Source organism: Ambystoma mexicanum, chromosome 7q (assembly GCF_040938575.1).
Source record: "Ambystoma mexicanum isolate Mex_15411 chromosome 7q, UKY_AmexF1_1, whole genome shotgun sequence".
NCBI lineage: Eukaryota > Metazoa > Chordata > Amphibia > Caudata > Ambystomatidae > Ambystoma > Ambystoma mexicanum.
The window spans coordinates 1,108,116,954-1,108,189,042 of record NC_090941.1 but is presented as its reverse complement, the minus strand read 5'-3'; positions in this window follow the sequence as shown (position 1 = coordinate 1,108,189,042).

The following is a 72,089-nucleotide window of genomic DNA, read 5'->3' as shown; positions in this document are numbered from 1 at the left end:
AGTGGGTAATTTTTCGGGTTTGTTCTTAATACAATGTGTGTATTGGCACATCATTTGCGCTTCTCCAGGGTCTGGGAATTTCTCCGCTTTCTAGTATTTGTGAAAACAGATTCATGCATAGATCGTCTCATTCTTCCGGCGGCTCTTAGCATGTGGTTGGTAATGCTCTGGACGAGCTGGAGTTTTTTTATTTTTTTTATTGTTGATAGAATGTCATCTTTATCAAACTCGATTTCCCATTTATCCAGTTTTGGCAGGTCTGGCTCAGAGGTCTGCCTTTGAATTTTATATAGCACGCCTTAGTGTTTAATCCATGCCTCCTCTTGGACCACGTTTTAAATGGCTTGTCGGGGATAGTTTATGGTATTTATAATGCTCCAGAATTCTCATGTATTTTTGTTAGAGGAATTTCATCATGTCCTCTGCATCCTGCTGTTTAAGTTATTCTTTTATGCAAAATTAGCCTGTTTTTATATTCCGGTTTAAACGTCTTCCTCTTAATGGCTCCTGCAGCGGGTTGCAGGTGTGATGTAGATCTAATTTCCTTTCTTAGGTCTTTTTCTTATGAGGATTTTGGGATCAAATGCATGTTTTGGTTTGAGGCAGCCACCACAGACTCCTCGCTGGACTGCCATGTACTGATCGAAGAGTGGAGCGTAATCAACTTTAGCGCTCCAGTCTTCACAGCTCGGTGTTTATTTCATTCACCTTCGTTGCATTTAGATGTAATCTATTTCTGCCAGGATTTACTGCAATTTTCCAGCAGAGTTATTTATTCAAAAAATATATTTATTCATACAAGAAGGTAAAATAAGCGATATGCACATATTCACAGACAACATTTATACTATTCCACATACTTCCTGTGTTAAGTTTTTTTTTTTCCTTTTTTTTTTTTTTTAGACACAAAAAAACTTTGTTTGCACCCTAAGACCCACATCTACAATGTGAGCAAGCCCAGACTTATTCCGGGGAGAATCCAACTTATTAGTCCTTTTTGTTTTGACCGGTCCTTTGTTTGCAGTGTCGTGGTTACTGCTTAGAAAAGTCGCCAGTGTTTCGGCTGTTGCTGAAGTCTAAATTGTTACTCCTATCAATTGTGGTAACAATTTAGACTCCAGAGACGGCCGAAAGAGAAGTAACAACAACACTTATTTTTACCCTTTTATTACATGAATACAAATATATATTTTTTTTAAATAAAAAACTTGGAGTAGTTATGAGGTAGTCTCAGAAGTGCAGTATGTACAACTTGAAGGCCTTGGTCATCTTTTTTCATATGTTGATGATAGCCTGGAAGGATTTAAACTCAGAGTACCTGGTAGGCATTAAAAACCCTATAATACATGCATTGGAAATACAATCTGAAGCCAATCCATTGTATCCATAAGAATTGAGACTAAGTTTGTGACTTCCTCCATTACCATGAAAGGAAGCACAGCATCTTAGGCGTAGGAGACTGATCAGGTGCAGTTTAATCAGCCAACAAATTTTTGCCTTAATTCAAGGACTAGAGAACACACCCTAGCATTGGGTCCTGATGCTTTATCACTTCCTATGGTAACTGCTTTAAACCTACTAAATTACTGCAAAAGTAACCTTCAAAAGGCATTACTTTGATTTTTGTATATATAGTGATGGGTTAGAGATAGACAGGTTTTGGGGACCTGCCATGCCCCCCACACCTCAAATTAAAAAGAATTTGAAGTAACATTTCGAAATAATTATGTTTGGCAAAATTACATGGATCCGTTGCCATGATTGAAGAGCTGGGGTTGACAAGGCAACCACATATTGGAAGGGCGGGGAACGGTTGAGCTTTAATTCATAGCAATGCAGGGACCATAATGACAGACAAATATAGGACCATTGTGTCAGTCGTTGGAAGGCATGACTTCCCATCAGTTGCATTAGATATCCCAGACGAGTGGGCAGCCCTTGACCACCCGGTCTACTATTGCTTGGCCAAGGGTGCATAAACATGCCGTTCTAGGCTTGATGACCCAAGAGTGAAGGAAGGCTAAGTCTGAAGGAAGGCTACGCCTGCACCTACTGTTATACCCCCTGGTGGCCTCCCCTTCGCGCCGCACGCGCGCCTTCCAGCTCGGTTTGCACTTCGTAAATGCCAGAGTGAACCTTCCTCAGGGAAAGGCAACATTTAAACCATTGGATGTTGTGGGCTGGATGCCTCCTTGATATGCCCGGCACCCAGAAAGGAATACAATTTCACAAGGGTAATTAAACTAAAATGAATCCCATAACTCAAACCTGACACATCCATCCAGCAACACCCTACACATGGATTACTCCTACATACAATCCCAAGTAGCAGATAGTGTGCTCACAAACTAACGAAGGTGGATATTTTGGTCAGTTTTGATGTTTGGTTAACACATCGGACGCACAGACGGAAGGCTTAACATTGGTCTGGTGTAACAAGTGTTACCAAGTCGGCCTGCAATTCCTTTGGCGCGGTATACTCGGCGATGCAATGACCTATAGTAGATGGAACGGAGCCGGCTTGTCTTGAAAAGCGAGAATGCCCCAAGTCTGCCAATGTGCCATGCATACATCAAACCTGGCAGGGGATGATTGATTTTAAAGTAGTCCCCTCATAAAATATGGCACAATGCAAGTTGATAACTTTGCTCTGTCTGTTACGGCATGGATTCCAGCCAAAGGTCTACGGGTAGACGCAAGACATGATCTATTGGATATCTACTTTCCGCAAGGTGACGCCAACATCTCCAAGGTCCTTTGCTCAATCAAAATCGGAACAATTATGTAGGCAGGTGGCTTATGCATCTATTGAGTGTAAGGATTGTATTGGTAAGGAAATAGTGATTTTTGGGGAAATTCCATAGAAGATTGCCATCTAATAGAATAGGAGACAGAGCTCGAGTATTTCGCATGTTAAACATGTGCTGCTTTAACAGTCACATACCTGGTAGATCCAATTTATATCAGTGCTGCCTGTCTGCAAAGACAGTCTTCGCCACACATCATTTTTGGAGTGATTACCTTCTGGAGGTAATCGCTCAAGTCTCTAGGGATCACTTTGCTTTCAGATGCAATATTAGATGGCCAAACACCTGCTTTATTGATCACTCAGCAACACAGATGCAGGCTGCACAGAACTAAAATGCACACAATCTTGAATTAGACTTCTTAGCTTCTAGAAACCTCCCCAGATGGTCATACTTGGCTAGATGTACTGTGGAAAAGGTTATGAAAAATGTATACAACATGTTGCAGACAGCGCGCTCCAGGGATCAAAGGCGAGGATCATGGATTGGGAGAGAAGCTAGTTCAATCTGAAAGGCACGGTTGGCATTAAAACTAATAATGGCGGTGTAAAAGAGAAGCCATTGCCCAAGGAGTGCAATTGGGTGGAGCTTTTCACCAACAATATTCGAAGATCTTTTTGAGATATAGATATATATTCAAGTGCGCTGGTACCAAAAAAAACAAGAAGCCATCCATTTCTGCTTTTGATTTAACCATAACTCTACAAGACCTCCGGCAGAAGGGATACAGGTAACAAACCAATTTGTGAGAGATCGACTGTTGCCTCTCGCTCTTCCCAAATCGAGCAGCTGCTGCCCTCTGCAATTCTGTCTCCAATTCAGGACCTCAATTGCATTTCATGCAGAGCAATATTACAGCCTATGCTCAAATCCTACAGCTGCCCAAACCCCTTCCACCCTCTCCCGGAAAGGAATTATAGGACCAGTTGTGTGCATCGAGACTCTGCTAGGTGATCACATTGCAAGACAAGTTAGGAAGTATTTGCAAGGCATCGATTGTCCCCCTCTGAAGGAACGGGCCATGGTGGGAAGACTGAACCCTGTGGATCCAACAGGATTGCAGAAGAACCAACCGTCTACAAGCGCCTAGCTTGGAACAAACTAATCGAGCAGGGCATTAACCAAAAAGGGGGCTTTGCAGGTCTAGACTGCTTTACTGTTTGACACGGTAGATGGACAAAGCTCCAAGCATGACAGAATTACCAATGCACCCCGTCGCCAAATAGAATTTACTCCCAGACTTGGTTATAGGATCAATTACTCAGGACAGACCATACAATGGCAACGAAAAGTGCCTTAAACTGGGGTCCAGCCAAGTTTGACATTTCAGATATGCCATCTGTATCCTAATAGTAGTATCACCCCCAGGACGCCATTTTATGCAGGAGAGTCATTTTAAGTGAACTCCAGCGAGACACCAACAATCACTGAGCAAACATTCAGAATACTGGTTGAGAATAAAGTTACACCTGGGTAAAAAATAAAAAAAAAAACACAATACCCTCCTTTTCCCACAAAATGAATGTAAAGCAATAGCAGATTAATACACGAGACAGAAGTACCAAAAACATTCTAAAATGGAGGCCCTGTGATCCTGAAATTCCCCGATTTACAATATCAAGTAGGTTTGGCGGGATTCGACTCTCAGGAGGCAGAGTCTATCCCGGAGATCTTCCCATTCACTGTTTTGCATTATTATGGTTTTGATTGAACGCAGACGTAGCTTCGAGAAGCAACAGAGCGCTTTACAGAGGTAACAAATGCATACCCGAGCACTTTTCAGGGGTAAGGGAACATCAGGGGTAGGATACGGAGCGGCACAGCTGTATAGGGTGGCGGGGAAACCTAATGTTCTGGTAATAAAGTATGCCCCCAGTGCTCCCGTTAACAGATTGGTGGTCACTGGTTCTTTACCAACTAATTGTGGGCTTTCCGGGGCCCTGTACCAAGGATTATCCAGTAACAATCGTCCACACAAAGTTCTGGCCCTCGTTGCTTTTCTATCATGGAGAAACTAGTTTCTCAATTACCATCTGGAGATCTAAGCCAAACTTAGAGGGGTTCAGTGAGAAGTCCCCACTACTTGTTTGCACAACAGAGCGTCTCGACTACAGACGAATGCCTGCTCTCTTTCGGCTACCCTCTAGTCCCACTGTTCTGCCTGCTACGGCCTTGCACCTTCTTGACCGGACTTGGGCTGAGTCCTCTGCCGAGGTGTCCTGCTCCTCCAGACACACCCACTCTCACCTCCAACAGCCTCCCACAGTCTATGCATTGTTCCAAAGCCTCCAGTCCGCACCCATAGCATGATCAAATAACCCAAACCCAGTAACTCGGGCCACTGGCTGTTATACCCTCCTCCGTCAGGGGACCTTGATCTCAGTCATAGCATATTTGAGGGAATTGAGCAAGGAGAAAGATTTTGCCTTCACCTGGGCCAGATGGAGGCTAAGGTGGCTGGGCTAAAATTGCAGGAGTCCAAGCCATCAAGTTACTATTTTTCACTTGCACCTGTACTCCCAGGGGCTGCTTGGACTGGCCTGGAGTGACAATGAACCGCTTCAATACAGGTCCAAACAGCAGCCAGCAATAGTTGGGCGCACTGCTGGGTTAGTGTGTTACTGCTGGCAGTTTCCAGACTCCGGGAATGGGGCATTGGACCCTTTTGAATGCTGCACACATTGAAAGGTGTAAAGTACAAGAATCTGCTTCACCCGGTCGCACTGTTCAAAGGATAGCAGGCTTGGAGATAAAGGGTCAATGACTTTACAGCGTTGAAAGGGGCGTTCATTCGCATGGGTGACCCAATATTGCTGGGAAAACATTACTGTTACTAGGACTTGGGCAAGTCCTGCCCTTAAAGGCCCAGCCTACAGCCTCATGAGCTGAGGTCCAGAGATCCCAGTGAAGTGGTGTAGCCTAATGGGGGGGGGGAAATCAGTGTGCTTGGCTGCAATTGGAGTGTCTGGTCAAGTAGTGGGGACCAAAAGGAAAGTGACCAGGGTGTCTTCCCACTGCACCACGGGTCCATCAGCCACTGTGCATGGGTTCACTGCGCCTTCTTTTTTGTTTGTGTTCTTGTTCAAGACTGCACACACGTCAAAGGTGCCAAGACTGCCATTATGGGGGGGGGGGGGGGCGGGAGGGCGGCTTACTTAAACCCTTCCCTTGAGGAAAGGCCGATTAGCAAGATTTATAAACCGCTTCATTCAACGGGTGCAGGACAAGTTGGGAAGAGAAACTATTTGCAGAATCAGACGCATCTATTAAGGCAAAACACTTTCTGGAGGGCTGCAGGAGTAATTCAATTATGGTGCACCAGCAAATATGCTGCATAAAAAAATATTTTAAATAAACTTGCAAACAAAACAAAAAAACAAAACTAAAAAAGGACCACTGTTAAGGCCGCCATGTAACAAGCAGTGGCTCGGAAATTAATATGTGAATAAGATTGTAAAAGCGACACTAAAGACAGCACAATAAGGGCCACTTAGAGGATCTGTTCCCCATGTAAGAGACGCCACACAAGGTGCACTGCATACGGTTTATCAAAAACACTCAACATTTCTTCAATTTACATCTTAACATTAAAAAAAAAAAAAATTGTAAAAACAGTTCAGTTTCATCAGCGTACACAACTTAACCATCTATCCATCTTTGTATTTAGAAACTCGCATTCCATTACCACGTTTCAGCGTTCCATCACTTTCAGTTGTATGGCACTTTATATATAAAGCGCCTACTGCCAATGGTATGGACCCAAAGCGCTGTGGGGATCGCCTTCTAGAAAGAATCTGGTTGTGCCGTATATTTAAATAAAGTAGAACTTCCCCATGTGATGCGTGCACGAGACCAGGGATTGAAGCATTTTGGCAATATTTAAAAAAAAAAAATAAAAGTTGGTTAATTTGATACTGTTCGTTTCACATTGTGTGGTTTAAATGTGAGGCCAATGCTTCAATGCAAAAAATAAATAAACCTGACGGACCAATGGGCGAGAAGTCAATCCCAGTGCAAGGTCAGTGGCAGAGCCAATTGAGGGGGGAGGTGTGATAAATCACACCTTTCCAGAGGGATTTGTAACTGACCAACAAGCACACAATTATAGTGGCACAGTCTTTAGTTTGGCATTACCGATGCAGCCTTGGGAAATAGGGGCGAATGAGCACCAGCTTCCTTCTGTGGCCAGGTTTACCAACATCCATACAGAATGAAGAAAGGCTGCCACGGGACGCTGAATCACTAAACTGCCACCTAAACTAGTGCGCATCAGAATCCCAGCCACACCTCAATCTTGTTCTCCTTCACCAACTAGCGAAAGTGAGGTTAAGAGTGAAGGCATGCACACCAGTGCCACTTCGTGGTACTGAAACTGCACTGATCGACCTGCAAATGCAAAGTGACTCACTTAAAGACAAAAAGGCAATGCGCCCTGCTCCTCCTACTCGACTTGTCGGCCGCCTTCGGTTTGGTGGATCCCACTATTCTCTGCAATCCCCTGTCTTCTGCGGCTAACTTCTCGCAAGGAACCTCAGAATGGATCCAATCCTTTAACAGGTCAATGAGGATCTTCTCCCAGTCGGCAGCCGCTGACAACTCCCCGATTACTAACGGTGTCCCTCAGGGCTCATGTGTGTCCCCTACCATGTACAATATATTCACTAAACCTCTATTTGAGAGATTGGACCGTCTGGGGATCCTCTACACCAACTATGCAGACGATACCCAGATACGACTATGACCCAGATCTAGCCCTCCTAAACAAAACTTAACAAGTCATTCAGGCAAGGATGGCGGCCCACGGACGATGCCTGAATGTCGGCAAGACAGATATCCTAATCCTAGGTGCTCCAGCCCACCTCAATAAACCACGAGCAGTACACTGCATTCGTTATTGATGGGATTACCATCAAAGTGGCTAAAGAGACCAAAACTCTAGGCTTCTACGTCGACTCTACCCTGAACATGGGTAAACAACTCAAGGCCACGTCATCCGCTTCAGCGTACACTTGTAAGCCGATTCACGCCTGCAAACCCTACCTATCCACCAAAAGCTGTACCACCCTAGCGAGAGCCTCAATGATGTCAAAACTCGACTACTGAAACGCCGCATATGCAGGAGCCAGCAAACAGATCCCCGACAAACTACAAACCTTACAAACCAATGCGCTGAGATCCGCTCTAAGCATTCCCGAGAGAGAACACATCTCTGCGGCTAGAAGAGACTCTAAACGGCTATCCATTAAAGATAGGATTCTATTCAAACTAGTTCCAATCACCCACAAATGTCTGAACAATGCCGCCCCACTATACCTCCAAGGAAAATAAATAAAAATCAGCAAATCCTCATCTCGCTCCACGAGAGCTGCCCAATCCTGGTGCATAATGATGTCCAGAAAAGAGCAGGCATGGGGGAGGGGGCAGATTAATAGTTTATGAGTCCAAGTGCCTTACACTGGAATGCACTTCCTTTGCACCTACGAAAAGACCAAACCTTCCCAAGCTTCAAGAAAAACACGACAACCTGGCTGCTCTCAAATGACATCTGAATGCAATTTCATCGCCCTGTAACTTCTCTTTTACCGTTCTGTATTCTACCCTGCTTACCTGTAATTGCCATGTAGTGTATATAAAGAAACTGCATATCTTGTTGCGTCCAGACACCGTCGGGTGAGGAGCGCATTATAAACAAACAGGAGCCTCAGTAGTGGTGAACTACCCTTTATTCTCTCCCCAGCACCTTGCCCATTTGCGCGCAATAATGACCTGCGCATGCCGATACACGTCACCAGGCCGGCTGCCCCACTCCGAGCACTGTTGCTTTTGAACAGTAGAGGGCAGTACAGCACAAGACACGATAAAGTGATGGCCACCGTTTCTACAGCCGAGTTCCGATTTAAAAAGCAGTTAAGAGCAGGGTTCAAGTCCTAAAAATTAAACTGGGGGACTCGTCACCAAACGCAATGGGATAGGATGTCACCAGAAATTAGCATATTGAGGTGAAATATGCACATTTCATTAAATTGACTTTGCATAACCACCCAAATTGCACAGGACGAATGACATTTGCCTTTCATAAAATGAACACAAAAAGGACATTTTCTTCTAAAGTTTTAAACTCCAAGAACCAATATACATATTTTCCCTGGAACTTGCAGAACCGAAGTGGGACTTTCTACCTTCAGTTGTTTGTTATTTTTCATCAGGTTATATAGTGCAGTGGCGAAGTATTCAGGGGCCTGCAAACCTGACCCTGCCGTTCGATCCCCGAAGTTGGCTTTAGTTCATAGATGCGTGTACCCTCGACTTGAGCCCTGGTGAAGAGTCTTGTAGAAAGTTCAGGAACAGGCAATGTGGCTATCAAGAAAGTCCAACCTGAGCTGAGCAAGGCCTAATGCGCCACCCCTGCAGCAGTGCGCCCATGCATCACCACGGAAGCTAGCGAAACACATGGAGAAGAGAAGCAAGAGGGGCGCACACAAAACCAAAACATCAAGTCACAAGAAAACTGGAATCTCAAACAGGGCATGGTTTAGTCCATTTTAAATTATTCCAACCAGGAGCTACCTTTCGGGAACTCTAGCCATCACTGGGCACAGTTACTGCAAGAGTGTAAGGTTGTAGCTTTACTGTAGCCCCTCACCGTCATTGGACTGGATGAGTGGTCTTGGTGAGGCAAGTGACACGGGCATAGGGCGCGACTTCCGGGGCTTTGGGAGGGGGTTTGGGGGGAACAATTTAGTTATTGTGCCAGAGGTTTTACATTCACTCCGGTGTCCCGAGTCTCATTAATATAATGGAGCAGTCGTCCAGCGAGACCCCAGCCAACCTGACATTCCCGACGACGGCTGAGGACCCACGTTGCAGTTGAGTAGGATGCGCCAGCCGTGAGCACCCGGGCGAGTGCAGAAAGCCACGGAACAGTGATGGGCGAGCCCGTGCCTCAGGCTGCCCTCTACTCGCGCACGCAATCACAGACATGACACATGCGTGCGTGCTTTCCAGGGTCCCGGCGGCAACTGCCGCACGGACATTCTTTATTCGAAATGCGCATGCGCGACCCAAAACTAGGCTCACGCATGCGTCGTTTACACAGACGACATCAAGGAACGACCCCGAGACGGCGTGCACCCGGGATGGGAACTGGTCGCTACCTTGGAGTTTGGAGCGGAGTGATGCAAGGCGTAGGGTAACTCGCTGGAAGGGCGGGGCGCACGCAGTTCGTGGCACTTCGAGGCCTTGGGTTTCGGAGGCGGCAGACGGAGTGCGGGCCCCCGGGGGTTTGGGGTTTGAACGTTGGAGTGCGGTCGGCGTGTTTCGGGTCGGTGGTCGGGCTGTTGAGGTGTTGCGCGGGTGGCGGATGCGATTAGTAGTGGCGGGGGTAGCAGAGCTGGGGTCGGGGAGTGAGTTGGTGGGGGGCGTTTGTTTGTGGTAGGGTGGCTGTTGGTGTGGATTGGCTGGGTGTGGTTTGTGGTAGGGTGGCTGGTGGTGCGTGTGGTAGTGTGGGCGTCGCTCGGGTTGGTCGGGGTGGGTTGGCGGCAGCGCGCGGTGCCTCGCCTGAAGCGCATGTGTAGGCGTACGGGCTGGGGTCTCGCGGGTCTGCGCGCCGGTCTCCGGGCTCGCTGGGTGGTGTGAGTTTGGGGTGTAGTGTCTGTTGGTGTGGATTGGTGGGGTGTGGTTGTTTGCGGTGGGGTTACGGGTGGCTGGTGTTGGATTGGTGGGGTGTGGTTGTTTGCGGTGGGGTTGCAGGTGGCTGGTGTTGTTTTGGGGTAGTAGTTTGTGGCTGGAGGTTCGTGTGTGGGTGTCGCTCGAGTTGGTCGCGGTGGGTTGGCGGCAGCGCTCGGTGCCTCGCCTGAAGCGCATGTGTAGGTGTACGGGCTGGGGTCTCGCGGGTCTGCGCGCTGGTCTCCGGGCTCGCTGGGTGGTGTGAGTTTGGGGTGTAGTGTCTGTTGGTGTGGATTGGTGGGGTGTGGTTGTTTGCGGTGGGGTTGCGGGTGGTTTGTGTGGAAGTGTGGCCTGTGTGTTGATTGGTGTAGGTGGAGCACATCATCCTTTAGGATGGGGAAGCGCCTGCGTGGGTCCGCCCACGCGTTCGTTCGTTAATTAAGAAGAAGAAGACGGCGTGCACTCGTTGCAGGCACCCCGACGGCCGGCGTGCCACACTCCCGTTCATAACCGAAAGGTCAGGTGGCACAGAGGGAGGTGCTGCCGGGCACTGGTTGAAGTGCGTCTGCGCTCTTCTTTGATTTTTTTTCCCCCCCATTTGCCCTAAGCTAGGGCTGCCCGCCCACATGGTGGGTGCACCTGGGAAAACGCTGTGCAAAGCAACCCACAGCTGCTACCCACAGCTCATACACAGCCAGTAAAACACATTACACGCACCACATGCTCCGACGGCAAATGAAGGACACAGGCGATGCAGCATTTAAGGATCCACAACCTCACAAGATAATCCTATCCGAGGGAGAAATACCGGCAAACGTGGCCGTGAAGCAGTCGGCCTCGTTCCAGCCACCCTCCGGTGAGTCACAAGTAATGCACCTGCCCCCTGAATTGGATTCTCGTGACACCGGCAACCTAGGGCCAAGGCGGGTGCAGTGTTTAAGATACTTTAAATTCCACGTAGGAGCCATGGGCATCACAGACTATGGCAGACTAACGAACATGCTCTCACTAGCAGTGGGTCCCGCAGTGAGAGACATTGCAGGCGAACTACTTGACACAGACAGCATCTTTATTTTACTGTGCATTTGTAAGGCGCTTATACATTGAGTAAATTGTGTCAACCTACACAAGACGCTATTGAACTACTTCCTCCTCCCCCCACCCCCCCAACACCAATGTGGATTAAAAGGCATATGCTCATGACCGAAAAACACCAAGAAAAGGGTTAAACTCTCAATGACTGTCATGAGACTGTGCATCAAGATCACATTGCGAATTCCACAGGTACTCCAATGAAGCTTTGCACTCGCTGGTGAAGGCGGAGTGTGAATCCCAGGCATTTCGCAAAAAACTGTTGCAAAAGCAGAGGTCAGTTGAGGAAATACTCGCACTAGCCCGCATGGAGCGACAAAATCGACAACATGAATAAGTGGCCATGCAACACTGACAGAGGCGGAATGCATGAACAAGCTCACCACATTCACTACCAACACGCCGAGGCAATGCCACATGCTTCAAGTGTGGGTACGACTACCCTCATGAAGGTGCATGTCCTGTACTGGGACAAGACTGGTGTAGCGAAGACAACTTCTGGGCCGACTAACAAAACCATGCCGCAACAAAGCAAAGGATAATCAGTGGAGAGATTGAAAAACGTGAGGACTAGCCCACAATGCTGGAGCCTGAAATGAGCTAAGGAAATACCAACGGATGACAGAGCAGAAGATTCTACCCCCCACAGCGAACGGCAGTCAGATGAACAAGGGCACCGGCGCTCCAGACGACACAATCGCTACATTAAAGTGCAATCACCATCCAGCAGGAACTCTGCATCGTCCACGGATGACCAGAGGAGGGATACGAGTGGGCACTGAACATTATGTGGCCAAAGAGCACAGTCCAACACTGATAATGCACATCAACAACCCTGCAGAATTCCTCAGACACCGGGGCGACAGTAAACATCCTAAGTAAGGAGCCATAAAACAGGATCCCACAGCCTTCAAAGCTAAAATCGCCAACCATAGACATTTATCCATATGGGTCAACAACGCCTTTGCCATGCAGGGGAGTCATCACTGCAGTCTGCTCGCACAAATCACATGCAGCACGCCGCCAGCGGCAAGTCCTAAAAACAGAAACCAACAGCGGTTACATTCTCAGTTTCAAGACAGCGGTAGACATGGGGTTCGTACAGATCCTCTACCAGATGATGGCGCACAAATACCTGGTGAAAAAGTTGAAGCCATTGAAGGTGCGTTCCCAAAACTGGGCTTTGCATGCTCAGAAACTGTAAAATATAACTACACAGACCTCGACGTCAAACCATAGCCCAGCACTAGAGGGGCATCCCATTCAATATACAGAAGCAGATGGAGGAGAAAAATCAACAAACTGCTGGACCAGCCCATGCCCTGGGTGTCCTCTATAGCACCAGTCCCCAAGACAGCTCAAGGGTCCATAGGGCTATGTGTGGATATGAGAAGAGCAAACTAAGCAATCCAACGGGAAAGACACCAAGTGCACAGAAACAGACCTGATTTACCTTCTCCACAGGGCAAAGGTCTTTTCCAAATTCGACCCGACAAAAGGATATCACCAACTGGAGATGGCCCCAGAATCGCGATACATCACCACATTCGTAACAAACCTTGGGTTATTTTGATACAAATGGCTCAGCTTCGGGATACCTTCTGCAGCCAAGATCTTTCAAGACGAAATCCACAAAGTCATAAGACATATCCCAAACTGCTTAGATTACTCGGATGATGTCCTGGTATTTGGTAAATTCAGGGAGGAGCACTATGCCGTGCTGCATAGAGTATGCTCAGCATTTGAAGCTGCCACACTGACGACAAAAAAAAAAAAAAAAAAAAAAAAAGTTATGCAAGGGCTTGTTAAAATTCTTTATACACTTTTTCTTGGAACGGGGCGCAAGACCGGACCCCGACAAGGCGGCGGCATTACACAAAATGTGACCGCTAATACTTTCCTCAGATTAGCCAGCTACTGCTCAAGATACCTGCAAGACTATGCCACCATAAGCACGTCCCTCGCAGAACTCACGAAACGCAACAAACCATTCCAATGGACGGAGTGCCAAGATGCCTTGGCGACCACCCGCAATAACATTTCAAAAGCAGAAGCCATGGCATACTATCACACGCACAGAACCCGGTAGGCCTGGGTACCAATCACCACTCAACAGGACCGTGAAACCACACACAAGCGATTCATAGTGGCGTACGCCATTAGGCGTCTCAGTGACACGGAACAAGCATACTCACAGGCCGAGAAAGAGCATCGCAGGCGTATGGGCCTGTGAGTACTTCCACTTATTTTTATATGGGAAAGCATTCACGGTTGTCCTAGACCATCAGGCTTTTAATATTTTTGGCAACTCCGAAGGGGACAATGCCGCAGAGGATTGCGAGATGTGGCCATCGCCTGCATGACTACACATTTATTACACACTGCTCAGGAAAAGAAGCAAATCTGTCTGACAACCTATCCAGACACCCAAAAGGACCTGCGAGGGTGGGATTGTCCATCGCAGATGCATACCTCAATTATATAGAACACAGCGTGCAACCATTCCGTACCGATTGGGCAACTCAAGAGTGTGCAACCCTCATGAGTGAATCAGAGAGGGATCCTGCCTTACACAGTTGCCAGCTGCCTAAATAAAGGGGAAGACGAGACAAGCCAAGTCCCAAGAATCATGACGTGGCGGTGCAGGAGGACGTGCACAGCTTGAAGCTGGTGCAGGATAAACACTGGTTGAGGAGCACATCATTATGAAGGGCTTTAAAGTCATATTGGCCGGTTCGCTACAACAGCAGGTTATCAATGACGCACATGAACAACATTCCGGTTGGTGTCCACGAAAAGACGACCAAGACAAAGGTCTGGTTCCCCCAAACTGGACTCCATTGTAGAGACCACAGTGCAAAACTGTGCCACATATTGAGTCGTGGCACTGCCACTTCACCCTCAGCCCCACTCCACAGGTCTCGAGAGGCAGCATGGGAAGAACGGACCGTGGATTTCTTTGGACCGCTACAAAATGTGTCACAGGTGTTGTATACTCAATGTGTACATCACCCACATGTGTCATACCTGCCTTGGACTACATGCAGTCGATATACAGGATTCCCAAAGTCATCAAGTGTGACAAAGGGCCCCCTTGCACTAGTCAGGATTTTGCAAACTTCGCAAAATATATGCGTTCAACACAGGAGGATCATGCCACTGTGGCCACAAGCCAACAGAATTTAAGAAAAATTCATGGCAAACATCAAATCATTCCTGCAAGTGGTCAATATTACAAACAGGCCGTTCGAACAAGCACTACATCAACTACTGAGAGACTATTGACACTGCACAGTACCATGGGCGTATGACCCCGCTGACCTCATGTTCAAGAGAGCCGTATGAACCAGAGGGCCCGATCATGCATCACAGGACCCACCCCTCCCCCTCCTCCTCTTCCCCCTCCCCCTCCTCCCTCGGCCCCTGGCACAGCAGGCAGGACTTACGATCACGAGGAAACAAAGAAAAAGAAAGACAGGGCCGATGCCTGTTGGAGCCACGGAAGCAGACATTGAGGTGGGGGACCAGGTGGTAGTACGTCAATCATAATGCCGAAAGGATGCTCCCACTACCTTACTGACAACAGATGAGGAAGGATGCCAACCAGATAATCACACCAAACACATTGCACTTCAAGAAGTGTTCAAGGGAAGACACCTACCAGTGGTACCCTCGTCGTGCTGAGCAGAGCCACCCAGACCCCGATGACTCATACCTAGGAGATGGGGAAGCGTCAGAAGGAGGCCACCAGACTGGCTAATGATTCCGAGGTCTGAGCGTAAGGGCAGGAGAGGCGCCCCATGAGATGTCGTATAAACCCCGAAGTGATGTTAAAAGGGGGGGGGGGGACGTAATGTCAGACTCACTGTAGCCCCTCACCGTCGTTGGGCAAGAAGAATGGCCATGGTGAGGCAGCATAGTCAAGGAAGTGACGCAGGGCTAGGGAGGGACTTCCGGGAGACAGTTTAATGTGTGCCAGAGAATTAAGAGGTGCTCACATTCACACTGGTGTCCAGTGTTTTGTGAATATAAAGTAGTGGTCCTCCAGTGAGACACCCCGGCCAATCCGATCGTGTACCATAAAGTCATGCAGTCTATGTGTCGAGTGGCAAAACAGAGCGATTGCTGAAAGGCAGTCAGCCTCCCAGAACATTGCATTTCCACCAGACTGCAAGGTCACTCACCTTTTGCACACGTCCACAAACAGCCCAAGACCTGTGTGGGCCTCATGGATTGGTCAGTGAGGCGCAGCTGTAGCTTTTAGTCTAATCCATCCATCCGTCCGTCCGTCCGTCCGTCCGTTTTGCACACGTCCTGGAACTGGTAGGCAAGTCTCGGAGTAGATTAGCCCCGATACTAGCTACATTAGAGATTACACCCAATGATACAGCCTGGGGCACTTCTGCCCATCTACCGGTCGATAAATTGCCTTATCCAGCATGGTACCCACGCTCTTCCCTTCAAATGGATCGTGCCTCTGGATCTCAGTTCTCACCCACATGCTTTAGAAGCGAGGCGTACTTCTTGTCGAGCAGGCAGTAGCCTTCATGGGCGATTCCAAGAAGGTCACACAAAGGACATCCAGGGACAGTCGCTGCTGGTCACGCAAAGGACATCCAGGGACAGTCGCTGCTTAGGTATTAGAGCCCAAGAGAATGCACCAGCTTTACCCAAATGGGAAGAGGTATTTTTAGATACTAGTTATGACAACGACAAAGGAAATTCCTTATGAAACTGCACAAACGGGAAGACCAGTTTAGTAATTACTCCATTTTTGGTTGATTTCCATACATTTCAAGTACAGATGAGGACAAAGGGTTAATGGGCAAGGGTCAATACTTCACACCTTGAGAACACATCGAAAAATGTAAGTGCAAGCCATTTTAGCACTAGGTTCAAATCTGGGTTCGGGTAGCATGCTAGTAGAATGTGGGGATGCCATCTACAGTGTGTGGCAAGTGAGGTGCAAGCGTTCCTATGGTGTCAGTTGGTGGAGTGTGCTGGCCTGCCTGTACGTGCCCTCCAAGTGCCATCACATCTAAGCAGGTCTTGGAAAGTAGGTGCCTGGTCAGGTCAGCAGCTCTGAGGGTGTAGGCTGCCGTTCGACTGGTGCCATCGGCACAGGTGAAAGTGCTGGTGGAGGAAACATGGAGGGTGCCAGCAGTTGGCGAGATGTTCCCCGGAGTGACCCGTGAGCTGCCCAGCACGGTAGTGGGACGCGATTGTCCCAGTCAGTGAGGTGCTGGTGCAGCAAGGGGTTGGAATCTCCCCTAAACCGGTGCAGAGAGGCTTTGGAGACATTCGGGACAATGGAAGTCTGCAATTGGGGAAGAGGCGGATGACGTGGCGTGGAACGCCAACATCTGAGTGTTGAGTGCGGCTGTCATGACCGCAAGGGGTCACAACATTGTACAATAGCACCTGGAGCGTTCCAAGTGCCGAATGGGATTACCACAATAAATCAGGCCCAAATACTGGACAGACTCAAAGAATATTTGTTCTCAGTTCAATAAAGTAGGGAAACCGGGCGAAAAACAGATTGTAGCTCACACGCTCGGTGCATTTCAGTTACACAAAAGGCTTTATTCCTCTTATGTCAGCAATATCATCATCCTACGTGGCCACCAGTAAAAACCTACCAGGTGGAGGGATTGGTCAAGGTAACATATATACCTATAGTTTATATACGTGTTAATCATCATTGGATGCCCCTTATCTGGTAGGCACGCCTTGGCCATCCTCCAACTACATAAAATACAGATAGATTAACAGCAGTGGATTGGCTTCTGCAACAATGTATGGTCCACCATTACATAGGCCCTCATGATTGGTTGGCACTCCCAACCTTGGACATTTGGCTCGTTAGCAGCAGCTACGCAACAGAACCCAGGTGCAAGGGAACAATGTCAAACAACCGTCTTCTTTAGCTAAATAGCCTAGCATCTCAGTTAGGCCCTAATCTTGTAGTTCACCTTGCTGACTGTTCCCTTCCTCAGAACTTTAAAGGGAGTGAAGGTACATTGCCATCTTTGTCTGGAGCTTTATGAATAGGCCTGGTCTTGCACCACGTGCGAGGACACCATGATTTGGTCTATTGCATCCCATTTAGTGCTTTTTGATTCAATTATATTGGGTGTTATTATTCTACTCGGCCTCTGAAGACTTGGGTGCTCCATCCTGCATGCGTTTTCTGCATTTTTGATTGTACAATACTTCAAACTCAATTCACTACTTTGCAAGAGAAATATGGGTCTTACATACATGGATTATCCTCAGATTCCTTTGGTTCCTTTCAGTTGCTTCTTGCTGTGGCATCCTCGATTCTGAGCCAAGCAAATACCCTTTGTTGTTGCTCAAATCTGTATTCCAGCACCTGTCAGCTCTCCCTTTGAGGCTTCTTGCTGGCTATTATATAATGGCAAAGTACATTTTTCCAACATGGCTGCTTTAAGCGCGTTATATTTACTAATTTAACACACTTCTACGTTGGCTTATCTACCTTGCATTTCTGCCTATATACATATATTACATCTCATTACTTATTTTCTTATCGTATGTGGTTTTCCTCGCATATAGGTTTACTTCGCTGTTTCAATTACATCTTCATTTTTCCGACATCCATAGAACAGGTTTAGAGCGTCCATGTATCTTTCCTTCATGACATCACTTCTCTTCTATCCGACTTAACTTCTAGTGCTTCTATATTCAGTAGCGTCTGCAATTTCATGTCTACCGCAACAGTTTGAGGGGACATTCGGTACAGTCGTCTGAGCGGATAACAGCTCATACCTTCAATGTGGTATGAGGATGCTGCCAGGTGTGTCAGTGTTCTCTTGCTGTTCTTCCAATAGGACAGGGGTTGGCTCTAAATGACGTTTACAGCATCGGCGGGGTGCAGAGGGTCGGTTGGAGCCGTGGGTCTGGCGCTGATCTGGGTAGCGCGAAATGGAAACTTACTATAGCGATCTTAAGCTGCGGAATGGAGTTGTTGAGCACTCTGGAGGAGGAAGTGGAAAGGGGAGGGGGAAATCAAGAGGCGGTGCACCTCCAGTCTAGCAGAGGAACAGGAACAAAAGTCCACAGTGCGGTCGGAGGGTTTGTTCAATTCTTCAAGCTACTGCCCTAACGACAGTAGATTTCTTAAGAATTTGAAGGAGCTGGATCCAGACGTGTGGGCGTTCCTTCTACAAATTGAAGGGCTCAGTATTGGTGAGGAGTAAGGGGAGATTTGGCTAATGTTGGGTGCAGCCGGTGTTTAACTGTTGCTTTCTATGTTGTGGCCTGGGAAGGAGTGATTTAAGGAGTCACGTTTAGATGTTTTGGGACAGTCTGTAAAGGCCGTGGTCTAATTGTATTGGCCTTTTCATTATTTAGGTAGGGGTTGTGTGCACCGAGCTTATTTTTGCTTTTTTTTTTTTAAACAACATTTTATTCTTTTAACATTTTAATATCACAAAACGTACATTATGAAAATTAACATTTGGCCTGCGATGACCATTCAAATAACTCTTGGACATGCAAAGAAAAAAGAAGAGATTAGGGTCTTACAATGTCCATTGTGTCTCACGCAATATGCCTAACATTTTTTCTTTTGTACACTGCGCTTTATCGTCATTTGTACAGGTTGGTGTGGTTATTGAGCTTCCTCACATCTATTCCATATTGTGTCTGTTTTTTTCCAGGCATCCCCTGGCTGTATACACTCTGTTCCATTGCGATGCAGATGTTCAAGTCCGTGACCCATTGTTCATATTGCGGAGTCGCTTCCAAACCCCACAGTTTTGCAATGTTACTTCTGATTATTGCCGAGGTCGTTGAAAAGAACAGTTTCTCGTATTTGGATGCTTCTCCCACCTCCTCTACCCAGAGTAGAAGCAGCTTTGGATCCCCGTGTATCATCCTCCCCAGTACCCTTGAGAGTTCAATGCAGCATTTTTGCCAGTATTGTTGTATACCGCCAATGGTTCTATGGCAAGTGCAAATATTGCAGAAAGGGGGCATCCCTGTCTGGTCCCATTCCCTAGTTTGAAGGTCTTGGATGGCCATCCATTCACCCTCATTTGTGCCTCAGGGGATTCGCATAGGAGTTGCACCCATCCCAGGTATTGCGGACCAAACCACATCCAGCGCATTATTTCCCAGATTGCCTCCCAGTACACTGAGTCAAAGGCCCTTTCAAAGTCTATTGCCAGTACAGCTAGGGGGCCTTGTATGTTGGATGCTTTTTCTATTACTGTGTGCAGTCTGTGTATGGTTATGCGGGTGGACCGCTTCGACATGAATCCGCACTGGTCAGGGTGGATTAGTGTTGTAATAACCTGTTGTAAGCAATTGGCCAGCACTTTTGCTAGTATCTTGGTTTCGCTATGGATAAGTGAGAGTGGTCGATATGAGCTGCAGCGTTCTGGTGGCTTGTCCGCTTTTGGGATCACTATTATCGTGGCTTTCGCAGGTCTGCCAGCAAGCATCCCTGCTTCTTAGACTGTTGGAACATTCGCAATAGGTGGGGAGCGATCTCGTTCATTCCTAGTTTACGCCACATCTCAATCGGGAAACCGTTTGGCCCCAGTGTCTTCCCCGTCTGGAGTTCCGACATAGCAGTTATCAGTTCCTCCTCCGTAATGTCTCTCTCCAGCAAGGCTTGCTGGTCTGTGGTGAGAGTAGGGAGGGCAATTCCATTTAGTACGGAATTATCGATAGGTGTCGTGGGTGGTCTGTATAGTGCTGCATAATAAGATGCAAAGCCTTCGGCTATGTCTCGATCGGTCAGTAGCGGGTCTGTCCCCTCTGATCTTATTCTAACTTGGCCACTACCCAGCTCACGTCCTTCTAGCCACGCCAGCATGTTGCTAGCTTTATTGCCAGTCTCATATTCTGGCTCTCATTGTTCTGTGTGCCTGCTTAGCACAATCTAGTGCAAAGTTTTGTAGACATTTTTGAGTTAGCATCAGTGCGCGATGCGTTTCAGGTTTGTCTAGGTGGTTTAGTCCAGCTTTGGTGACTTCCCGCTCAGCCTCTGCTAATTCCTGTTGATGTTTTTTCTTGTGTGCCGCAGACCATGACAAGATCTCACCCCTTCGTACCGGTTTGTAGGCCTCCCAAAGGACTACTGGGTCATCTACCGATACCATGTTTATCTCAAAGTATGTTTTTGTTGCTCGTTTCATTTGCTCCAGAAGTTCTAGGAAGCCTAGATAGTAATTGTTCAGATGACATGTGGGAGGTGGTCGCGGTCTAGTCGTATTGAGCTCGATCAATAAGGGGGAGTGATCCGATACACCGCGAGGCAACAGGGTTGCCATGGAAGCTCTATGGATATCTGGTGCTGGAAGGAAGAAGTAGTCTAATCGCGATAGTGAGGCATGCACCCCTGAGTATTCTCTCGTGTCCGGATGCAAGTCACACCACACATCTCGCAGACCCATTGCTGTGGCAAACACTGCTAGTTTAGTTCGTACAGAGGGGGTTTCTCCCTCGTAGGTGCAAGCGGTCCGTTCCCACCTCCATGACTTCATTAAAGTCTCCCCCTATTATCATCAGGTCTGAGTTGTTTCCGGAGATTAGGGGTGTAATATTGTGTGTTGGGCCCGTGATCAGTGCTGGTGGGGAGTAGATCTCCAGCATCGCAATTGTCTGGTTCCATAGTGTTCCTGTAATGTATGCAAATCTACAACTGGTGTCTTGGGTTACCTTTACTAGGGTCAGGGGCAGCTTTTTGTGCATTAGTACGAGTACCCCACGAGAACCTGTGGTGAAACCGGCGTGTATTGCTGTTCTGTAGTTAGTACCTTTAAACAGGTTGCATGTGGTACCCGCTAAGTGGGTCTCAGTTAAGAAAGCCACATCCGGCATGTGCCTGTTCAGGAGCTGTGTAATAAGCCGTCTTTTGATCCCTCCCCCCATCCCGTTGACGTTCCAGGTCAGGAGTCACAGGGTTCCGATATCTGCCTTAGCGGAGGCCATTCAGTGCGAGATATGGGATAGTCAGTGGCGTGTAGCGTCGTGAATGTGCGTGTCGTATTGGTTGCGTTATGGCACATAGTGCGCTTGCGGAGCATGCTGGAATTGATTTCTGGACCCTTTGCTTAACAAAACTAACAACAAACTTCCCACCCTACGATCCTTCCAACTTGAAGCATCTGTCGCCCGAACAGTCAACAACAAACCTCAGCTAACAGTGGCTGAGTTAAGTCAACTACCGAATAAGCTACTTAGCTTATTTCCTCGTCTATAAGTTCCTAACACAGGGTGTGAAGACACGGGGTGACATTCCAGGGGAAAGGGGGACGTCCGTCTGGGCTGGCCGCTTGTCTGTGTGTCTCTTCGTGACTATTAGGATTGTGTGTTCGACAATTTGTCAATGTACAGTACCTTTCACCTCGCTCTTCAGGGTATCGAGGGTTCCGGTCTGTTTGTGCTCCTGGTGTTAGTCCTCCCTCTCCTGCATCTGTGGAACATTTTCTGGTGCTGGTGGTTGCTGGCCTGGTGATTCATGTCTCGGCCGGGCTCAGGGACTTATATTTTAAGTTGGGCTTGGAACATTAGGCCGTATTTCACATTCAGGGATTGCAGCTGCTTTCTGCACTTCCCTGGTGTAGTCTGGAAAAAATGCTATTTTTTGATACGTTGTATGTAAGTGTGCCCTTTGCTTGTGCCATCTGGAGCAGCGCGTCATGGTCCCGATAATTTAATAGTTTGGCCATCACTGTGCGTGGTGGGGCACCTGGTGCAGGGCGGCCCTTCGGTACGCAGTGAGCTCATTCAATTGAGAAGAAATTGGAGAACATTTTTGCTTCGAACATGTCTGTGAGCCACTGCTCCAGGAATAATTCCATGTTTGGACCCTCCGATTTCTCCGGTAGTCCCAGGATCCTAACATTATGCCTGGATCTTCCCTCACTCTCATCTACTCCCTCTTCCATGATTTTTAGGCGTGTCGAAACTCTGGCCAATTGTTCTACGTTCCGTAGTCTGTCCTCCGAACCAGATGTGTTGCTCTGCCTCTCCAGTATGGGATGTTAGCTTCTGGAGATTGTGCCAGAGGAGGGAGATGTCCATGCTGATGCCATCCATTTTCTGCTCCATGGAGGCGCGCAAGTCTGCTATGGCTGCCCTCTACTTCCGCCATGATGTCTGGCTGATCTTGCTTCAGCTGGCAGTTTGTGTGGTAAATTGATCTATCCTGCTCTAGGAGATCATTTTTTTGGACTTGTCCTTGCCCATGTTGGGTACCGGTGATTAGGAGTCTGTCCTGACTGACAAGCTGCTTTGGTGTGGAGGCCGGCTTTCGGGATGTCCTCTTTGCGCTTCTCCGGGTCAGCAGTATACACGTCTCTGGGGTGGTGTGGGTGGCAGACTAGTGGTCGTCAGTTCTGATCAGCTGCCCCATGTTCCAAAGGGTCAAGACTGTGTGGCTGCTCATCTCCTTGCCTTGCTCGAGTGTAGTGGGGTTGGCTTAGGTTTCTGGCTTGCAGGGGTAGTGCTTGGATCCCCTTCAGTGTTCCAATGCCTTTAGATTGGTGTTGTGGTCTTTCCCCACCTCTCCTGGCTGGAGCGTCGGGTGGGTCGTTCCCTCCCGGTATGAATGCTGTGCGATTGTTACGGGGAGAGGGTTTTAACTCTTCCCCTTACTGCCTGGAGCAACCCCCAGTTTCCCAGCGGTCTTCCCCGGTCTCTGGTCCTTGTAGACACCACTGTCCTAGCGCTGTTCACTCGTGTGATGTGCTCCCTCTGAGTTTGCCGTGGCTCATGCGTTGATATCTTTGCAGGGATTTCTTTGGCGCTCTCTCTACTGCCCCGGACACGCGGGAGTATTAGGCCTCATAGGGCAGATATCAGTTCATATCACCAATTTCACAGGCGCCTGCTAGATTTGCAGTTTGGTGCCCTGTGCTGGACTATCCTAGGGAGTCGTCTGCACCGTGTATGTGTCCTTACTGTTCCGGGAGGTCTGTGCTATCTGCACTTGTGGCCTGTGCAGTGGAGGGAGGTGGGGGGGTGGGGAGAGGTGAAGATCCCGGCTGTGTTCACGTGCAAGCCGCAGCCCCGGAGGGGTCTATGGCCATCCCCGGGTTTAGTTGTGATGGAATTTGACAAACTTAACATGAACTGCGCACCTACCAAGCTGCTCCTCTCTGCCTAGCTCCGGCTGCGTTGGTGGTTCTACAGTCCGCCGGCATTCCATCTCCTCCAAGCTCTTCTGGTATGCCGGAGGAGGGGGCGTGGGGGTGCTCTAAGGCACAGTTACCGGTCCGTGAATGTCGCTGGTTCCGCTTCCTCTGTCGGTCCACGGGTGAGATTCCCTCGCAAGTGCGGGGAACGCCCGTTCTCCGGGGTATCACCCGGCCTTACGCTCCCCTCTTGGGTCACTTATCTGCGGCACGGAGGTCTTGGCAGCAAGGCAGTCTTCTGGGCTCCACTCGGCACGGCTTTACTCCTGCCCATGATGTGTCTGGGATCGCATTTTTGCTTATTTTCGGACACAGGGGTTGGGGGCGGGGCGGAACGGGCAGAAAATAAATGTTCTTACATTTGTTAATTATTCCATTAAAGGGGGCGGGGGAGGAGGAGACTGGACTCATTCTTTCTATGGTGCAATTTTCCTTGTTTTTCCTTTACAGGTGGGGAGGGGGGGGAACTTGACTTGAGGGTTTGGATTTTTGGGTGCAGGGCCATTGTATAATGCAGGTAGTTTTCTTTGTGTTCGGTCCATTTTTGCAGGAGGTAAAGGAAATTCATTCTCTGCAGGTGTGGGTGGTGGTCAGATTCTTGTAGGTTTTTGGTATTCAAATGTTTGACCATTTGTTGATTTTTGTTCAATGTGGCCTGTGATTGTGACGATGTGACAGCATATGAGCCTTCTTACTTGGGTCTGCCGGTGGTTATGTACAGCGGGGAGTACTATTAAAGCCCGAATACAGAACCAGGAAGTGATCCCTGTATGGACTTTCCTCTAATCAAGGCTGTGTTTTGGTATCCTAGGAAACGGGAGACGAGGAGGAGCCGGAGATCGAGACCAACGGTTGCAGCTGGGCGTATTGAAGGAGAAGACGGCGAAACGGGAGAACCTCAAATCCTGGGGTTTCTCCGGTCGCGACCTGAAGAGAAGTAAAGGGGAGAGAGAGAGAGAGAGAGAGCGTTGTCGCCAGTCCAGGTTATTGAGTTGGTCGCACTGTTGCGCACAACAAAGTTCGTTTTCAAGAGGGGACCGTTGTCCCGATGACGGGTTCGCTGTGAGTATCCGGGCCTGCCCGCTTAGAAAGAAGGAGCAGTGAAACCAGAGAGAGGGGTGATACTGAGGGAGAGGCGAAGGACTGGATGTGGACTCACGCATGGGAACCGAACCCAGTGAGAGAGGGGAATTAAAGATACGGCCGCCTCGCCAGCAAAGTCGGGTGCGGTTGCACTCATCAGCGACGCCGATCTAAAGGGAGAGTGAAGTAAAAGGAGGAGATAAATAACAAGCACAACAGGCTACGGCGAAAAGGATCTTGTTGCCAAGAGGTGGAAGGAGGCTTGCTAAAAGGCAAATGAAGTAAAAACAGGTGTGGGGAAAAGGACAAGGAAGAGAGAGAGAGAGAGAGAGAAAACCAGAGAAAGGGAGAGAAAGAGGAAAATTCAGGAAGATCCGAGGAAATCGGTAGGAGAAGGGCAAAACCCTTTTAAGACTGTTGGAGAGAAAGGGACAGGTCGGAGAAAGCGAAGAACTCCTGAAAGTCATAGTGTACGGCAAATAATTAAATAAAGGAAACCCCTACCTGAAAGGGACCCAACAGACCTTCACTTAAGACCCCTGAGAAGATCGGAAAAACGTATCCTTTAACAGTATTAGGAAGAAAGAGTTTTGTTAATAAAAGATTTGGGTTCTCGTTGGAACTCATACAACTGCGCATTCGACTCAGAGTCTTATTGTTGTCATAATTAATCAAAGTATCACAGGCCTGTGATGTCACGTTTGTTGGGTGTGCGACAGTAGTAGAGGGCTGTCATGGTTGTCAGTTATTTGGTCTTTTCACTGTGGGAGTGTTGTGTGCCTTACTATTTGTTTGGGGTGTCTTGGGGGGCTGGTGGTGCAATTTTGGTTTATGGCCAGTTACATGTATGTGTGCTTGGTGCTGCTGATGTTTCACTGTTGGTTACAGTGTTGGTGTTGCTTTACGGTTGTCTCCATAATGTGGTTAGGTTTGGATTCCCAGTTGAGTGATCCACAGGATTCAGTTGGAGTTGTTTCTTTGCTCGCAGGTGGGCAAGCCAGTGCTCAGGTGTGGCAGACTCAAGGCGCTGGGGTGGCAGGCCAGGGCGTTAGGAAGGATTTTCTTTTAGTGGATGGCTGTCGTAAATAAGCTCGAGGTGAGCAAGCAGGTGCTCAGGTGTGGCAAGCCTGAGGCCCCTGGGGTGGCAGACCGGGAAGGAAGTGCATTTTTATTATGTGCTGGGTTGTCTGGTCAGCTGTGGTGTAGTTCAGTGTCGGTGTTCGTTCACTACTTCAGTGAGCCCCCATGCTGCCTTCTGCTGCATTTTGTGGGTGGAACGTAATGAGTGGTGTCTTTTGGCGGAGTAGCATAGTGGTGTTTTCTTTAGCCACCTATGTTTGTTAGTTCCACTTCTCTAACCACCCAGATTGGTTAGTTCTGCTCTGGTGTTTATCTGGTAGTTCTGTTGGTTAGCTATGTTGTCTCCTTGGGGTTTTAGTGTTGTAATTGCCATCTTCAGCCACAAATGTTACTATTGACGGCCAGATGCCTTTGATGTGCACTCCTTCGGTTGTTTCATGGTTTGCAACGTTATGCAGGTTAGATTGTCTTTCCAATTTGATATTCATGACTCTCCCTCTGTGGGTCTGATGATGCTCCCCGTTGGGTCTGCCTGCTGGCCACATGTTCACATGCTCGATTGGGGTTTGATCGTCGCTGGCGTTCTCTTTTGGTTGTGACAATGAACAGAAGGAGCAATGTAATCTGGGTTCTGGCTAGTAGAATGTGGTCATGTCATCTAGAGTGTTGGGTGAGTGTTGTCCGAGTGCTCCTAAGGTGTAAGTTGTTGGCGTTTTCTGCCCTGCCTGGAAGTGCAAATGTTCTTCCGTCCTGTTAATTACCGGTGTCATATTTCCCAGCGCAGCAGTTATCTGGAAGAGGTGACAAACCTACCTGTAACCAGCGCGTTTCTTGGTGCCTCCTTACCCACACAGGTTACTTCACAATACCCTCAACTGTGAAAAGGGATTTACATACAAGACTAGAGTCTTTAGTGCGGGCATCCAAACTACGAGTGGAATATTTTTACAAATTGAACCGCTTTAAACATCCAAAATGTACTTTAGAAAAAAAAAAAAAGAAAATTTAAAAAAAATAAATAAATAAAAAAAAAAAAACCGCATGGTTGGCACAGTGGACTGGCAACCAAGACGGATGTGCACTTTTGCAGGAGCACCTTGCGACTCACCCAGATTCTCTTAAAAAGCCACTGCAAAGTGCCCATAAGGTACATGCAAATTGACCATGAAGCGCCTGCAAAGCTCATTTAGAGCAGGCGTGGCGTCTCATTTGGAGGGTCGGATCTATGGTCTGAAAACCCTGACTCAAGAATTAGGTCTGTAGATAAGAGAAGCCAGCTGGCCAGGTTTCCTGTAAAGTTTCGATGGTTCCCTCAGGAAACCGCTATATTAATGCTCAATTCTGGGGGAATATAACTTGAGAACTCTAGGCCTTAAAGGAAAAGTAGGCCTGTACATAATTAATTAACTGGTTTCCGAAAAGTGTACAAAAGTCCGACAACACTTCCGTTTAAGCCGTTAATAATTCGAACAATGTGGAAGGCCCAAGTGGTTCACTAACATTTTGAAGTCTAGCTGAATGAGCAGACCAATGAAAGGACTGCCCAACAAAAGGAGCCGAACACTAGTCTGGCTCTAGACCTCAAAAACATTGAAGCACCAACAAATTCTTTAAGAGATTCCTGGAATACCCCACAGCATGCACAAGCGTCCGTGTAACCACCATGGAGAATCCACACCCCACAGGATTGAACCCTTTGATTACCTAGTAATGCACTGGATCAAAGAAACTGGAGGAGACACTGGCATAGCCCTGTATTGAGGTCTCTAGACACAAAGACAGAAGGTATGGCAAGTCAGATTACTCTTGTACATCTCCACCCCCCCCCCCCCCCCCCCCCCAACTCCATGCACTTGCTTTAGTCTTAAATCAATGGTGAAGGTATTTGAACAAATGGCTAAGCAGGCAAATCTAGTGATGCACTAGACTAATAATTTGCAGTCAACTACATTAAGACTGTCCAAGGATTTAAGACCATCGTCCTTATACACCATAAAGGTTTTTCAGTTCATCCTGAGCCAAGCATCAACAGTAGAATAGAGTCAGAAGCAAAGCGGTTAGGGTAATCAGTGAAGGGGCAGAGGAGTTTGGAAGCAGCAGCTCAAGGAGAGTCAAGAAAAATAAATAAAAAATCACCAAAACAAAAACCTCAAAGGCATTTAGGCAGGGAAAGTGAAGCAGGTACAATAAGCCAAAACATGCCTGAAATTATTCCAAGAAAAGGATCCAAGAGCTCAGGTCTCCTTGAAAGATAAGGTGGCTCCTTTGACACAAGATACAACTTCACACATGAAGGGAAGATCTTTCCAAAACTGAGAAATGTTGGGCCTAGAAACCCGGAAGAAGTCAATGTCCGCAAAACAGGATAACATCGGAAAGCGAGCCCACTTCAGAGGACTGGAAGACTGAGTAACCCGAGAGAATCCTCACTTCTACTTTCACTGGATCCTCTCAAGTGGCCAGGGAAAGGCCATCGCTCTGGATCCCAACCCTGATGGTGGAGAGGGAGGATCACCTGGGTGGAGGGACCTTGGAGAGCAGGGAGAGGATGCCTCTGGGTGAGACATGGTATCCCCTTTCCCTGGTCAGGATGAACATTATAGGTTGTCAGTCTTTAAGACTGGCACTCAGGAGGCAACTGGGAGTTGTGCAGACTCCCATTCATTCACACCACTTTAGTACTGAGACGAGGAAGAGGATGGAGGAGTACCATTGCAATAACCAGGAATGTCCAGCTAATAGGCTTCATTATTGTCAGGCAACTAAAGTAAAAGACTTGCACCGGCAACCACTAATCAGGACCCAGGTGCATAAAAAGAGACCACCAGGAAAACAGGGAGAGAACCCCGCCTGGAGAGGCTGGTGCAACTGGCAGACGAGGAGCAGGCTGGAGAGGGGTTAGCGGGAAGGACGTTGTGTGCAGCAGAAGGGTGAAAGACGACGGGGCAAGGGTCGCAACACCTGCAGTTCCCCTTGCTATGTGTCCACAGCCAGGGCTGTGAGACACAGATCTCCAGATGGTCGCAGGCCACGGCAAGGTTCAAATGTGGAGAGCAATGCTTGCTGGATCTCCTGACAAGCACAAGCAGTGCAAGCAAAGTAGAAAGAAGACTCCCGGAGGAGCGGCTGCATACCGGTGAGTCCAAGAAATGGAACACTCGTACAAGGCTGCTGCAGGGGCTGGAAGCCAGCATATATAAATGCTGAACAAACTGAAAACTATTGACAGTTGGTTTAGGAGACCAAATTGAGGGTTCTTGAATAACGAATAAGCGGCAACGTGTTAACTGTACAAGAGTGCAACGGGTGCCATTGAATACGGAACTAAAGGAAAGATATGAGCAAAGTGAAAAGTGATGAGCACTTATGAACAAAGTGAAAGGAAGGTGGTGGAAAAGAGTACACCACAGAGTGAGTTGTGGAAACACCTTGTGGCAAAGCCAAGAGTCTGCTGAGGCGAATCAGAAATTAGTGTTAACCAATGATGGGTCAGAGAGCAAACTTGTGTTGGCAAGAAAGCCCCAAGAATACAGAAGCATCACAAAGTGCCAAGGGTTATCTGTCGCGTGACCTGTAATGGGTGGACCATATGGTCTGCCAACTGTGGCTTGATAGAGTGACCCCTGCTTTGAAAGAGCCAAGGAAAGGCAAAATAAAGAAACTATTTAATAACAGATTGCTAAAGTGAATGAGAACTAGCAATGAATGAATATGAAGTTGAACTAGAAAGGATTGTGGTTTTGAAGCTGGAAGAGCAAACTTCTTGGGGAAGGGAACTCTGAGACTTTGTGAACTGTGTTGACCTCTTGCGGAAGGGAACACGCCAGGAGCTGGAAGAAGCTCTGAATCCATTTGGAATACTGGTTCTTTTGTTGCGGCCATCCCTTCACATTGTAGATCTTAAATTGTGAGGGCAAGTATAGGTTTTGGACACAGATTTCAGTTTAACTTATTGACACAAACTATCCTTAGTTTCTTCAGCTACGGAAATTCCACTTTAGCATAGGGTAAGTTAACACTTACTCCATCCTGACATTTATGAAAAAAACAAATTTTCTTAAAATAATTGAATCAGTTTGCGTCTTACTTCATGATGCCTTCACAAGATCCATTTTCTTCACTGAATACTCTACAATGGGTTGGATAAACTGCTATATAGCCTAATGGGACAAAGTAGAAGAGCTAGAACTAGACTCAAGCAACCGTCCAACCATCTTAAAAAGGGAGCTAAGAGATACATGGGGGGGGGGGGTTATACATCTTAGTGTATTCTGCAATAATATTAAGAGCTTCCACCCCCTCCCTCCCAACCCCCCATGGACAACCTCCACTAAAGAGGAGCTCAATACTTACGCTATAAAACAATACATCTGCCGACAAGGGACAATTACATTGGCTTTTTCTGACAAGGATTCTGATCACATGGAGGAATTTCAAGTAATGGGCTTCGACATATATGCTGTAGAGGAGTAGTCTGCAGCTGTTTAAGATATTTTCATGCACCATGACCAATCAGCATTGGCTACGCTGGCTAGACCCGAGAGATGCAGTCCAACACATCTGGAGAGGCAATGGGTGCAGACACCTGCTAAAGAGAGATTAGGTGATCAAACAAATAGGAGAAGCTCTTTGGCACCTGGGAAAAGTATCACGAGGGGGACATCTGCCAACTTAGATGTACACACATGCCATGCAACAGGGCTAGTAAAAGGATGGTGAAGGAACTAGTATCTGGTCCCTTCCCAAGCTTAGTAAATCAAGAGGATTGGTCTTGGCACCATGGTGTATGGCAGGAGACCGCTTGCAAACCAATGTAGAAATTTGTGCGTTTTCTCATGATTCAAGAGCCTCCCTCATGAGACCAATTTACAACAACATCTTGTGCCCACTGAAAAGGGTCTTTGTTGTTGCTCAGGTCATGGGCAAGAGAACCACCTTAGTCTCCAGTTTGTTGTAGTGAAAACATATGGCCAATGAGTGAACAGTTCTAAATAATTTTGTGAATTGACTAATGATTAACATGTGTCCACTGCAATGCAGAGTTTAAGCAAGTTGCTGCTGCACATATGTCCAGGTTAACTTAATGGGTACCATTCTATTTTAATGTGCACGCTCCAGAAATTTCAATTTTGACGGACTTTAATCACAACTCTGCCTAAAGCAAACTGATTAAGGCAACACAATTCTGGTCAGAGTTCTTGTCCAATTGGGGTTTATGTTAAAGTAGACTGGATAACAACATTCGACCAAAGGGTTTTGCAACCAGCTACTCGATATGCACAGAAAGTATTAGCCTAGGGAGTGGATGTTATAGAGTTGAACAAAATAAGGCCGTTCAACATCACAACAGTATATTTTGTCGGGAAGCTGAGTTTTCAGCCTTTTTTATTCAATGTACGCAAATATTTTAGATCACTGTACTGGTCAATTCATTCCAACCGAAGATGGGCAGCCACCATATAGGGTGGTTGGCAAATATATATATATTAAGTGCTTATATGGGGAAATTAAACTACAAAGAAGTATGAACACTGTGGCTCAGCATTATGAAAATAACATGAAATATTGGGAACAAAACCAATATTAATCAATCTTGCAAAAACAAAGCAACTAAAAAAAAAAAAAAAAAACCCACACCACTATTCAAACAATCTCTGAACTGGTTTATTATGGTTGGCCACACTGGAGCAGACCAAAATTAGATTGGCTAATGATCCCAAAATAAATTCTCATCTATTGGATATAAAACATTGAAATAGTTCAGAAGAAATTGGCAAACAAAGAGAAAGCTTTAAGATACCAGACTGGACACTTCCATTGACGCTTCTAATAAGATTAGAATCGAAAAGTCAGCCTTTGGGATTGGGACCACAATTTGACTCTTTGGTCTTGGCTTTGAGAAAGGAATATTTACATGTAAGTTTAAGGCGAAAAGTCTACACAGCTCAAAGATCATTCATGAAATTTAGAATTAACCAATTCGAAACTTTGAAAGCTCTGGAAATAAGACTAAACCTAGAAAAACAAATTATATAGTCATTACGCAAAAGCGACAAAGAATAAAAACACGATATTGTGACAACCTGGATTTTATTTCAGGTAAAACCAATAGTAACAGCCTTAGGTCAAGTTATGATATTGAAATAGGAGGCCTTTGTGTCACCATGAAGGACTAAAAACCAGATCAGTTTACTTTTATACATTTTGGAACCATATGGTTGATTAAATCAAGGATTAAGAAGTTTGTGTACAGTTTACTAAATGTATGTAGTTTTAACCTGTCTGCTACACAAATTCACAAGTACTGTTAGAAAATATGTAAGGTTTTATGTAAAATATAAATGTCTAAAGGAAAAGAAAAAAAGAAAAGACAGGGTTTAATTTGCCCAATAATTAACTGAAAGTATTAAAGAGAATAAGCAATTAACTAAAACACTTAGAATGATGAGGCAACGCATTTTGAATACAATACATTATTCACAAGGATGCACACGATAGTGGCGCAAAGAGGTGAATAATTGTATTACATATAAGCTTTTAAGGATACTGTGAGGTGGTCAAAGAGGCAAAAGAATCAAGGGAGGATTCTATTCTAGTAATGAGACCCAGCCAACAAAAGGTTTACACAGCAAATCAAAAGAAAACTACATGTCCCAGAAACCACCACGAGAAACGAAACCAAGGAGGGGGCAGAGACAGAATTAAAAAGGGAAAACGGCATAGGTACAACCCAATCATACAGCATGGAAATAGGTGTACCAGATATTGGCACTGGTATAATGCAGTCAGCCCGCATGTAGATCGGTGGCCCCAGAGACATACAGGGTGGGGGCAAACAGTGCATGAAACTGGGTGGACTGAGGAAAGAAAACGCCCTGCAGGTGTGGGGAATGGGAGGGGAAACTGGCTGGAGACTGAAGGGAGGGGAGGAGCAGAGAGGGGCTTAAATGCAGCAACAGAGAGCTCACCAGGTGTTTCTGATTACAGCTGCAAGCCGAGCCGGAGACCAGAGAGGAATGGAAAGGTGATTGGGCGTACTAGAAGGCTCACTGAGAGGCACAGGGGAGATCCCTATCAGAGGCGGACTCGCTGAGGAGAAGCGCCAGCCGTCAACCATTAATCAAGGACTGTGCCTTCCATGTGGATTTTTGTCTTTTTTTGTTTTCTTAACCCAGTGATCAGAGGGTGAGTCAGTCCGTGGAGAAAAAGAATTAAGTTGACTTTATTTTCCCTTTTAAAGATGCGAGAAGCCAAGTGGAGCTTCTTTTGAAATCTGGACTGCATTAACCCTTTCACGGAAACCAAACCTCATGAAAACTAATATATTGTTTGATGTGCACAAGGAGAGCTGTTGTTTAAGTAAACACCGCAATAAATCTTAAAATTGCTAAACCTACATCCGACTACAGCCTACTATTTTACAGATACTTCCGATTGAGCGAGCCAAACACACTTAACAGCCTTCCCACTCGAGAGTGGCCTTTGGTGGGTGGGAATTTGACCTCCATGTTGTAGATTTGACCATGCGCTCGATTTCAGCGATACAACCGTGCATTGAGCGAGCTGGTTTTGAATCCACTGAGCTACTGAACCACACAGAGGCATTGTGGGACTTCAGACATTTCTAAAGTCCGGTGAAAATGGTTTGGTTTCTATTACCCCAAAGGCAGCGAGGTGAGAATCATTTTACAGCAATTAGCCTTGGACTAACTGATGCCTACCAGAAAGGAAAAATCAAGATACATAATTTTCCCATTAGGGTTGAGGGGGCAGGCCCAACCTTTATTGCAGCAGGTGATTGATCTTTATGACATTACAGATTCTTAAAATTTGAAAAGGTTAGCAAACCATCATGCTTACATGGTTCAACTTCGATCAAAACTGAAGGTTTAAAAATGAAAGTCAATATATATTTTTTGTACGATGGAAAGGACACCTAGCCAATTCAGCAGCTGGAAGCACTGGTGAATCTAAATTCTCCCAGCCACTTGAGCACCTCCCCCAGGTGCTGCCATTTCAGTCCCAATCCCCTGACCCCCTTCCTCCCGACTCCACAGCATCATCAACCAGACTTACTTTCTGGCATCAGGGCTTTCTCCTCCCAGCTGCCGCACCACCTCTCAGCCTTTGCCCTGTGATGAATCCTACGTACCCCTCACTAAACCCCTTCCTAAAGTCTCCTCCCAGGTGGTCAGGAAAAGCCAGCCACTTCCTGAGCCTAACCTGGAGGAGCAAGGCCTCAGGGAAGTGAGAGGAGGCCAAGGGATGAGACACTGTCTTATCCTTCTTGTGAGGGAGGCATTAGTCCACTCTCACATTATATCATGTCTTGTTGCCACCATAACCCTTCTGTTGCACAGGTGAACCATTTTATGGTAGGTGGAAGTAATCAGAAACCTTGTATGAATAAAATCGATCTCTCATTCAGGGAACTCAATTGAGGGACACTGAGCAGTTAAAATGGCCCTCTCCGGTGCAGACTATTGAGAAGCCAGAGCAGATGGAGACGCCAGAGATGCCAAAGCAGATGAAGCAGTGTATGCTGTGCAGGTCATGTCTGCAGGTGGAAACGGGATTAAGAGGGTGAAAAGATGCCGGGACCACAGAGTCCTGAGAGGGCCAGTGTCTCTCCATATCCCCCTTGCAGAGGTTGTGCAGCAGAAAGTCAGTGTGGTGGAAAATGCAGAGAGATTCCCCTGTTACTGGATCGCTCAGGAACTTGGGAAGCTCCAAGTTGGTGCGACCACAGAGGGGGACAACAAGGAACTGTTCACCAGAACTAGGAGAGCCACAGAAGACAACAGCCAGCGAGGGCCAAGAAAGAGCAACTTACCCGGTGAGTGTCGCACCCGTAATACTCAGGTGCTGCTCACGTGCCCCAGGTCAGCTGAGTTGTCTGCTTGAGTAGAACAAGTTACTTTCTTACCTGGTAACGTTCTTTCAATGGGATGGTCCGACGACGTATTCCATATCTATGACAGGTAATGTCCACAGCTGTGCTGCTTCGGAAAATCGGCGTCGGTGTCCTGCGTCGATGAGCCGTCCTAGAGGACCTCCTCCGACGGCCGACATCGCCCGATGTGATAAGTAGGACGCATGATGCCCGTAGCCTCAGTTGTAGTTTTTTCCCCCCCAGAACGTGTGACACCAGTTTTCTGCCAGTCACAAGGCCTTGCGGAACGCAAGCTGCAATCGCATAAGAAATTCTGCAGCAGGGAAGGAGCGATATGGAATACGTCGTCGGACCATCCCATCGAAAGAATGTTACCAGGTAAGAAAGTAACTTGTTCTTCGAGGGGATTGGGTCCTCCGACGTATTCCACATCTATGACAGACTATCAAAGCAGTACCAAGCAAGGAGGTGGGAAAAGAATTTAGAACACAAATTTAGCACGCCCAATCAAATGGCGGAATAAAGGTCTGCCTTGCAAAGGCCAGATCCTGCCCTCGGATGGAATCGAGGGAGTAGTGATGTACAAAAGTATGTACTGAAGCCCAGGTGGCTGCATCACAGATGTGACGAATAGGAACACCCCTCTGCAGGGCAGTAGACACAGCCACTCCCCTGGTAGAATGGGCCCGCAAGCCAGCCGCAGGGTCTTTACCCGCCAAGCAGTAACACTCGGAGATAGCTAAAATAATCCAACGAGACAAAGTGTTTCGTCACAGCTTGTCCCAAACGCTTTCCAGCATAACCAATGAAAAGTTGATCGTCCACTGTGACCTGGGACATGCGCAAAATATAAAAGCTCAACTCTCGCCTAGGATCAAGCCTATGGAGCCTCTCCTCTTCCTTACCAGGATGTGGAGGAGGATGGAACGCCGGAAGAACAACCTTCTGGCTCAAATGAAATTCCGAAACCACCTTCGGAAGAAAGGAAGGGCGAACTCTAAGGACAACCCTGTCCTTATGAAACACAGTGAAGGGTGGCTTAACTGAAAGTGCCTGTAACTCACTCACTCCGCCAGCGGAAGTGACCACAACCAAAAACAGTTTGAGTTAACAGTCTCAAAGGGCAAGAATGCAAAGGCTCAAACAGAGCCCCATAAGAAACTTAAGAACAAGGTTCAAATCCCAACCGGGCACCAAAAAAGGTGACGGAGGGAACACATTAGTGAGCCCTTTCAAAAACTAAGAAATTAAAGGAATCTTAAAATAGGAACATTCTTCAGACGAGTGCTTAAATATGGACAGCACCGCCAGGTAACCTTTAATGGTCCCCACTTGCAAGCCCCTGTGGGCCAAGGAAAGCAAAAAAAGACAGAACCATGGGAATGTCACACTCAAAAAGATCCACATTCTTAACTCTGCACCAGTCGCAGAACTTTCTCCAACAGCAACGGTACAGAGACTTGGTTGCCGCCTCCCTGCACAGAGGAAGTGACCCTGCCCCTTCCACCCCACCCCCTTTTTGTTGAGGTAGTGCATGGCCACCGTGTTGTCCGTTAGAATCAGAACACTCTTTCCTCGCACAGTCGGCAGAAAACTCTTCAGGGCTAGCCGGACGGCCCTCAGCTCCAACAGATTGATATGGAGTCTGGACTCCGGCAGAGACCAGCGACCACTGACTGAACTCGTTGGCATGAGCTCCCCATCCCATGAGGGATGCGTCCGTCATGATCGTCACCTCCGGCCAGGGCAGCCAAAATGCCACCCCCTTCACCAGACTGCCTACTACTGCCCACCACAGAAGGTCCTGGGCGACTGAGGGCGGCACCTGAACAGGGTCCGACATCCTGCCGGAGGACAGACCACTGGAGCTTGAGTGCCCATTGCAAAGATCTCATCCACAACCTGGCCTCTGGCACCAGAAGAATGCAGGATGCCATGAGACCAAGCAGTCTCAAGAACTCGGACGCTGGGAGAGTCTGGGCAAGCTGAAACTTGTGCACCATCTGCTGAATGTGAAGAGCCCTCACCTGGGGAGGAAAACACAGCCCCAGGCATGTGTCGAGCACTGCTCCAATGTCCTGGAGCCGCTGTGTTGGCGTGAAATGGGACTTCTTTAAATTGAGGGAAAAGCCCATCTTGTGAAGGGAGTGGCAGGTGACGGACAGATGATCCAGGACTTGCTCGGGAGAGCTCCCCTGATCAACCAATCGTCCAGGTAGGGGTAGACGTGAATCCCCCCCACCCCCCTTTCCTTAGATGCACTGCCACCACCACCATGAGCTTGGTGAAAACCCTCGGGGCGTAGGTCAATCCGAATGGCAGGACCCGAAACTGAAAGTGCGAGTCGCCAACCGCGAACCTCAGGTACTTGTGCTTGGGATGGATCGGCACATGGAAGTAAGCGTCCTTGAGGTCGAGAGACACCAACCAATCCTGAAGTTGAAGGGCCTGGAGGACGAGAGAGAGGAACCATCTTGATCTTGTCCTTCCTGGGGAGTTTGTTCAAACCGCGCAAGTCCATGATGGGTCTCAAACCCCAGTCTTTCTTCGAAATCAACAAATAAGGGGAATACCATTGCTTGTTCCTCTCCACTACAGGCACCAGTTCTATGGCGCCTTTCTCCAGCAGGGCTTGAATTTCCTGCGCAAGGAGCAGATCCGGACGCTTCAAAGAGGTTCGCAGGTGGATTGTCTTGAGGCCTCTGCCGAAAAGGAAGACAGTAGCCGTGGGTTATGATCTCCAGAACCCACACATCTGAAGTAATGGCACGCCACTCTACAAGATGCTGCGCCAGCCTTCCCCCAACCGGCGAACCATGGGACCTGCCTCATGACCGAGTGGTAGCGGCTGCGGCGTTGCCTGAGGGCAAAGGGGCAACTGCCCGAGCGGCCTTGGCACCTCGGGTACCCTGTTTTCCACCTCTGGCACTCTTCCGGTGGCCTCATTGACTGACAGCTCCTCTTGCTTTACTGAAGGACGAGTAATAGTGAAAGGAACCTCCCCTCCATTGTTGTCCCCTAGGACGAAAAGGCAGAGGTTGTCGAACTGCAGCACCCAGCGACTTTGCTGCAGCTTTGGAGGTCTGCAACCTCTCAAGGCTTTCGTCAGCCTTGCTGCCAAAAAGATGTTCACCGTCAAACGGCATGTTGAGGAGCCGGGACCGCACATCAGGAGTGAACCCAGACTTCCGCAACCACGCAAACTTGCGTATTAAGGTGCTCGCCGCTATGGACCGGCTGACACAATCTGCCATGTCCAAACCCGACTGAACAGCCTCACACAAGGCATCCTTGCCATCCTGAACTATGGCAAGGAAACCATCCCGTTCGTCCCCTTCAAGAATATGTTCAGCCGCTAAAGCAACACAGTTCCACAGAGTGTGTGTGACGAGACAAGGCACATATGGAGTTGGCCACCTGAAGCGCCATACCCCCTGAAGAAAACACTTTCTTCGCCCAGCCGTCAAAACATTGGTCGTCCCCATCCAGAGGGATGGTATGATACAACGCCTGCTTTGCCAGGGCCGTAGCCGCCTGCACCACCAAAGACACCAAAGACTTGCCCACTGCCGGGTGACTCTCCGGAGCAGCGCAAGCCGCCGCCGCCACCCTTCTCTGCAGAGCCATATGAAACGGCAGTACCGGGTCAGTGGGGGGTGAGGGGTGGGGGGTAGGTGAACCAAGATCAAGGATGTCCGTGAGATCATCCTGAACGAACTCGCCTGGGGGAGCTGACCATCCCAAGTACTCGGTCACCCGAGACATAATACGGCGATACAAAGAATCGGCATGAGTGCCAGGCTCCGGCCTACAAAACTCCACCTCCGGAGAGGTGTCCAGTCCACTGCATCATGCAGTGACTGCCTCAGGTCATCAAACTGGCTATGGCCCGAGAGAAGCTCATCTGGTACCGTAACCGGAACCAAGCCTTCATCAGAGCCTTCATCACCCTCTGAAATGTCCTCCAGGTGGTGAGAGGAAGACACCTGGGGACCAAAGCTATGCCTGACCTTAGCCAGAGCCTTTCTAGGGGCCAACCCCGTGCCATGGGGCTCCTCCGACACCACCGCCTCGAAAGGCGTCGAGCGAATCGGCGTTGACGTCAGCTGCAGCCTCGACACAGGCCTCGAAGCCGGAGCTCCGAGCGTGTCTCGACGACCTAGGCGCTGACAACCCCCTCGGAGGCGCTGCCTCGAGAGAAATTGTCGACGACCTCAGCGCCACAGGTGTCGACATCTTCCTCGAAGACGGCACAGGATCACGTGGTCTCTAGCGCGTCAAGAACCGGGGACTGGAACGGGCATGGCGAGAACGGCTACCCTTTCCCGCGAGCCGTGCCGACCACCCGAGCCCGAAGGCGTATGAGCAGTGTCTCTCGACCGGTGCCGACCGACCCCACTCGGAGGCGCGGATGGACCGGTGCCCTGCGATTCAAGAATCGCTAACATCTGCTTCCCGAAGCAAGCCCATTCCTCCGGTGTCGCTTGCATGGTGGGATAAGCGACCCGCCGATGGGCGGAGTCCTCGAAAGAGGATGGGGGAAGGCGACCGATGCCACTTCCAGGAATGCCTCGAAGAGGCATAGGAGTGGCGAGACCAACTCCTGGAAGGGGACCCACTGGACCTCCGACGATGACGGAGCGTCGCCTCTCGAGTCATCCGTCAAAAGCCCCGTAGACCTCGACTTCCGGGGCTTAGACACCCGACCTACCGACAACTTCTTGCGCTCCAGCAAGGCTTTGGCCGTTAGCGACTGACAGTCCACACAGTTGTCCGTATCGTGGGCCTCCCCGAGGCACCAGAGGCAGGCGTTGTGCGAGTCTGTTTGTGCAGATCCCCAACAACCCGGTGGGGAAACAATATTAAGAACTTAGGCGTGCAAGCAATGCCAAAGTCATACAACCATTAAAACTGGGCAAACAGATAACCAAGTATTGCCAAAAGCCAGGAGGGAAGCAATACGAATTCCAGGGTTTGTAGAGGGGGCTAATCATGCTGAAAGGAATGTGCCAGATCTAAACTCACATTGCCAAAGCCAAGGAGCAACAGGAAAATACTGTAGACAAGCTACTGTATAACTATTGGCGCGGAAGGGAAAGTAAGGTGGCAAGCAGCCTGCCCATCTGGAATGAGCTATCCAGGGGGGAGAGCAGCATCGTTTGCAGAACAGTCCTAATGTATTAACGTGAAAGTTGTATTCCCTGAAAGCTGCTAACAATGAAGACTATTGAAGGTGTTCTAATTTACCATTGAAGCACATTTCTGTCTGGTGGTTGAAGATGTAGACGGGCAGGAGAGTATACCCGTAAGGCACGAAGTGATTGCCCAGAAGAAACTGGGTTAAAGCAGAAGCTTGGCAACACAAGGTGCAAATGCTGAAGAGCGGTGCTAGTAGAAAACATGTTGAGTTGTGACAGCTGCAGAACAATTGTGAAAGCTAGCTGAAGTAGTTCCAATACCTTCTGCAGTTATTAAAAGTTGTGGGGAACCATCCTGGCAAAACTATTAGTTGTTGCCACAAATGAGAATTCTTATTCCCGAAGCAGTGAAAGCATAGGAGTTTTTTCCCCACCCCAAGGTACTTCATTGAATTTGTGAAAATTAGTACAAGAACCTAAGGTCACATTGTGAACCAGGTCCTATTGTACATATTATTGTGCAATTGAATTGCCATACATTTCTTTTGATTGTTGTAAAAGTGTGGTTTGGTTAGAGTGTTTTCCTAATGTTAGGCAGGGAACTCTTCATCAGGGTACGGCTAGTGAGGCTTTAGTCAACCTGTTTCTTTAATAACATTTTTTTTAAAAAGTCAAACTGTCCGCCTCACATTTATGACCCCCCTCACAGCACCCCCCACCAGCCCCAAAATCATAACTGAAATGGGGCAAAGTCGCTTTTCCATTTACTGGTGGCAGCATCTTTTATTTTTACAGTAAACTGGTAATACACGCATTGCCCATCTCAACCAACAAAGAATAAAACATTAAAGCCATCCTCTAGTCGCACCCGGGGCTCCCTCCAGGTTGCAATCACCCTGGGCTTTGAGTTACAGGGCCGTTCCCTCAGGATGCCACCACCCCTCCACACCTCTGAACACGGGGCGATGGCTACAATTTACAAGACGACACAGCTTTCCGCTCCTTAAGTGTCCCCACAAGATCGGTTTAAGCTCTGGTTGAGGCAAAAAAAAAAAAAAAAAAAAATTATAAAAAAAAAAATCAATCGGTAACCACTTATTGGATTAATCTGCATTGAAAGTCAGGTTTTCAAAATTCTGGTTTCGAAAAAAAATCACAAAATAAAAATGGAATGTGTTCAATTTGTGGATACAGAATGTTTATATTCTATTGCTGGACCCGCTATTGGCAATCAATACTTTTGCAATTGGCAGAAAAAGTCAGTTAATATGCCCCTTTGCATCCTTGTGTCACTCCCCCCAATCTGGCAGCCATGGGGTTTCCCTTCCCTGGAGTGAGGAATGGTCATTTGGAATACTATAGGCCTCCCCTTTTAGAAGCCTTTCAGGGGTCTCCAGCCTTTGGCTTTACATTGGACTAGAACTCCTCTCTAGCCAGCATAGTCAACAGTGAAGGATCATGGGACTTCTAGTTCAAAACATCTGGAGAGCCACAAGTGTCAGACCTCAGCTAGGAGGAGCAACTGTGAATACAGACCTCTACAAGTAACCAAACACATGGCCGGCACATAGTGCAGCATGCTGGAGAGGTGCCCCCGTTGGCACAGCTCCTCCTCCTCGGTTCCTTTTATCACATTGCTGGGCATGATGGACGGGGTGCCCCCTTAGGAAAGGGGCAGGTGGTCGGGTGTCCCATTCTCCCTCCCTGCTGTGGGCTGGTATTTTTATTTTCTCCTCAGTTCAGCATTGCTCGGGACAAGGGAAACCTCTCCCTCACAGGTTGGGCAATGCAGAGCCATAGATGATGGTGGAGCTGAACATGCACCGACGCGCTTCACGTATTCTTCGCATCTCTGCCCTGGAGGAACACAGTGGCTGGCATCCTGTACCTTTGCCCATTGTGTTATCTGCACAGTGCAGTGCAAAGCGTGAGCCTTCAGGCTCCTTGGCCCACAATACGGAGGGCATGCAGAGCCAGCGCTAGGCAAACTAGCCTGCGCTCCTAGGTGGGTGGGGGCACTACACGTGTTTGCAGCTCTGCCCTTTTGGTTTTGGTGAATTTAAACTGCTGAAACCATAGTTCTAGAAGAGAGAATAAGGTTTGGAACGGAGACTCTGAATAGCAATAGGATATACCACAGCACGAAACGACTAAATCACTCACTCACTCACTCTTTCCAAACTCTTCTGCGGTGCTACCTTATGGCAGTTACCTAACAATATTTGTTCCAATCAGCAGCTTTGTAAGAGGCAAGTCTGGTGTCAGGCTTTCCATTTCCCAGCTGTGCACCAATTTCATATTGGGCTATTTTGCATAGACAATTTGGGTTTTTTGGGCTACTTTTGACGCAGATCTGTTTTTTACCCCAAGGCTGTCTTTATACCCTCACCCACTCTCTACCACTCACCCCCACTATGTGGGTTTTCTTTGGGCTACTTTGTCATGATTCATGCCCCTGGTCATCATGGCCAAACCAGCCTTTCGACTGGGGCCAGGTTACAGGCTTCCATTGTGGCCTACACCATCAGGGACTCTTAGAGCCAGTCCTGGCGCCTTTGGTGCACGGCTCATACTGTTATGTGAAGGAAAACATCTGGATTGGGACTTCAGTTAACATGGAGGCACTCACATAGCTCAGTTCCAAAGAACTGTGCTATGCGGTCTAGTGAGTCGGTTGTGGCCAGGCCTGGGAGTACTTTACCTGGGCTATATAAGCCACACCCAAACAGCAGCATATGCTTTGCGTTATTCTGCAGTTAGCAGCGGAACGCTCACCGTGTCCAGTTCTGATCTCTGGTGTTTCTTGCATCCTGCCACATGCTGAATCATGTATCTGGAATATCATTATTCAGTGCTTACCTGTAAGTAGCAGCCTGGCTTTGGTCTTGAATCTTCCATCTTCAAACTACCACCAGCTGCTCACCTGAATAGACGTGATCCGGGGATTCTTCCCCACGATGCAGCATCCATCTTCAGACCGCTGCAGCAACCTGAAAAAGACAACGGGAGACATTATTAGTGAGCGCTCGCTCACGGCCACGCAAGGACAACAAAAACCACTTACCAGGTGCAGTCTCTCCTTGATCTAGGAACATCACAGCGGCCCAGAAGATCATAACGACCTGCAAAGGAAGTGGCGCTGGCACAGCTTCACAAAAGAAAAGGCAAGAAAGCGCTGCGCACCGCGCATTCACTTACCTTGCTGGGATTCTCATCCTATACTGCACGGCAACGCCAAAACTCTCCAACTCATCTGAGGGAAAGAAACTAGAGACATTAACAACAACAAAAAGCCAAACGAGGACAAGGGGGAAGATAAAATACAAACAGTAGTACCTACCTCATCAAGCAAATTGGAGTCACAGCAGGCCTGGACCCGAACACGGGGCAACACACCAGTGAAGCAACTAGGTTACCGAATGCCCACACCTCCAGCGCACCCCTGCACAGAGACGCAGACCGGAGAGCACACCATACCTAATATTAAGGTGCTATCCACATCCAACACACCATCAAGGGGGAGGGTTCAAGGGTGCTAATCTTCCAGCCAGGGCTGAGTGGCGTCTGTGGATATCAGGTGAGCGTAACAACTTTTGACAAGTCTTCCGGAGGCTACTTTGTTCTTCCTGTTTTTTGCCCGCAGCCAACTAGCATCACCCACACCTCTTACCACCCTCTACTCCCATCCGAACCACACCATGTCTACCCCAGCTCTTTCTACAGCCACCCTAACCTACATCTCCACCCTCCACACCCACCCCAATCTCGACCCTCACCCACCCAACTCCCTACAACCTACCCAAACATCCTGCCTCAACTCTCGCTTTATTTCTTACCCTCTCAAACATGTTCTTGCTCAATTGCTCCCTCCCCTGCTCTATTCTTCCTCATTGTCTTGACCCCTCATCTCATCCTCCTTTGAAACTTTGTATTTATAGGCACTGGGGTGCAAGGAGGAGACTGCAAAGAACAGCAGTAAACACCATAATTATTGGCTTTGCCAATGCTTGTTTTTGACATGATAGAATGTAGTTTGATGCACTGTGAAGGAGGCATGGTATGACAAGTAGACACTGACAAGAGGAGCTGCAAGTTTCAAAATCTTTGATGGTTTAAAAGGGGTTGGAAAACTCCCATCTTGCCCTATAACTAAGATGGGAGCCTTCTTAACCAAACAAAATACAGTCCTAGTCAGTTCTTAATCAAAATAAAATGGCCTATACTAATCAAACCAAGGCCTCCCCTCTTTCTAATACAATAAATGTGTAGTCTCTCCTGCTTCAAAAACAACCTGAACACTTCATCCAAATCTGAAAGTTAACTCTTCCATGCTCTAATCTCCCTCTGATTTTATTGTTTTGTAGGTCTTGCACGTCTGCGCTCGCATGCCTCGGGGCTTATATCTTCAGCGCTATAGAAATAAAATAAAGGGAATGTGTAATGCAAAAAGGAAAAGAAAAATCAGTGTTCAAAAGAAATGCCAGTATGGCTGAGTAAACTCCCTTCCCCACGTTTTGTAGCAGGGGTAAGGTGGCACACTTGAACCCTGGGACACTCTGGCTTCTGACACAAGGATGCAGTTTGATTCATGGACCAGGGCCCATTTGGCCTTCCATGAAATGTCACTCGTTTATCTGCTGGACCTAGCCTTTTTCACTCCAGCCCAGTTCACCTTTTAGCTTGTAATCCAGTTGAACAAAAGTTTGCTTCCATGTGGTTGCCACAATTCAGTATTGGTTTCCCTCCACTGGGCTCAAATCTCCAATCACAATTTGTGATGGTTCTCTTCCCCAAACTCCAATCACACCTTCATAGGCTTCCCCTCCCTCAGGCTTGAGCCTCCTTTCACTTCTTCCGCTGTTGGAGGCTTTTGAAACTGCAAGGCTTTTTACCTTACCTCAGCATGACCACCCAGACCTTCTTTCTTCAAACATCACTTTTTCTGTCCTACACCAAGACCTCTTGGTAAAGGTAGTTTTGAGCACATTACGTATTTCAAAGTTCAAAGATCTCTCCAATCCAGGTTTCCCTCTTCCGGGATCAAACCAACAGTTTTGCATCTCATTCTCCTTCTCTTCCTGTCGCTTCTATAATAATCACTCCTTTTGTGTTTCAGTGCCTCGCTGGGGAGAGGGAGGGATAAGAGTGGGCAGGCACTTGGGAGTGGGAGGAGACCCATCCTAGCCACTCCCCTAAGAGGGATTGTATAGATGCATGTACAGTTTGGGCTAATCTTAGTTTCGTGAGCCCTGCCCAACGAGCAACACCCATGACGAAGATACCAACCGTGCCGTTATTGAACAGTTTATTTTCTGATAATTTGCTCTCCTCATGGTTTCGCACACATCTTCGCTAGGCAACTAAGAAGAAAAATGCAATAAAAAACAGGCTATACATATTTTAAAGTGTGTTGCTTCTCTACATAACTATTAAAAAGGCAACTTTTCAGCTCTGGACGAATACTGAACTCTACCATTTGGGGCACCCCTATATAATACGGGCAATGGCAACTGTAAACGCTTTCGAAAGTAGAAGATTAAAATCGTATTACAAGCTTTGAGTGCCAAAAACTGCAGCGCTGCGAGCACAGACTGTGGAACAGCATTACTCTAGGAGAACATGGACAATGCAGTACCTTTCAAGCACAGAGCAAACAACTCCTCGGCAGAAGACTGGCGGGGGTGGGGTACATCCACACATTTGCCAATCCAAAACAGCGCTGATGACCTAGCCCTCTTTAAAGGCTCAGAGCTGACTGTTAAACCATCTCTATTCCAATACCTAAGCAATGCCAAAATAGGCACAATGAGCTTTCCATGAAATATTGCAAGAGGCCAAATGAATCGGACATCCTACAAGCCACTCAAGAAATGGCCGATTCTGGGCCGGCTTGGCGAACCAGTCTCCTACCCAGAATTATAAATGGACTGGAAAACAGTGAAAAGTAAGACCTGCGAGGAAGCAGAGGCTGCCAATTGAGGTAGCTCACTTGCCACCATGGGTGCAGCAGGCACTTCTGCAAAGATAGGTTGGAGGTCTTACTGGCAGAGCTGGAGACCTATTGAATAGAGTACTAGGGACCTGTGCTGCCCAAAAACCCAGAAGGAAGGCTTAGAAGGTCCTCCTTGTAGAAGAACCAAAGAAGTGGTCTGTAAAGGACCCTGAAGGAGGGGAGAGAAATTTTACATCATTGCCCGAGAATCCAATGTCCTGGAAAAACCTGACCTTATTCAGAGGTCGTGATGAGACCTTAGACTATCTTTATAAATTAGATTCTGAAGACACTTCAGAAGGGAGAGCTGTGTGGATAGGAAGAAGTAAAAAAACAAAAAAAAAAAAAAACAACCTTGAAGAAGCCTACTAAATCCGTTCAGAGTCTCTCGAACGGCCGAACCAAGAGGAACCTGCCCAGGAAAGCGCCTTATGTTTTTAGGATTTCTAGACTAGTTATGGACTTTAGAAGAGCAGGTCTATGAACCCTTTTCTTCACCAAGTTTGGAGAATTAGGCAAGCCTGGAGAGGAAAAAAGACTTCTAAACCATAGATCTGAACTTTTTTCCACCATCAACTTTGAACTGTGGCTGTTCGTGTAGGGTGTCGCGTTAGGGGCAGACATCTTGGACCAGTTCAAGTTAAACCACACAGATGCAGGGTCCATCTGGGGAATCACTGAGTTCATGCCTCGGCACTTGCTTATTAAGTATTTCGTTATTGCAGCTACTATAATTAAAAAAAACTAAGTTAAACTATCCTAGTGCTTAATATTGCGTCATTGCCCGACGTTCCCACAATGGCTGCATCTAAAGTGGTGAACTCGCGATGGCTGCGTTTCAGTATTTGCCGTCAAGATAAGAGACTTACTCAAGGAAATCTAACGGACAGTTTGAAACTGCATTCAGGCAAGGCCTTCCCTAGGAGCAGGTGACAGAAGAACGAGGTCAATTCCTTTAAAAGGTTGGCTTCATGTTTGCTTCCTAGACTTTCCTGGTGATGCATTAAAGATTAAAAGAGGAATGCAGAAGTGGCTGGAAAAGCCACCTGTCTGAATAGGATAACTCACTAGTGTTAAACATAAACGGCAAATTACTGCAGTCTGCTCAGCTCCGCAGCAAGGCTCCTTCCCACAGTAGCGCAACTCCACCCCGACAATAAGGTGTCAAACTGAAATCCTGCAAGACGACCAGGAGATTACCAGGCACAGCCATAAGGGCCCCTGCGTGCGAAGCACGGGGTCACAGGAAAAGGGCTGGGAGAATTCTGCGATGCTGCCACTAGGGCTCCCATGTGCAAGGCACAGGTCACCACCCATGCACTGTTCCTATGACAAGCTGAAGCTTTTCCCTGTGATCCAAGCATGTTCTCAGCAGAGAGAGGAGGTGTAGCGCAATTCTGCTTAGCAGAAGTATTCGGCCAAATTCCAGCTAAAAAAAGATATTCACTGAATACTTTTCACTCAAAGCCGGAAAGGTTCCCTTACAAAATGGCATCACATACCACCTTGACTGTGCTTGGAACCATTCAGGCATGTTAGGTTAATTTCTCCCCCCCCCCCCCAACCCCCTCCGTGTAAAACAGCTCCATCAGTAGTGTCCATGCAGCAAAGAAGTGAATTTGGCCTGCAAGCCAAGGTTATAAAGCAAGTGAGATGGCTCAGTGGGAAGTGTACCTGTGGCAGAGTTGGGCTTGAAGTATCAAAACATAGGTTACAACTGTTAGGTTGCCAAAACGGGTCCCTTGAAATTGGGTAAAAGTTACAGGTGTTACTAAAGAACGTGGCTATCAAAAGGATTGGAAATTTCACAAAAAACAGATATTGTAACAGAGATTCCCAGTCTGTGGCAGCAGAACCATTTCTCCAAAAATTAGAGGGGCATCTCATCTTCGTTACACAAACATTGGACCAAATGGATGTACAAGTACAGTACATAAGGAACATAAACATGCACAAGCCAATTGAAGACCTGAAAATCTGCACAGCCTCTTCCCTATAGGGTCATTCAAGGACCATAGAGGACTCGGCATTCCCTATATATTTTATATGGCATCTTCATGGCCCAGAACAGCAGAAACATACCACACCCGAAGAAAAAGCAAAAAAAAAAAAATCTATTAATGGAGTCATTTTTTCAAATGCCTCGTCCCCACTCAGTAAGAAAAGCAGGGCTTTAGCACCCAAAGGTTTGTATTAACACTTCAGCAGTCAGCAGGGAACTAATTGATGCAGTCTGTGTTTCAGTAACTTGCTGAACCCAGAAGGCTTAAGGTGGACAGGCCAAAAGAAATATTTGAAATTATGATATGAGGCAACCCAGTCTCCGCTCACAGGGATACACACTATACTCTTGGGCTAGTCCTAGTGCTGGATTAAACCCTGTGGAGGCTCCCCTCCCCCTCACAAAATGATCTCCTGGTACCTCTTCTTTTCGGGCACTGACAATATGGGTCTACAAAAAAAGAGCTACGACAAATCAGATGTACTCTGTTGAAGAAAATGAAAACATTCTTAAGTCTCAGCCGTAAAAGGGCCTGAACAAGATAGGTTTGTTCTGTTCCTGTAGACTGAAGTGAATCACACGTCATTAGAAGTCTGTGTTCTCAACACTTCTAGTCGCGAATATTCTACTAGGGTCCAGAGTCAGTGGGTACTCGCAACACACCAACTCACAGAAAGCCTTGTTTCTGGAGGTTTCTCGTGCGCACGCTCTAGTAGGATAACATTGAACTAAGTAGTGTGCACGTCGGCAGCCAGATGGAGCCGACCGTAGCTACTGTACATTACACGTACTTAGTTTGCACCAGATTTTTTTTTACAAACTGCCAGAAGAGGAGCTTTTAAGAGACAAACTTATGTGAATCCGATTTCTCTGGTTTATATACCAGAAGTTGTTAATGGACACATTACAAGAATACAGTATTTTTCTTTAGAGTCTTTAATGTGAAGTTTGTTTCTTTGAGTGGATTCATTTTTTTCTATCTTTTGGAAACAATTTAAGAAAGCTTGATTGTAATTCTCTTTCAAGATCAACAATAGTATTTTGATCAGTTGTCACAGGGCCCCTAAAAGGAGGGTGGCTGGGCAATAGACCCATGCCTACTTTGCCCTTGGTAATCCAGAACTGGTGTTAGGTGACGCTTGTTGAGTAGGCCCAAATAACTGACTGCACAAAAATGCAGGCTGTGCTGTTAGAGAGCCGTTGATTTTCAGATCACCATCATTCTTTCATCGTTAACACAAACTGACAAATGCAACAAACAAGGGATGTATATTGCAACTAGAAAGGTAAACTATTCAGTCTTCAGCCGCATACTAAACCTACTAGTCAGTAGACCCCTAGGGGAGAGTGTGGTAGTCTACAACAGGAAAAAGGGAGCTGTAGTGTCAGGCCTCTGAGGGGGTGCCAGTAGACTTCAGGATTAAGCCCGCTTAGGTCCTTTCTTGGGAAAGGTCAGGACCTGCTAAAAGATTGTGCAGAAGGTGGGCACAGTCTTATGGATCCCCAGTCGCAAGAGCATTGCTGTTGCATGAAGGCGGAGGCAAGGAACAGATGTAAAAGTTGAGGAGCTAGGGAGGAAAGCGGTACATGTGTTCAACTCTGCAGACTGAACATTCAGAACAAAATGGCAGCTTGCACCCGAACTCCAGAAGACATGAAAAGGAGGAGCTATAAAAAGGAGACCAGTTGGGCATAGTTCCATTTTTAACGCTGGTGCAGATCCATCCCGAGAACCCCAGAGTAGCCTGATGCGTAACTGCTCCGAGTGAGGCTGTTGTATGGCGGCTAGCCGTTTTCCCCCAGGGAGAGGGCATCCCATCACCCAGGCAAAGGGTCAAACCAGCCCTCTAGTCTACATGAGGGGGCCACCCAGGACCAAAGCTACCCGAAGACCACCAATGTCCTACAGGCTTTCCGCAGGTTTCTGCACCCCATTGTTCTTCTCTGGCTCTTGGCCAGTACATTATCCTCCAGCGATAGGTGTCAACGGTCATGGTCCAGTTGGTCAAAAGAACCTCTTAAGGCTATAGAAGGAGATTAAAGGGCTAATGCCAGTGTCACAGGTACTTGTCCATTTAAAATGGAGTTCACTAGAAAAGTAAATTGTACTGTTAAGCACACAACTCGTGTAACCAGTATCAGCATACATCTCCATTTTTTTGCCCATATTCTTCGGATCATTCAGAAATTAAGTGTGTATGTGCATTTATGTATTTTACTGAGAATAACCACTAACCCAGGAGATGGTAGATGGGGTACTTGTATGTAGGGCAACTTGGCGTCTGTGTGGTAATGTAGCTTCTTGGTCATGACCAGGCCAACACTAATCCAACCTTGTAGAGCAATGGAAGATCCCCAAAGATCCCAAAAGACACCCAATGTCCCAATACGAAAACAATCCCCATCAACCCCTTCAAAGGACCAGGACGACAAATGTGGTCATCCCAGGAAGTGGGGCACAGGTGCGTGGGGGGGGGGGGGGGGGGGGGGGGGCAGGAGCAAGTAGGAAGAGGGTGGCTGATGGTTGGACAGTAGCTTCAGCCTCTGCTTGCTAAACCGAAACTGATCAGCCAACAGATGTGCAATAGGTCCACATAACTCAGTGTGTAACTTGTGCAGGCGCGTCAACTCCAAGAGGAAGTGAAATCCGGGGTCATCCTCTGTTCACCTCATCATACTACTTCCTGATAAACTGTCCTACACCTCTTACAGGCATGGCACAGAACGATAAGTTGAAGCCTCGCCTCTTACGACATGTACAGACCAGTCCCAATTGCCCTGCACATCGCTGCACCTCCCATGTACAATTTAAGAACATTCCCTGGCACGGAGGGAACAGTAGGACCAATCGAAATAAACATCTCTGTAGTTTGTCCACACTTAACTTGTTCTGAGTTATGCCCGCCGCGGTTGCTGGAGCAGTTTGGTGTGTTGTAGTAGATGGTGACATGAAGTGTGAACAGCTCACGTATGTAATTAAGTCGAGATCACAAAATACCATTCAACCTGTAACCAGCATGAAACAAGACAGGCCAAAGGAAGCACTCTGGGTGCCATTATTACCGCTTCAGTGATGTAATGTTATTTAGGATGGAGCAAACTTTTCTTGGTGCCAGGTTCTGCAGGAAAAAAGGTGATTGGGCAGAGGGAGAGCATAGTGCGAAACGGGATGTGGAGTTCGAAACCGGAAGGACCAAGTCTGTGCCAATCTGCATCTAGGAGATTAATGGAAAGCCCTAATGGTGTGCATGCCTTGGGTGGTCATTTCTGGGGTCAGGGTGGGGGTGGCAGTGGATAGAGTGATGCAGCTTGACTTGGGTGACCTTGCACAGTTGAGGACCTTCCGTTGCGACAGGTGTTGCAGGCCAATCTGCGTAGTCTAAGGTGGGCAGTCTGGGGAGCAGGTTCACCGTTAGGAGCCAGGCCCATTACCACCTTCAGCCCAGTAAATCTTGATTGGTGAGCACCTGTTCTTGTGCTGGTTGGAGGGAGTCTTTAATTGGTTCTTCGCAGTAACCAACCCGAGTGCAGTCATTTCAATGAAGGACATTTCACTGAATTTAACTTCAAATCTTTCTAGAGGGGTTAGCAAAATAGTGAGTACAGGTACAGTACAGGGAGACGGACCTCCATGAAAACACACAGAAAGAGAAATGCAGTAAAATGTCCCCAGCGATGGCTATATGGTTAGATCAGTCGTCAACGGGCTATAATTGGTTGGTCATTGGTGACTATGCCCAAAACAGATGTTGGTCCCTTGCTAATGGGTCCTGGTTGGGAGACCATAGCACAGGGGCAACGCACTGGTCTTGGAAGCAAACCCATGCAGAACAGAGGTTCGAAGCTCAGATCCGCGCTCAAACTCGGTACGGCATTAGGCGCGTAGCGTTATAAAAAAAAAAAAAAAAAAAAAAAAAAAAAAAAAACACACCAGTAAAATAAATTTAAACATTTGGGCTGAGTCCCTTTGCTATTACATAGTGAGGTGCTGTCTCTATCAAAGAAAGGTCTTCCTACCTGGAGCTAGGCAAAGGTCAGAAGTTCATTAAATGTGCAGCATCGGCCATGTAAGAGTAAAGAGTACCATAGTCTGGGTGGTAGGATACAAGTGCCTTCCATTGAGTTTCTGGTTGGGGAAGCCATGTTACTAGATCAAAACTAGCTGCCAAGCACAATGAATATACTTTGTAGGTTTTTCCTCCTCTGGCCAGTTCTGTGGAAGCCAGATACAAGGTTTTGAACTGGAGCCTGCTTTTAACTAGGACTTAAATAATGTCTGGACTGCTTTGCTATGTGTTGTGCTCCTTCCGGTCTCCAATAGAGATGGTTCTACAGGTAGCCTGCCAATGACTGCGTGGATACAGTAAGATTTGCGCATTTCATGGAATGAAGCACCAGATATTGGTACATCTCTTGCCACATATCTGCTGTCAGTCATGAAACGCAATTGATTAAAAAAAAATATAATTAAAAAACGAGTTCGATAGAAAACAAAAATAGAATGCTACAAAAGTTTGAAAGAATAGCTCCTTCTGCGATCACGCAGCTCCGCCTACCCACTTATCATGACAAATATTTCCTATTGAGAGTCTCCCCAATCACCGTTTCATTCTCCATTAACAGCGCATCAAAATACTTTTAGTGTCATTTATTATAAAACAAGTATGTTGTTCCCAAGTCCTACTCGACCACCGTCTCCTCGACTTTTGAATAACCAACATCTACAAAAACAAGACCTGCAGATTAAAATGAAAATCCTCCAGTGACATTTACGGCAATATTGTTTTAAGCATCTCACAGATTGGTCTCCAACCTATACATGTTTCAGTCCTCAGGAAATGACTTTCTTCAGGTGGAGTCGCACCTCTGCAGGTAACAGGTGGCTCCTAGAATAACCAAGGAAACATGGCGCTTTTGTTGTTACAGGAAGAAACAATGTTGGTTAAGCCATTTAGAGGTTCGATTTGGATGGGGAATTTGAGCCTCAGTTCACCTCAAACATGAAAACTAAGTTCACTTCTACCGCTGTGGGAGAGTGCGGTTATGAGTCCGCTTAAAAACATAAAACCAAGAATGTTGAAACCGCCATCCTCTTGATACACCTTCATTACAACAAATGTACTTTTTAAAATGGAATTTAAATGTTTAACGCTGCAATCTGTGAAAGTCTAACATGACATACATGTTCTTTGACATGCTAAGTTTTCCACCAGAGTATGTAAAGACGGGGTTACTGGACCACAAGTGCCATGTATTGTTTAATATTACATGTAAAAGGGTCTGGGTTTATAATCTGTTAATCCCTCTGGTAGGGGAGAGGGTGGTGTGGGCGACTATGTGTAAACTGTAGCCTAACCGGTGATGTAAATACTTACTACTTTATTGGCTGTGCAATCATAAAGTATTTAGGAGGTTATATAATGTGGTTTGAAATGCATTGACCCACATTGGTTTTCAAACTGGAACCCCACTATTTTGTTATTTTTTTATTTTTTACTACCCATGTTCTTTAAGTGGTTCCTTTTCCGACAGATGACCAAATAGGACAGTACCATCTACCTGGAGTACAGCCAATAATGGAAAGGGGTTAACATGTATAGTTCTGGTTGTTTGCTTTTCCATGTAGAAGTAGACTACAGAATCCACCCTGGGCATTGATCGAATGGAGTTCATTTTACTGTATAATTCGCAGACTTCTCTCTAGAGTAGCAGAGTGCTGAACAGTGTGGGTAGCCAACATTTGGGCTGACCTACTGCGAGTAGAGGTCTGTGTGTTGGTATTCAAATTTGTCCTTGGTCAAGTGTTGTTGAAAAAACCATGTTTTGAGAGCTTTACGTTGAGTTGTGGGGGCATTCCGAGGCATCACTGGAATGCAGTTCCACAGGGGGGACAGGGGGGGGGTGCATGACAAGAGAAGGATTTTCTGCGGGTCCTGTCTTTGCGGACAAGTTGCGATTCAAGCCGGTTGCACGATTTGTTCCATGTGGAGCATGTGCCACCAAATATGTGGAGCTTAGCTGTCGGGTATGCTGAGGTGCTACTCGTGACCGATTTGTAGAGAATACATGCAGTCTTGCACAGTATCCTGGCTTGGAGAGGAAGCCAATGTAGTTTGCATAGAACAGGGCGATCGGTCAAATCTCCATGCACTAGTAAGACATTGCATTGTGGTGGACTGCTTTTAAGGGAGCCAATTGAAATGGTCACAGCTGTGCTTTTGCAATACTGAATTAAGCAGTAATTCAGCATACAACAGAGCTTTTTGCCAAGTAAATCTTTATTACCAAAGCGACTGCTGAGCCTAAAATATAGTAAGTATCCAGGTGAATGTTACAGGATTCCACAGTTGGTTAAAATGCTTAATTCACAGGCATGCTCATCTGTTAATGAAGGATAACGAAATATGCATTTGTAAACAGAATTGTAGTTTGTGCAAGAAACGGGTTTGGGTGCAGCACATCATCTAGGTTTTGCATATTCAAAGGTGAAGGCATGTTTTTAAAAAAGAAATCACTGCTCAATAATTGAAGCAATTTAGAATCCGTACTCACAGGCAACAGACGACAAACCCAGTTTCTGCTACACGAGACGCAGAAGCCACAATAATGTTAGGACTACTGGATACAGGTACGAGTATGCCTTTCAGGAGGCTCCAGGCATCGCCAGGTGCAAAGAGCGTTGTGGACGGGAGCATTTCCAGATCTGCCGCAACCCCCACTTTATGGGTTAAAGTATATATTAATCTATACCGCGCCGGGGACCGCAGGTATTCCCCACTACACCACACCTTGTAAGAAGGACTTTAAACCATGGTCTCATAGGCTGAGGCGTTTCACCTTCTCTAAATTTTATTTTGGTGCCAAACAGCTCCGGGTTTGGAAAAACCTTTCTCCTTTGTTTAATGCAGTGCTGGTATAATTTTCCTTGCCTTTAAAAAGGAGGCTGTAGAATATTCCGGTCTCCCTCGTGCTGGCAATTGTGACTGAGCAGTGAATTCTCTCCCCCTAGTGTTACTTATAGACAGACGTTTTTAATGGGAGGGCAAAAGGGGTACTTTCCAGGGCCCCCACCTTGGAGAGGGCCCCCACAAATCTGCCTGATCTAAAGTAAGATCCCTTTGTTCACCAGATTTACATAGCACATGCCAGGAGATTTTATGGCATTCTGCTGAGGCGCTTAACCTATTGCCTGTCTGTTTTGACAAGTACATTTTGCCTTAATCAATTCATCATGTAATGTTTTCTGTGTTCACTCTGGAATATATAGTTTGTGTTCTCCTTACGGCACAACTCTGTAGCATTCTTTTCTTCTTGTGGGAATTATGTTGATCATGTGCAATAGCCAAAGTTTAAATCCATATTAATAAATTGAGTGCCACAATGGTTCAGAAGTTCAGTCAGCGTGTTAAGCACTCATTGCAGAGCTATGTGTTCCTATGCAAGATTGGAAGAGCACATTCCAGCAAGGCTGACTGAGCATTTCCTATGTCTGAAGTTTATAAACCTACCTGCATATGTACTTGGTTTTGCAGCATAAGAGGTGCTATTATAAGCAATGTTCCTGCACCAGATGGGGGTTGCTATAAAAACTAACATGTCATTCGTATGGTGACATCTAGAAAAGGGTTTGTTCAGATGGGGCGTTCTAAAACCTAGGCAATCGCTCCAAAGATGAGCATAAACTATTGGTCCAAGAGGTGAATAAAAAAACTGTATCCTGCCTTTTCCAGCAGATACAGTGATGCTCGTCAAATCCTATAATGTTTGCATTACTGTGCGTTCTTCTGTGAGGTTTGCCTTCTTGCATGCTGGAGGCATCATTTAGCTCATTGCTTGATCTTTCTTCTTATGTTGGCCATTTGAGCGGTGGGATGGTTGACAGGAGAGAGCGGACCAGATGTTGCAGGCCTCAGGCAAGTATATTTTAAGATCTGCTCGTTTGACACAAAAAACGTTTTTGCTTTTTAAAGGTTTTTCTGCACGCTTATGAATTACAATGTCACAAGCCATTGTTTTATTGGTTTGAGCTTGGATTGCCTTTGGTTTACACTAGCCTTCTCGTATGTCGACATATTTACCACGTTTTTTCTGCAGTTTATTATTCCGCTTTAACCAATAGGTTTTTATATATACAGAGATTTACGCAAGTGGCTATCGCTTGTGGCCATAATAATCACTTGCTTTGAAAGGACATTTAAAATAAATTAAAAAACAGGAGAATCGAGACCTTGGAGTCAATAACTCTTGTGCTTTTTGTATGGAATTTTTCTATTTTAAAATGTGTTGATTCCGGTGAATATTTTAACCCCATCATCCATTCTTAATAGTCCAATCATTGGAACTGGGAGGATAGCTTAGCGGCAACGTGCGCGCCTTGGAAGCAAGACAACACAAAGCAACACAGGTTCGATCCCCGGGTCCGCGCTTAGAAACCTTTGGGTGTTTAAGCGCGTTATAAATCAGCAACTAAGATATAAAAATTTTTTTTAAAAAATGAACAATTCCTGTAACAGTGCTTCGATGCCCACAGGCTGTGAGTGCTTTAAAAATGCAAAATTAATAAAAAAAAAAAAAGTGGATTATTCACTGGTGAAGTGGAAAAGCCATTAACTCCATGGACCTTAGTGAAATGCATCTGTGCCCAAAACAAACAGGAATGTATTCTTTGCGACTGAATGCCTGTGGGGCCTGGCATTTGGAGATGTTCAAGTTATGGGTATTAAGAGACCAGAGGGTATCGTCACTCCTAAATCCCTTGGATGCTCTATGCAATTGGCCAGGGAAAGGACATCGCTATTGGATCCTGGGGCAGAGAAGAGGGAGGATCACCTGGGTGGAGGGTCCTTGGGGAACAGAAGTGGGGTGCCCTTGGGCGAGACATGGTATCCCATTTTCCTGTTGGCGACGATGCCTTCCATCTTCATGGGCTGCTACAAGCATGTTCCCTCACAACATGTAACAGTACTGAGACGAAGAAGCAGCAACTAGGAACAATGAGGAGCACACTCATTCACCACTCTGGTACTGGGATGAGGAAGAAGCCCGCTAGGAACTGTAAAGGTCAGGCATGTCCCGTTGATTGTGGTCAGGCTGGGAGGATGCACATCCACACCTGCAGTCTGTCAAGGGGCTGCAGGTGCATAAAAGGAGGCCAGCCCAGCAGTATGAGAAACAACGGGGAAGCCCATGCGTGGAGTAGTGCAGCAGGCATGCCGGTGCAGATGTGTGGGGGAGCTGGGGCTCTGTGCAGCAGGCCAGACGCTAAAAAGAGCTGTATGGAGAGTATGTCCCTTTGAGGTTCGTTCAAGATGCTCGTTAACCCGTTTCCACTTCTCAGCACAGGGTATCAGAGGGGCAGGTGCGAGGCCGACATGAAGAGCAGACGGCAGCACGATCCGGACTGCTGTAAACCCTTTGAACGAGACTGGTGAGTTTCTATCCACTGAGAAACCCAGTGCGCGAGTAAAACTGAGTTATTCAAGGAATACTTTGTATCAGAGTAGTCGCGTGTGGGTGAAACCACATTGTTCGAAAGGTCTCTGAAGGTTCTACTTCACTATTGAAGTGAATTACAGGAATACTACACCGCAGGTTGAACGAAAGTATTCTAAATACAAACCATGCATTTCTTTTTTGTATATCGAACTAGGGGAAAAATATCTAACCAATGCAACCCATGCTTATTGAAGACCAAAGTATATACAAACTGTTTAATGAAAATCAAACTAAAAATTTAAATCTTAAGGGCAACTTGTGCCTATTGAAGGCCAAACAATCTTCATTTATTGAATATCAAAGTTGGTGAAAACCCTCACAAGATAGCAGACCATACTAAATTCAGAAGCAAAATGGAACTTACAACTAAAGGCAGATGCTGCATCTTAAAAATGAACAATACTTTACCTACAAGTGAAAAAAATGGTGCTGTATCTTAAAGTGAAAGGGACTGAATTATTGAAACAAAGCCTGAAGATTATTTCAATACAGTCACAATTTCTACACACAAAGAAGGCATCAGAATGACAACCAACTTTAAAGAGGCAAAGGATATTTTTGTATTGCAATTATGTCTTGGTATAAATTAGATTTTTCTGCTGGAATTAAGACTTGGAGAAGGGAACCCTGAGACTTGAACTCTGACTTTTGACCAAGGTTCTTTTGGTGCTTGGAACGGTATTACTTGGGAACCCAGAGTACTGGTTAAACGGTTATCGTGACCTCAAGAGAGGTAACAGACTTGATGAAACTGCTGAATACTTGGGTAGAGGAGCGGAGCTGCAAGGAAGCCGAGAGCTGGGAGAAGCTTAGAACTTGTTGGAAACCGTTTCTTTTGGTTGCCAACATCCATACACATGGTCTATATATTAGTTGAGGGCAAGTATAGGTTTTGGAGACAGATTTAGATTATCTCCAACTCAGACTTTATTTAGTTAGAGAAATCCCCACCTTAGCATAGGGCAAGTTAGGCCTTTTTACATCCATACATTTAAGTTAATAAACGTGTTTTATGTAAATATTGAATGTGTTGTCTGTCTTGCTTCATGATGCCTTCACAGTATATAAATGCAATTTATGACAGCTGCTATCTCAAGAGCCCAGGTTATATATTAGCAGTAGAAGTATATGTTGAGGCCACCAGTTTCAAATGAGTCATGCTACAACCCACATCTTTTCCAATGGCACACTGGTAAACATACAGAGCTGTACCCACTACAGAAAGATGGCGCAGAGAATCACCTTTGTGCAAACTTCTCCTAAAAAGAAAAAAAGGCCAGGGATTGGGAAATACCCCTTCCCTGAACATAGAGAGAAGCAGCCAAGTTCCTGCCATCTATTACAAAAGACAAAATACCTAGACTGGGCTACCCAAAACAGGATTAGAAGCCAACATGCCAGACCTTGAAACCAATGCTGCTGCCTGACCCCTCCCACCAACCCCTCTCCAACTGAAGGGTGGCATTTCCGCTCACTGATCAAGTGTGAACTTCCTACAACCTTAGACCTGCAATTTCCTCCAGGCCAACTACAACACAAGCCAAACAGACACATATCCCCTCCAAAGGATCGGATTGGCTCAGAGAAGCCTTATGGATACCAAGACAAATCCATTTGAATCTCCCTTTACAAAGCACAGAACTAATCTAATCTAAACCGCTATGGATCACCTTTAGCTCCATTTAATGGCACTAGCAGATCCTGTTCTTCAATCGGGATCTTGTATGAGACATGTATGGTATCAAGAGAGACACAGACCCAAAGCCAACAGTTCGAAAACCTTTATAAGCTTAGATGGGTTGTTAGAGTGCCTAACTGGACCGAACTTTAAAGGGATCGTCCCCCCCCCCACCCCCCCAACTGATGTTTAAGGACAGTCAATGTCTCAAAGCCCAAAACCCGTTCCCGGTCAGCTTGCACAATGAGTGGCGCGTTCACTATGACATCTGTGCAGAGCCTGCTGATGCAGGTTCTAATCCCGGCAGGGCCAAACTCAGCCTTTCATCCTTCTGAGCTCGATAAAGGAGCACCACACACTGTGGGTATTAATAGTAGCACTCGGATGCCTGAGGGTTCGGAGCACTATGTAAATGCAAATTATTATTATTAATAAACAAAATCTGTCTAAAACCCATGCTTTTCCTCACTGACAAAATGCGATGGGAAATTACTTAAAGAAATTAGTGGCTCAAAGAAAAGGAAATGTAAAACACAGCTGGTTTCAGATGGTCTAACCAATGGCTGTAGTTCTGCCAGTGCAAGATAGTTCAATTCAAAAAAGGGAGCCCTTACAACCTTCCATGCAGGAGTTCCAAACAAAAATACACAGTTCTGGCCAGGCCGTTGTGTTCCCTTCTCAAAGCGTAGGCCCCTTCCATCTTTCAACAAAGTTCTCCCAGTCAGGATGTACCTTGCACTGTACAGTTCTTACATGGGGTAGTAGCAGACTTCAAGAAAGCTGAGCGTTTTGCTCCTCCCAAGCTGACCTACAGCCCCTCTCCTTTCTCTCTGTATCTTTCTTCTGGCACCTTCTCTTCTGTGCCTCTTCCACCCTGTTCTTTTCCACTCCACCATGCCTCCTGCAAGTCTTACATTGCACCCTCTTTTTGTCTTGCCACGCCTCAGGCATATTTATCTTGCCTTTCCCATGCCCCAGGCATACACTGTTTCTTTGGTTGTGCACTCTTGCACCTTCTTGTCACTTTCTCGTGCTGCTCATTTTCACCTTCGGGTGGTTCATACCCTCTTTACTTCCTCTCGCCTTTACTTTTCCCCTTTCAAATCTGTCAGGTCACTCACACCCTCTTTCCCAAGTCAGGTCACTTGCACCCTCCTAGTGTGCCCAATGCATTTTCCTTCAAACTTTGACTTTCCGCTTGTTTTCTCTTGCTTTAAGCTGTCTTTCATGCCGATTTACACTCCTACTTGCTTTATGCCTTTTCACAATCTGGTCACTTTCGCTCCGTGCCGCTTTACTTCAGTGCCTTCCTCCCACTCCAGTCACACACAAGTTCCCGAGTTCTCCCCCAACCTCCAGCTCCTGTCCCTCTCTGCTCCTTGGCTTCTCTGGTCCAGACGGAATCCCCAGCTCGCTCTGTGCTTCTGGCAGAACTCCACCTTTTATAGCGTAGGGAAGAGTTAAGTGGAGTCAGGTGTGCACAGTTGGGATCAAGTGTCTGACCTTACCCGACTCTTCGTGGGACAGCCTAGTAGCAGGTTGTAGTAGGCCCAGTCTTGCTTTTCCTATGGGTAATCTTCACTGATCTTAGTTGCATCTTCCTCGTCTCAGCGTTTGCTGGAAATGGGGAGGTGGATATGAAGGGTACTTTCCATTTTCCTGCTGAAGACCTCGATGTGTGTAGAGTTCAGACACTAGGACCTGGATGAGGCTGCCCCAAGGTCCCTTCAATCAAGAATCCCCAGATCAGATATAGGGACTTCCCAATGGCAGCCAATGTTGAGCGGGCAACAGTGGCGGTCATTCTATTGCGTTGGATTGAACTTGCTCCGCAGCATTCTGCACCGCTTTCAGTTTCCCCACTTAGATGAAATATTGCTCACTCCTAAGGTGGCCACTGCGACAGCTGCACTAGAGTGTCCGATAGGGAGCTTTACAGTAATCAAGATAGAACATTTGTTGTAACAAAGAAAAGCGTGCAATCTTCAACCCGAGTCTCCCTAAGAGCACTGAAGAACAAAAAGCACAAACTTAAGCCAGGACCTCCGGCCTGTGGCATTTTGCTTTCCTAGGTGTAAGCAAGGTAGAGTATGAGGACACTTTCAGTTCGCGAGACAGCAAAGGCCAAATGGTGAAGCAGAGCCTTCACTCAAGTCGTGGTCACTGCAACTGCTCTGCACAGCCACCCATTCCATTGTATGCAATCTATTGGCTGTATTTGAAGACTGCAATTTTACCCAGTTGCGGGAACCCGGTTGCTGAAAGTTAACGTTTTGTCACTCCAACTCCATAATCATTTTATGGACCATGAACGGATGATGGGTTTAGGGGACCGGTTGTATTTGCACACCTGTGATCACGAGGTCAAACAGATCCCAGGACTCCACTGAGCCAGACCCAGTTTATTTCAGCCTTGGTACTGTCACCAATGTGAATGATCTGGCTTAAAGGGCTAAACCCAAGAGGTATAAACATGGCTGTGTTGCACGTGTTCCTATGCAAAGGGGGGCAAGGCATAGCAGCTTCCGAACGCACTGCTCGATCAACAGTAAAGACTGGTTCTTATATAGCCGGTCCCTGATGGCGCAAACGGGCGTCAAGAAAATCAATCATGGCGTTTTAGAGCTAGAACAAGTGTCCCCAGAATGGGTATTTTGCATCTCCATCTCATTTTCATGGCCTCCCTCGTGGGGCCTTAGCAAGACATTAGCAATGAGCTTCCAAATGTTTCTAGGGGATGGGAAGCATCTGACCACCTCCCTTCCCCCCGCCCCCTTCCACGCCCATGTTATTTTTGAGACCAAACTATGAAAGGGTTCAACCCAAGAGGTTGGAGTATCGGAAACTAAAGATGGGATCCTAAGGGCTAGAAAGAGAACCTATCAAGCATTGCAACAACGGACAGTGCATCATGTTGCAGTCACTTGGCGTTGGCGTGCAGAACTGTAAACGCTGCATAAAGGAAGCGTACACTTACGGCTTGACGTGTGCGTCAATTACCGCGCTTATCCTAGCCTGGAGGGTTTCTTGGCCTCAACCAGGTGGAGGAACATTACTAAATGCAAACAATGCATCAACTGAACTTCTCCGCTGGTGCCCCCTTGTGGATAGAGCATTCCAATATGGCCGCTTCATGGCAATAGTGTTGCTAAAGCCGGGATAAAAGGGTTACAAGATTAAGGTATTTAATGTGTTATGGCAATTCTATTGGGACTAAAGTCTCAGAGCAGCACACTTCCACAATAGGAATGATGCTGCCTCCATTATATAACTGGAGGCAGCAGGACTCGTTTACTGGGCCCTAGAAGGCTAATAAAACACCAAACATTGGATACATCAGCTGCTTACTGTCATGAGATTTCAAATGCTCCAATCCGGCCCAATCGGAGACAGCGGTTTGCAAGGATTAAAGCCCTACATCAAGGCATATAAACGGAGTTGGCAATATTAGAAGACAAAAGCTTCAACCTGTGGAGTGCTTTTTGGCTGGAAGGTCTAAGGAGGTCAGAGGATCATGGGGTCAGAGGATCAAGGTCTAAAACCACACAAAGAAGAATTTGCAGAGCATTGATCCAGTGACCAAGGCAGGGTGGTTTCCTTGTTTGCCCCCCCTGAGGAGATACTTTACCAGCGCCAGCTTCTTACCAAATCCTACTGGTTTTGGTAAGAAGCTGGCGCTGTATCAGTCGCATTGTTTGCATAATTGGCCCTGCATGAAAGCAAGGGCAAGGAGCACCGTGGGTTACGGGGTCACGGTCTACCAGAATTCAAGCTAGTCTGGTCACGATGATCGGATGCCTCTAGATAAACGCTTCAGACCCCTGCACGGGCCAATAGGATCAGAGAACATTGGGGTCAGCATGGGGCCGGACAGTGCGGCTGAGAAATTCCAGAGACAGACTGTGGAAGTTACGAAAATGGGAACAATCACTTGTTCTGGGGCATCCCACATTCCCAGGTGTAAAACTGGACAGTGTGAAAATGTAAGCATCATGAGTGTCTCATGACGCTCACCGCCCCCCCCTCCCCTTTCAACGTTACTACTTTATTAATAATGTACCACAAGCTTTTTTGGATGTTTTAGTCCATCAATATGGGAAGCACCAGGTCACTTTCCTGGTTAATTCTTTAACTTTTGGGGTTCACTTGACAATCAAAATACAACGTACAACATCCCTCTGAATAACTGACATGAAAGTGCTTCATGCAGAAGCATGGGCGACAACAGCAATACGAGTATCAGATTGGGGTATGGCGTACATGATGTCCCCCTCCTGTTTCTATTCGCTTCAATAGGCGTTAGCCACCCACTTCATCCTTCTATGGTCTGTAAATGGAGTCTGCGCTGCTTGAATTTCAACCACTGAGCACAGGGCCCACAGTTACGCGAGACACTCCGAGAGCTGACTTAGCCAACAGTCTGCCTCGGATCAGCCAAGACAAGCCAGTGAGCTGGGATACCACGCAAGATGAAGGCCTCCAAGTATAAACCACGGTCAGAAGGCAATCATTACTCGTGTCATTCTATCAACATGGCGAAGAGACATAGGACGTCGAGAAGGCAGGCTGTGCTCGTGCCACGCCATTGGCTGGTCAAGAACGAAAAAAAAAAAAATAATAAATCTGGCACCCAGGAGACCTAGAGTCATACACCTTTAAAAGTGCATGAAGAAAATGTGTCCATTTAGAACCCCTTGTGGACATTGCAATAGATATTGACCTTTTAGTCAACTGTCGATATAGTTTGAAGAAAAAAAAAATTAAAAAGCCGCCCTCATCCCGAATCCACAAACGCTGTACTCTCTTCCATGAAATCCAAAAATAGAGATGTAGCCCAGATCCTGCAAGCATGCGCAGATCATAGAGGAAATCAAAGCCAAGGCGTGTGGCATCAGTACCTGCTGTATTGCAACTGGCAACAGCCCCGATGTGATGGGGCCGAGCCAGTCTACACATGCCTAACCAACAGCCCCGATGTGATGGGGCCGAGCCAGTCTACACATGCCTAACCACCAGCCCCGATGTGATGGGGCCGAGCCAGTCTACACATGCCTAACCAACAGCCCCGATGTGATGGGGCCGAGCCAGTCTACACATGCCTAACCAACAGCCCCGATGTGATGGGGCCGAGCCAGTCTACACATGCCTAACCAACAGCCCCGATGTGATGGGGCCGAGCCAGTCTACACATGCCTAACCAACAGCCCCGATGTGATGGGGCCGAGCCAGTCTACACATGCCTAACCAACAGCCCCGATGTGATGGGGCCGAGCCAGTCTACACATGCCTAACCAACAGCCCCGATGTGATGGGGCCGAGCCAGTCTACACATGCCTAACCAACAGCCCCGATGTGATGGGGCCGAGCCAGTCTACACATGCCCAACCAACAGCGCCGATGTGATGGGGCCGAGCCAGTCTACACATGCCTAACCAACTCCCGCGCCCTATGTGGGGATACTGTGTTAGGGTGCAAAGGATAGGACATGGCCGATATAAACTCAAGGCATGCAGGGTGGTTTGTGGTAAAACACATAGCCGGTAGCGATGGTCTTATTTTTACTCTAAGGGTACCTGGTAAGCCTGGAAGTTCCAGGCTATCAGAATCTACAGAGCAAAATGATCAAGGGCATTGTGTCATACAACAACAGTTTCAATCCATTTCATCTGAAAGACATTTATACAAAAATATGCATTTTATTCATATACCAAAAAGTTAAACCATTCTCGTACACATTTAGACATCTTTGTGACACATGGACACCCAATTAGATTTTCAGACAAAGGTTCATGAGATGGCCGAAACACTGTCTACTTTCTATGAAACTAACTCAACTGCCAACAAAACACGTCACATACAAGAAAAAGTACAAACAAGGTTGGAAAGGTGTCGGTAATAAACATGGGTTTACGTTTGCAATTCACATACATTTGTTGGATCTATGACGACTATAGGTCGCATGTTGGTCTGAATTAGAGGTCAATGTTTGTCACAGAAATAGGTCTAAATGTCCCAAGAATTAAACATGCTAGAGGCAGTGGCGCAAGCTTCCCATTCATTGCCTCTAGGCACTGGAACTCCTTGCCTCACTCATCAGAAGTGAACCCTCATTTCACCTTCCACAAGGCTATCAAAACTAGCCCGTTTGCCTAAACGTGTAGACACAACTGATAAGGCCTCCCCCTCATGCACACTTTTCTATGGATAACCACCATCATTCTGACTCCGGTTTCCCCAACCAAGTAACTATTCTGCATGGGACTGCAGCTCAACATGCAACCCTGCTGCCACTCACACGTGTATACACAATGTAACTAAGCTTGTATACTGTAACCCCCTCGCGCTTATTGTAGCCGATGAAGGGCGAATGTAACCAAGGCACTCACCTAAAGAACTGTAAATAATGTATTTTGATAATGTGACTTAACCTCCCACTTATGTGCGGCAACTAAGACCTAATCTTGTAACAGCGCCACGGTTTATAAACGCAAATAAAAATAATTATAATTTGTAATCACAAGTCTTTCAGTTGAAATAGATTGAAACAGTTGTGTGACATAATGGCCTTGACCACTTTTCTTTGCATCTGGTAGCGATGGTCAGACAACCCACAAATGGGCCAAAACAATGCTATGGATTCTCAAAATACACAAGTTTGCTTCAAATAGCTCATCAATACAAACAGTGAAACACAAAGGCGGCTTTCATAAGACCAAGAGGTTGTCAAGGCTAGAATAAACACAACAGCACATTGGGTGAACTAGATTGTGAATGCAGTGAAAGGCATGGAAGACAAGAGTGGAGATTATCTGGGAGTCAAAGTGGTTCAACCAGAAAGACAACATTTGCTTAGTCTTAGGAGGACAAAGAATCAACCGGTACGATGAGAAATCAGTCTATAAAGGACTTCCATGAACAAGCAAGGAGGCCAGTCTTCATGACCATTCAATCACGAAGCACCGGATAAGACTCAAGGTTAGCGGAGTACTCACCCCGGCATTCTGAAGTTCCATCGGGCACCGGGTATGGAAGCTCCGCCTCGAACTGACCCTTCGTTGCTCCTCTTTCTGCCCAAACAGTTCCTCCATATGCTTGACATCCAACTGGAAGTCAACAAGGCAGCTGTTTGAAGTCCAGATGTTATTCTTGCCCCGTACTTTCTCCTCGGGGATGGCGTCCCAGTTGAAGTTCCGCAGTCTGGACCTCCGGTTATTCCCAGTCCGCGTCAGCCCCCCACCAGGGGAACGGTTTCCTCCATATATATTCCTGGGGGGAGGAAGGGGAGGGGGAGGGATAGCGATGCCTACTGGGAAAGGAGGTGGAAGGGGTGGTGGGGGCGGAGGGAGGGGAAGGAAAGACTCAGACAGTGGTGGTGGGGGCGGGGGTAGAGGGATGACAGCATCTTCCGGAAATGGGAGGGATGGAGGAGGGGGCGGTGGTGGGGGAAGCAGAGGAAGGGCATCGCAGCACACAGGTGAGGTGGGCGGGCTCGACAGCGGGCTCTTCATGGTCACCATCGGTCTGTGCCTACATCCACTGGCCAGGTAGCCAGCTGGAATCAGTACTTTGCCACTGCAGCAACTGGGCAGGAACTTACTTCACACAGCAGGATTATTAAGTGCCTTCAACATGGTGCAGTGCCAGTCGGAATGATTCTACAAGAGAAAAAAAATAAATAAGTTTAGTACTAGAGCATCTGTGCATTTGGCACAAAATTAATCACCACAGCAAGGGGCAGCGGGCATTATTCTCAGCTCATTCACAGAAGAGGGATTTGGTCCTGAGGTGGCACATTCCTTGAGACAGGGTACACACCAAGTGGCCAAGGGTGGTCTTAGCAGGGTTACCCAAGTTGCAATCTGGCACGCCATCTCCTGTTAAAAGGACGTACAACTCCCAGAAATTCTTTCAATCCAAGACCTAGTTTTGGCTTTTAGGTGTTGCTAGCCTATAAGCTGGAACTATAGCATTAGAGTACCGATTGGGAGAAATGACATCAAGAAGGGGGTCAAAGTTTGAAAGCGTTTGAATATTTTCCCACCCATTGACTGCCCATGGCCTTTCTAATCCCTATGGCCATTCCCACCCAGTTCCTGCCCCTCCCTACCCAAATCACCTCTTCAGATAACTCTTGTCCCTCGCTTTAATCAGGTCTCATCTTCCAGCTGTGCATTGAAAGGCCTGCCAGTATGAGAGTTAATGACTTCGAGTTGTAAACCCTCTACTCGGACGATGAATCATCTTAACCTGGTCTGCCTTTCGGCACTCGCTCAATGAAATCCTGATAAACAAGCTTTTGTACAGCTAACAATTTTGGCCTGTGTATACATATTGGGAATCTGCCAGGCACTGCTATTAGATGCCCAGTTACTCCCACCATTTTGCACCTGCCACCATCAATGGGTGGTTGATACCACTATAGCTGTGCCTGGCAAGTGCCTTTCCAATGCCTGCTCCCCTTGGACCCTCTTCTCTGGTGGTATGGGAAGGGCCAACACTCTTGGATCCGGACCCTGGGGGTGGAGATGCGAGGGAGGATCACCTGGGTGGAGGGTCCTTGGGGGTTGGGTAAGAGGACGTCCTTGGGAGATACGTATTCCCCATTTCCATTTCATAATGAACCCAAAATCCCAGGGGTGCTTATGGGGCGTTACCCTAGGCAGAGACAAAAGGTAACATCAGGAAATATAAACCCAGAACGCATAGGAGGGTTTAAAAAAAATAATAATTTACAAAAAACAAAGACACGGTTTTCCCCTTTCACTTATGAAGATTAGCCCAACCCTCCACCAAACTTTACAGACTATTGACACCTTTGCCACATTTTTCCTAGCACTCTAGTACTAGACGAGGAAGAGAGCTGCAAAGTATTGTAAATATCAGGCATGTCCCATTAACTATGGTCAGGCAATTGGACCAAAGGACCATCACCCTAGGTCATTTAATAATCCACAAGAGTAGAAGAGGGTGGGCAGCTCAAGAAGAGAAGACAGAGAAAACTGCTGGTGGAAAGCAGGAGCTGTGGGGAACTGCGTCAAGGAAACCAGCGTGCAACCTGGAGGCTGTGACACTTGATGCTGAGAGAGGGAGCAGGCAGGAAGACAGCAGGAGGGGCTGTCAGAGGAACGGAAGCAAAGGAACTGCTTTGGAGGGCTGAGCCACTCACCTGCCCAGAGAATGCTGCTCCGCCTGTGGAGAGAAAGCTGGCAAGTGTACACAGAGCCCTGTAACAGGTGGAAGAGGCAGCTTATCTCCCCAAAGCACAAGCAGAAGCTGCGTCAAGAAGATGGTCGCATAAAGGAACACTGAAAGACCAGGGAGCCTGCCAGACACCAGTGGGGAAAACGGGTGGTCTAGAAGGGGCAGAGCTCTTTGCTAAGACTAGCATACATGAAAGGAACATACAGAAAGACTGCTGAAACTAAATAAAATGAAGCATAAGTGCAACAGAGCCCAGAGTTACATATGGGAGAAAACTTGGAATTCCTAACATGCGAGTTCCAAATCCACCATTTTGAACACCGAACAAACTAAACGTATTATTGCATACCATAGAGAATTAAAGCAACACAAAAGTAGGATTGAATACGTATTTCTGAATGCCGCACAGAGATAAAGCAAACAGACTGTTTTGAATGGAACAAAAGCAACGGGGTGCAAGTGGCAACAACCACAAAGCAAGTTGAATGAAATGGCAAAGCAAATAAAATCCCAAAAAGGGAATGAGAAGAGAAGCAAGTATCAACTGCATGAGCAACTGAATGGTGAGCAGCTAACCACGATAAACAGTTGGAGGATGTACTAAAAAAAAGGTACATTCCACTGGCAAGAAAAAGCAGTGGACAATTCAAGAGCAGATGAAGGGTCATTGGTTCCGTAACCTTGATAGGTGGACCGTTTGGTCCGTCAACTGCGCCTAGAGCGGGTGCCCCTGCGTGGGAAACAAATTGAACAGAGGTGGAATCAAGGGTGTAAACCTTGCATTGGTGAACCAGAGAAACTACCCTTGGCAAGGGAGTTGGGTAGGCTCCCAATCCTCTGTGCAAGGTTTTGTTTGAACTGTGTGTCTTGGCTTTGGGGAAGGGAAACTCGAGACTTTGTGGAACTGTTTTGAACCTAGAAAGGAGAGCTGAAAAGTAAGCCAGGAGCTAGTAGTAGCTCATAACTTGTTTGGGACATCATTTCATTTTATTGTTGACATCACTGCACATTGTTTAGCCTAGTTGTGAGGGCCAGTATAGGTTTTGGACACAAGTTAAACTCTTTGACTCTGACTGTCCATAGTTTGTTTAGGTTGGGAAATCCCACCTTGGCTTCGGGCAAGTTAAGCATCCATCCATCCATCCATCCATCCATCCATCCATCCATCCATCCATCCATGTGAAATAAAGTGAGTTTGTTTGAACTTTGAATCTGTTGTCTGCGTCTTGCTTCAGGTCTACACACAAGCCCCAACTGTTGGCATTGCAATGTTGGTTTAAGCTTTGACATAGCCAAACAGAGCCCTTTACAGGGAGTACTTTTGCAAAAGGAACACTGCATAATTAAGTGCTGCAGCTATATAGGAGGTCCTTTCCATTGTATACTTATGGACCCGATCTCACCTAGCCCGGCCAGCCAGCCTATAGATGTATACATCCCCTGCCCACTCTACCCATCCCAGCTAGCTCCGCCATCCCTTGTAACCTACCTGCGTCCTCCTCCCTGGGTGCACACTCCCCATGTACAGTTCTGGGTTGCGTCCCACCTAGGTTTGCACTTTAGAAATCCCATACACGAAGTAGCGGGTTGCCTGGGTGAGACCAGATTATAGAAACCAGGATAGGGTGGGGTGCAGTAAGCCTAGAGAAAATATTTAGTTTGGCCAGGGGACTGTTCAGTCTGAGTTCACAACTGAATTAGTGGCAGAAGAGCCCAACTGGCCCAGAATCGTCCTCCAATCACTTGAAGCCAGACACAACTCGTCTCCAATTCCCAGGATCATTAATTGTGCTGCTAGACAACATCTCCTATGGAAGCCTAAGGTAACACGAGTGCGATAATCACAGACCACATAGTCATCGAATTGCTTCCTAGGTGAAAAGCGGGAACATTTTATTCATCGTTAAGCTGCACCCCTAACGTGCTTGAAAGTGCTTTCAGATTCGATAGGTTTACAACTTTGCTTTAGGAAGTACAACTTGAAACTGGGATAGGTCACCCAGCGGGTGCGTTCAGCGTTATTTTAGCCTCACTCCCACTGTGTGCTAAGCAACTTCTGTTTTTCTAGGTGGCGGGAGCTCGGCCCGCGCCCAGTGTCTGGGCACCTGGGTTTATTGCAACCTCACAGAAGCAGAGATCTTGGGCACACCCCGGTGTAAGAAAACACAGCTGTTATTCCAAGATGTCTGCAGCAGGCACCTTTCTCACGCCCATTCCTGTAGGACTCAAGCTTGGGTAATTCCTTTAAGGTTCTCAAACTGCCATGTTGAAGTCTTAAGTCAGAGCTGGGTGCAAAACACAAGTTAGACATGGTTTTGGCTAAAGACCTTCAGGATTTAAAAAAATAAATAAAAAAATATTGGGAAAATCTATTGCTGTCCCTGCACTAGAGGCGTTTCCCTCCCTAACTATCAGTGCGCGTCAAAATGTCCAAAACAAAACTCATGTGTCCAGACACTCCCAGTCTAAAGAAATTAAATTTAAAGTGAAAAGGATCTCTTTTGCCTCCTGTGTTCTAGAAATGTTAAAATGGGCAAAGCGATAAGTCCAACAAAAACTCAAGAATATTGTTCCTTACTCCAGAGGGTGTCTCCCTTCGCCTGGATACTTCACAATGACAGTTCTGGTCTTTTCCTTTTATCAATACCAAAAATCTTAAAGAATGTCCTTTTGTCAGGATACCTGGTGTAATCACCTGCCAGGGTTTCTCTGCTCTCTTGGATTCATACACTTGTAGTTGTGTGGTATACTCTCCTGCCAGGGCTTCTTGTATTCACACACTTGTAGTGAATTGTCAACAGTGGAAGTACAGACATTAGCCCTTCTGGCCAATTCATTTGGTGCATGGCATATTGCGTCGTTAGCATTTTGCACACATTTCCACTTTTGGCAATTCACCACTTTAGCCTTATTGGCTAGTTCACTTTGTCCGTTACATGCAGACCGAGTACTGTTTATTATATGTATATTTCGTTCAGGTGGGCAAACTTCAAAAATTCCCTTCTATAGCTGATGCACCTTCCCTTTCAGATGTATAAAAGGCAGTATTTCTCTGTTCCATTTTGTTCAATTACCCATAGGAGGCGCGATCGCCAATACGCCCCTGTGTTCCCTTCATCCCAGCGTGGACCCATCGGTTCTTCATGGCATTCTTTGTCCTTCACACAGCCTCCTGAGAATTGTCCTCCGGGCCTGGACTGACCTACAGGGCAATGCCGAAACAAAAATGCAAAATGCTAGTGTGGGCCCGTTTTTTGGGGACAAAGTGTGCAACTTTTGGCCAATGTGGGCCACTTAATGTGGCTAATACTTTTGACCATTGGTGCCGATTTCACAATTTGCATTACATTTATCAAAAAACTCCCCTTGGGTACTATTCAAACAGTATTAAAAAAGGAATGAATTGCCATTTGTAACGGTGGGCCACTTTCATTTTGCCCGAGACAATTTTATGCCCCCTTTGGGGGATTTCTTCCTTGTGCAATTCCACTTCCCGCAGTTCCAGCTGGGCTTCTTTGCTTCGCACAAGTCTCCAATAAGTGGCTTGCTGACGAACATCCAGGAGCTCAGGACTGGCTCTGGCTTATGGCATTCCCGCCAAAAGCAGTCCCCTACCCCCCCCCCCCCCGCACAGCTTGCCTCTTCTCACCACTTGGCTCCACCGTCTCCCTCAACCGGGTCGCACAGAGGAGCAACCCGCTCCCACCAACAGTGGGCCATAGCTGGATCGGGGAAGGAGTTATCTGCCAGCCTGGCGAACCCAGTGGCTTGCTGGAGGGCCATTCCTCCCCAC